Source organism: Astatotilapia calliptera, chromosome 12 (genome assembly GCF_900246225.1).
Source record: "Astatotilapia calliptera chromosome 12, fAstCal1.2, whole genome shotgun sequence".
In the NCBI taxonomy this organism is placed as follows: domain Eukaryota; kingdom Metazoa; phylum Chordata; class Actinopteri; order Cichliformes; family Cichlidae; genus Astatotilapia; species Astatotilapia calliptera.
Genome location: NC_039313.1, coordinates 27974957 through 28047045, shown reverse-complemented (window position 1 = coordinate 28047045; position 72089 = coordinate 27974957). Strand labels below are relative to the sequence as shown.

Below are 72089 nucleotides of genomic sequence, written 5' to 3'. Positions count from 1 at the left end.
ACTGTGCATCTACACTTCAGTTATTCCCAATAAAAAGCTTACTTAAAAAATTAAATTAACATGCGAAATGGAACTAGACGGCCATAACAGGATAACTGATCAACTCAGTCATTATGACCATCAATGTTTTAAACCAGATTTGATATACCTTTATACATTTATTAGTCCAGATTATGAGACCCTAAACAAATCGTTCTCTTAATTAAAACTAATCAAGCAGGAATATTTTTAACGAAATATTGTCAAACCAGTAATCCACAAATTGCACAAAAAGTGACAGTAAAACAGGACATTGCCTCTAGCCTTGTGGGTGAAGGCCTTTGCAATGTAAAAACAAGCACCTCATTCTTTGAGTCCTTGTGAAACAAACTTTTGTTTGGTTCTTCACAGTTACTGCAATTTTAATGTGAGAAAAATTCAGAGAGTACTAATAGTCCTTAACACTTTATGCATCTGTCCTTATATACCACTGTATATGATGTTTGCCCCATTTTGTCTTTCTCTTGGTGGGTTTGACTAGATAGTTTAAAATGAATAAACTAAAATATTTCTAATTCTTGTACTCAATCTCTTTTGCCCTTTTATTGGCTTCTGACAATAACTCAGAGAAGTTGGCTAAACTTTTGCACTAATCCATAGGCGAACTTATCTCTTTTGTTTGTTTTTGTTTTTTAGACAGTGCTTACTGGAGTAAAACAGACCGTTCTGTCATCTGCCAGCTGTCGTGAAACATTTGCTGCTGACAAGGCCGCTAGCCTGGCTCAGACTGAGCCGCTAATCCTCCAGTAAGAGCCGTTAAACCACTACAGCTGCGGCAGGCAGTCTGCCACCTGAAGCCAACTGGACTGTCTCAAGCCACACACATAGGGATAGACTCAAACGCACACACAAACTCAGTGATGTACATCATATACAGTAGAATGTCAGACAAAGGCACCACATTTTTCCTCTTGTTTAATCTCTTCTGACAGTCTGTATTTGTATGCGTCTTAGGTCGCTGGATACGCACAGGGTCAGCTGTGTGATATTTGTCTGTGTATATGTGCGCATGTATAAAGAGACATAGACAGACGGCCAAAAAGACCAAAAAAGACAAGAAAACACAGCAGGACAGAGCTCATGGTTTTGCCTTTTTCTATGTTTTACACGGTAAAACATACATGCAGGAGCCCTCTGCCTTAATTATCCCAGTGTGTGTTTGTGTGTTCTTTGTCTATATGAAGCAAAAAGGGAATAATAAAACAATTGACAATTAAATGGGTAGGTTTGAGAATGTGGCGAAAGGGGCTTACCTGTTTATTTATTCATTTAGGGTCTACACGCACACACAAACTGACACACATTTGGACAGACCTCGAGTGAAACAGCTTGCAATGAATATTCAGTGAATAATATTGTATGTGTGTGTGTGCGTGCGAGAGAGAGAGAGAGAGATTAATATGGAAGTATGGTTACCGCCTTGTATAATCCCACTCAACAGGAAACCTACACTCCTGGGACAGGACATTTTGTGTGCTGTGTGTCTATGTGCGTCTCTGTGTTAGCTCTCACAGTGAAGTGCTTTAGGGACATGGGGGTACTTGTGTTTCTGAGTTAAGTAGGAAATCAGCACAGCGAAATACAAAAGGTTAGGCTAAACAGAACACAGACACATGCAAACACATCTTTAGCTCTCGGCTGCGCTCATTTTTTATTTAAACTGTCGTGTACAATTCTGCATTGTGTGTCATTTTATATGTAATTATGGCTTGCGTGCTTTGCTACAGGCCAGCTTTTACATTGGGAACAATTAAACACCTAGAGCATGAACTAGATGGCTCTCCAAGCATATGCATAAACAAAACAAAAAGAAAATGTAAATATAAGATCATATTCTACTATGTTTTAGGAATCTGCACATGTAGGGGACTACTTCTATAATCTACTGCTCTTTACATATGAATAGTCAAAAAAAATACCTGTGAATCATGTTGTCTTTCCAATTATGGCTAACATATGGCTAAGTTTAAGTTGAAAAGAAAGTGTCGTATCTAATGACAATATACCTGGAGTAGAAGCAGTACATATGTATTATATATATATATTTAAATATATATAGAAAAAAAAAAACACCCAGCACGCCCCTGCGGGCGGTTTATCCTTCAAGCTCGGGTCCTCTACCAGAGGCCTGGGAGCTTGAGGGTCCTGCGCAGTATCTTAGCTGTTCCCAGGACTGCGCTCTTCTGGACAGAGATCTCCGATGTTGTTCCCGGGATCTGCTGGAGCCACTCGCCTAGCTTGGGAGTCACCGCACCTAGTGCTCCGATTACCACGGGGACCACCGTTACCTTCACCCTCCACATCCTCTCGAGCTCTTCTCTGAGCCCTTGGTATTTCTCCAGCTTCTCGTGTTCCTTCTTCCTGATATTGCTGTCATTCGGAACCGCTACATCGATCACTACGGCCGTCTTCTTCTGTTTGTCTACCACCACTATGTCCGGTTGGTTAGCCACCACCATTTTGTCCGTCTGTATCTGGAAGTCCCACAGGATCTTAGCTCGGTCATTCTCCACCACCCTTGGGGGCATCTCCCATTTTGACCTCGGGACTTCCAGGTTATACTCCGCACAGATGTTCCTGTACACTATGCCGGCCACTTGGTTATGGCGTTCCATGTATGCCTTGCCTGCTAGCATCTTGCACCCTGCTGTTATGTGCTGGATTGTCTCTGGGGCATCTTTACACAGCCTGCACCTGGGGTCTTGCCTGGTGTGATAGACCCCAGCCTCTATGGATCTTGTGCTCAGAGCTTGTTCTTGTGCTGCCATGATTAGTGCCTCTGTGCTGTCTTTCAGTCCAGCTTTGTCCAGCCACTGGTAGGATTTCTGGATATCAGCCACCTCCTCTATCTGCCGGTGGTACATACCGTGCAGGGGCCTGTCCTTCCATGATGGTTCCTCGTCTCCCTCCTCTTTCTTGGGTTTCTGCTGCCTGAGGTATTCACTGAGCACTCGGTCAGTTGGGGCCATCTTCCCAATGTATTCTTGGATGTTCCTTGTCTCATCCTGGACTGTGGTGCTGACACTCACCAGTCCCCGGCCCCCTTCCTTCCGCTTAGCGTACAGCCTCAGGGTGCTGGACTTGGGGTGAAACCCTCCATGCATGGTAAGGAGCTTTCTTGTCTTTATGTCAGTGGCTTCTATCTCCTCCTTTGGCCAGCCTATTACCCCAGCAGGGTACCTGATCACGGGCAGGGCGTACGTGTTGATGGCCCGGATCTTGTTCTTACCATTCAGCTGACTCCTCAGGACTTGCCTGACCCTCTGCAGGTACTTGGTGGTTGCAGCTTTTCTAGCGGCCTCTTCATGGTTCCCATTCGCCTGCGGGATCCCCAAGTACTTGTAACTGTCCTCTATGTCTGCAATGTTGCCTTCTGGTAGTTCAATCCCCTCAGTTCTGACTACCTTCCCTCTCTTTGTTACCATCCGACTACACTTCTCCAGTCCGAACGACATTCCAATGTCATTGCTGTATAGCCTGGTAGTGTGGATCAGTGAATCGATGTCTCGTTCACTCTTGGCATACAGCTTGATGTCATCCATGTACAGGAGGTGGCTGACAACTGCTCCGTTCCGTAGTCGGTATCCGTAGCCAGTCTTGTTAATGATCTCACTGAGGGGGTTCAGGCCTATGCAGAACAGCAGTGGGGACAGAGCATCTCCTTGGTAGATCCCACACTTGATGGTGACTTGTGCTATGGGCTTGGAGTTGGCCTCTAGTGTTGTACGCCACATCCCCATTGAGTTCCTGATGAAGGCTCTTAGGGTCCCATTGATCTTGTACAATTCTAGGCATTCCAGTATCCAGCTGTGGGGCATTGAGTCATAGGCCTTCTTGTAATCAATCCAGGCAGTGCACAGGTTGGTCAGTCTGGTCTTGCAGTCTCGGCTGATTGTTCTGTCTACCAGTAGCTGGTGTTTTGCGCCTCTGGTATTCTTGCCAATTCCTTTCTGTGTCCCGCTCATGTATTGACCCATGTGCCTGTTCATCTTAGCCGATATGATGCCTGACAGGAGCTTCCATGTAGTACTGAGGCAGGTTATTGGTCGGTAGTTGGTAGATATCTATATATCTATATAGATATAGATATATAGATATATATATAGATATAGATATATATATAGATATATATAGATATATATATATATATATATATATATATATATATATAGAGATATATATATAGATATATTATACTATGCTATTGCTCAGCAAACACTGATGTTATGATTCTGTCTAGTGTTAATAACAGACATTCAGTCAGACTTTATGCATGCATTAGGAGATGAGATGTTCATCAGTCTTTATTAAGATACTTCAGGTAGCATTTGTGTGTCGAATTAGATGCATCTAGTTTCATAGCTTGTTTGGTGCAGAAAACAAATTGGATGATTAATGTGCTGATGAGATGTGATTGGATAAATTGACAGCAGGATCATTTTATCAGCTAGTTATTCCATCTGTTATTCAGTCAGTGAATCCAATATCAGGTTAATTAATCAGTTAAACAGCAGTTGGTTAATCAACCAACCAATCATACTGTAATTAGTTTATTCCTCAAAGAGGTTTTATCTCTCATCACCCCGTCTACCTCCACTATCACCACTATCACCCTTTTAGATAGTTGGGAAATTAAAATATAGTTTGCAGCACATAGCAATTCAACAAGTCTTGACTTCTCAGGGTAGAGGAAGGAGGAAGTTCTCTGCTGGTGTGCACTTATAATACAAAGTAAAGAACTATTATCAGAATCAGAATCAGAATCAGAATACTTTATTGATCCCTGGGGGAAATTATTTTTTGTTACAGTGCTCCATTTTAAACCAACATTAAGACAAGACAGACAATACACTAACTAAGAATAGTACAATATATACATATATATACATACATACATACATAAGTCACTTATTGCTCTGCTATTAGCTTCTTTGAATGGTTTAGTGCTTAGCTTAGTCATTTAAGCTGTTAGGTTTTGTATTTTGAAATTATGCATTTTTTCTTTTCAAATTTGACTTCAGATATGACGAGAAAAATGTACACAAGTTCAGTATTTTACTTATTTACTTATATGTCAGACTTCTGACTTTTTGTCCTCTTTACTGAAACATGAATGACTAACCCTTTGAGCTCCTTTTGTTTATAAACAGATACACAAAGTACTCTTCAACTGTTGCAGTTCCTACAGAAATACTGCTCATGACATAATTTTCTTGCCCTACAACAGACTGGCAACCTGTACAGGGTGTGACAGCTGGGATAGCCTCCAGCCCACTGGCGACCCTAAATAAGCAAGTAGGGGATGGATGGATGGATGGATGGATGGATTTTGTAATGGAATGATTTGAATTGTCATAGAAGAACATCATTTTGCCCTTGCAAAATTTACCCTGCATTACATTTTACATAGGCATACATAAACTTTCATTCTCCTTATCCAAACAAACATGTAGGCCTGGTCTACTTTGGGTGGCATGGTTGTGTTTTGGTCTTCACAATACGAAGTTTGCCTGGATGGGTTTCTTCCTGGCTTGCTCTCAAACTCCAAAGGTCTGCATGTTAGGGTAACTTAGTGATTCTAAACTGGCTGTGGATGTGAGGAAGATAAAATGCTTAAGATCATCGTATGATTGTATGATTAAAACACTTGAACTGGTGCTATTTATTCAAATTCATATTTCACTAGTTTAAGGAAACTGCAAATACCACATAAAGGATAATTGATGTGACAGTATTCATGAAGCATTACTCATTACCATTTTCAAAAGGTTGCCCACAGTATGCATCCACCTTCTGGGAGCACAGAACAGTAAAGGGTTAAAGCTATGGCTGTGGATATAATTACTTCTTGACTTTGTATTTTTGGCTGAATTTATGGTGTTTATATATGGTTAAACTAGATGTAATGTAGCTATTGTTTCCTGATCTTGATCTTAGCATGGGGTACATAGTATTCAAAAGTCCTGCACTTCCTTCAGAATATTTCAATCAACCTGGGCAGCTGACATTTAAAGAGGTGTAACTGAGATCTAGCAGTTGCAATGAATGTTGATTAGCAGCCACTGCAGAAGGTGAGTCTTCTCAAACTGCAGGGGAAATGATCAGGAATTTGTGGGATAATTCATAAAGCTGTACAACTACTATAAAAAAATTAATAAAAAAAATTCCACTCTCACCCCTGCGGGCGGTCTATCCTTCAAGCTCGGGTCCTCTACCAGATGTCTGTGAGCTTGAGGGTCCTGTGCAGTATCTTAGCTGTTCCTAGGACTGCACTCTTCTGGACAGAGATCTCTCATCTTCCTGGGATCTGCCAGAGCCACTTGCCTAGCTTGCTCACTGCACCTAGTGCTCCGATTAATACTGGGACCACTGTTACCTTCACCCTCCACATCCTCTCCACCTCTTCTCTGAGCCCTTGGTACTTCTCAAGCTTCTCGTGTTCTTTCTTCCTGATCTTGCTGTCATTCAGTATCGCTCTAGTCCTCATACTAAAAAAATTGGAATTAGTGCATAATTTAATTTTAATTTCAAAATTTCCATTCAAATGAGTGTGCTTAAAAGTAAGTTTCTAATACTTTACACAATGTTCAGATGACAGCAGTAACACTAACACTTGTGTTTGACATGATTTATTACATATCTTAACACTATGTAGTGTATATCTATATCCCAAATACTAATAATACACATAATTCACATTTGCAGAGGAAAAAAGAAAGACAGAAAAAGTCCACATTCTCTAACAGGCATGGGAACAGGAGTGTTAAACAGTAAAATCCCATAAAAACCTTAAACCCTCTCCTTGTGCTCCTCCTGGTGCTTCTCTTCCTAACTTTGCCCCTTTAGAACCGACCTAGTCTACTTTGTTATTTCTGAGGCAATTAAACATGTTCCTTTACCCAGTCTGTGAATGGTAAAATGGAGTGGATGGCCTTCAGGATAATCCTAGAGAGGGGGCAGAAGGATACATTTGTAGCAGGTCACTGAGGAAAATGACACAAGAACTGTGTGGTAGTCTCTGAGTGAGGCAGGAAGAGACAGACCGAAAGAAAAGAAAAGAAAGCTTTTCCACAAAATCTCAACTCTTTAGATTCTTAAAAAGTGTAGAATCAGCATAGCCTAAACATTACGACTGAAACATACTGTACCTAAAGCCAGTCTGGAAATATCACAGATTTAAGTGAGAACTGTAGACTATAAAACATGTAAAGTGAATTATTGTGGCCACTAGTATTAATATTATATTATTTAGTTGTTGTTGTTTTTATTGAGTTTGCTACTAATGTGGGTTTGTGAGGGGGAGCATATTTCATTTTACTCGATGGGAGTCACTGAGACTGTTATGAGACTTCATCAGTGAGGTCTGTTTGGAAAACTCAAAGACAATCAAAAGACCAAAAAATGTCGCTTTGTGTTACAATGGTGCTATTGCACAACAACATGCCCTGTTACCCTTCAACTATTCAACTATCTTTCTGGCCTTTAATTAGTTTCTGTCATCATTGGACGTATTAGCATCAGCCAAGATATTAGATATTCATAAAGATATCCATGCTCCCTAGAGACACTGATTAGGATGAGAAAACACTCCCAGGTGAGGGTTCTTTAGCCCTCTTTAATATCTTAGATGGAGATGAAATCGATCCACAATCCCATTCGGAGTGCTGAGGTGAGGATCTTCCCACAGTGAACTCACGATGTGTTATATAAAGCAGATTAATATCGCTGCCATATTTAGACCTCCAATAATTATTCCTCAACTTAATTTACAAGATTGTAAATGCTGCACTGAATGCATCTGAACACTAATAAAATAAAGTTTGCATGTCTGATGAAAGTGTATGTAGTTGATAAGGAAGAAAGACAGACTGTCTTAAGCCAAAACAATAAAACCAGTGTTTGTTTATTATTTAAAATTAAAAGAAATGTTTGTTTTTTATTCATTGCTGAAGTTTCTGTACTGCATTTCCTATTTTCTGCTGCACAATATTTCTTTATTTATAAATATTTATATAAAAACTGGGTTACTGATGTGAAAACCTGAGTAATAACCACAGAAAAGGGTGAAAAGGCAAGTTTAAAGTATATTCACTGCACATAAATTTTCATTAAAAACACAATTTTGCAAGCTAATAAGACTTCTATGCCTCAGTGAGTAGCATGTTTTTTGCCATATCTGCATTTTACATGCTGGTTAAAGCAGAAGCAGACCTGTGAAAAATCATGTTTCTCATTGATGCTTCCCTTCAATTTCATGCAAATATGCACATCCTGCTCAGCTCAGAGACCAAATGTGGATGTAATCCCCGTACTGCAAACTTACATATGCTCACAGGCAAACAAATGGAAAACATAAAAGGACAAAAATGCAAAAAGAAAAAAAAATGGCAGTGGAGATGCACTATTACTCTGACCCATGAAGGGTCTGTCTCCACCTGCCTATTTACTACTAGAGAAAGTATAAAATGACAGTAAAAGTGTGCTAATTTAGCCAAAGCTAACATGGTTTGATGAGGAGTTTGACATCTTTAGAAACATACATTTTTTAAAAGGAGTTTGATGACAAGATTGATTTTTTTTTTTTTTTCATTTGTTGGCAGAGCAAAAACTAGTATCCAGTGATACAGTATTACTAAGCTCTTGCTTAAAGTAGGCCAGGTTTGTCAACTTTAAATGTGTAGACCACAGTTTCCTTCATTGCTTAACAAGAATTTGGACCAGAGAAAAACACACCTCTTTATAATTATGTGCTCCCTATCCATTTTTATATATACCGACAGCTTCATGCATCTTGCCACGTTCTTTGTATGGATGTCTTTACTTTTCTCCACTCCTTCCTGGCTGAAGAACTGTAAAATACTTACCATTAGCTAACGTAGCAATACCACACAGTGAAGTTATATAACTGTTAGTGTTATATGAATCTATATCACTGGTGTAGATTTTTATGGCTGAGCTGATTTTAAATATTTTATATTTAGTTTAATCACCAGTAATGCATCATATTCTCTATATTTATAAATGTATAAACATATTCATGAATATATTTTTATATTAACCTGTTTTATTAAACTGGACATGGACGGAGATGTTTGCTTGGTAACGACTCTCAAACTGGTCCCGGAGCAATGAAGATTCCCATCACCATCAAGGAGCTGGTCCACATGCATGTGTAAACAATCAAAAAGAGCTGCTTTTGCTATCGGAACGTGGACTTGCCTCTCAAAATTACAAGCGCTACAGATTTCAGTGAAATTGGAGTAAAGCAGTAAAGAGTTTATCATGCTTCTAGAAACACTAACCGCAAATTGGCAATAATTTAAAGGATGCAAAGGATGCCTGCTTTACGACAGAATGCCCTTCTGGCTGCCTCTGCCTCAATTTTATCCCACAACTTAGACATTCACATTACTCACACTCTCATTACACATACATATAGGATCTTGGGGGTGGGCACGATACACGGAATCCAAAGTACCATCAGGGTGTACACCCCACCCCTGGCGTCGTTGCCCACCTCTCAATTTTAAATACACGTAGACATTGAGGGCCAGCAGGAGGGACCATGCGCTTACCTGCTGCTCTCTGGCAGGTAGCTCCATGCCCTCCTGGGTTTTAAATGCACCTTAGAACACACATGCATCAACACTACAATGAGCGGGTGGAGGGAGGTTTGGGGTCTTCTCTCACCCCCATTCTCTGCGACCTGCTGGAGCGGGGGGGCTAGGAGGAGGAGTTGGCCGTCCGACTGCGGTCTGGAGTGTGGGGCCTCCCTGCTGCTGCGGAGTCGGGGCGGTCTGCCTCCCCCCACCGCAGGGAAAAGGGTAACACCACCTGGGTCTGGGTGCAGTTCCCCCCCTCCAGGGGCAAGGGTACCTAGACCCGGGGCTTAGAGTACGCTTGGGGAGTGTGATCGTGTGTACAGCTTCTCTTTATGTCTGTCTCCACGTTGGTTGAGTGTGGAGTAAGTGTATATGAGAGCATGAGGGTGGGAATGGATGTTTGTATATGTGTGTGCCTGTATTTCTGTGTCTATATGTCAGGTTGGGTGTCAGGCGCCACCTCTCTGGGGACATCTTAGGCCTCCATACCTTGGAGGGCCTATCTCCCCCTACCACCACTTCCCCTGCCAGTGGCGGACTCCCTCAGACATCGGACTCCCTCAGACATCGGTGCTTTGGTGATTCTTTGTGTCCGGGGATGGGCGTCCAGGTACACACCGGCTCACTCCTTGGCGGCCGCTTATCGGGGCCTGGAGCCCGGGGCTCGCTCGGGCCACTTCGGAGGTGGGGTGCCCCCGGCCTCTCGGCCTGGGGCTCGGTCACTCAGGCACGGCTGGCTGCCGGCGGAGCTCACGGGCGCGTCACTGCAACTCCCCCTGGCTTCTGCTCCGCGGCTGCTGAGTGAGCCCTCATCTGGGACTCTCCTCAGCTCTTTCTGGGACAGTGGCGCGGCTGCCCCTCTGTTGGTCTTCCTTGGTCTCTTGTATTCTGGGGGCCTCTGGATGTCGGAGTTTTGATCTCCTCCATACCTGCTTCATGCCCTGGAGGACGGGGCTGTGGCCCCCCCACACCCTCTAGCAGATCATTACATGAAGGAACCTTTTAAAAAACAGAAAACAAGCGCGTCCATGCTCACAGGTGTACACACGGGTGATCACACCCACAAACTACACCCTTTTTTGGCTCCTACCTCAAAGCACACTGTGTTCTGTTGATCTTATGTGCTGCACAATAATGTTTAATATTTAGTATTTACTGTCATATTCCCATATATCATTGTGATGTTGTTTATTCTATTACTCTTGTTCTCTTCTGCTTGTTTTCTTTTTTCTTTCTCAGCAGGTGACCCAGGTGATTGATATATGCATTTTCTTTTTCTTTTTTTTTTCTGCCCGTTCTGTTGGTTTTTGGTTTTTGCCCTTCTCCCCCGTCCCTCTTCTCAGCTGTTTCTCTTTCCCTCTTTCTTTCTCCCCTTCTTTCCCCCAGTCAAGTCTGTCCCATATTCAGTAAGTGAAAATAAAATAAACAATAAAAGGCGAATCAAATGGACCATTATGGCAAGGCTGGGATGGTCAATTTGGTAAAGTAAATCCGTTGGGCATCTTTCTTTGCCTTTAGACAACAATTCTGATGGCAAAAGAGCCAAACGGGACAGGCAAGAAAAAAAAAAAAAAAAAGAAATACAAGGAGAGAAATTGCTTTAATTTTTACTCACAGCTAATTTTAGATTTCATTGGACAAGCATTGCCTGTCTTGCTTGTCCAGTTACATCTCAATTGTTTGACTTTATTTCCAGAATTATAACTCACAAGTCGCATGAATTTTTTTACACAGTGTTTTATCATTATTGCACACCCATGCAGCCCCTGTTTGGTCTTACACCAGCAGCACACAAGCTGGAGGTAAAAGCATGCCTTTTCTGCTGCACCACATCATGCTCTTCCTGCTGAGGTGAGGCAGTTGTCTGCAATATATTACTTAGAAAATTTCATATATATTTTTTTAAAAGTATAATCATCCTTGGGTTTGGACCCAGGATTTTAAGTTCTCAATTTATATCATTCAGTTTAGGATTTTCTTTATTTTTTATAATAATAATTAGGGTTTGATCTATTCTCTCTTTGGATTGTTTATATCTCATTCCATGTGCCTTGGTTTATTCCCAGACCTCCCTTAGTGTTGTGAGACTGTGTATGTTTGTGGTTAGTCTGTGTATCTGTTGGTTTATTTCCCCCTGGAACTAGACTCTGTTCACCTCAAACATATATGCTGTGGCATTGCTGGTCCAGTTGTTGCATTTAACTCTTTCTCACAGAGTGAGTCAGAAACTTCAAGGAATTACCAGGAAGCAAAGAATTACTTTGAGAACCAGGAATTACTCTGAGAATGTTACAGAAGTCTTAGTCACAAGAGGTTGGCTGGAGTAACACTAAAGTGGAGACCAGCAATCTGTGAGAGAACAGTTGCCACAACTGATCCTAAAGTAGCACATACAGATGAGGGATATGAGCTGCAGGTGTAAAGAAGCAAGCTTGGGAAAAAAGATGCTCCACCCACCTCTCCACCTTAGATTGAAAAAGAAAGGGTGAAAGAGAGCGCTAGGGCAAGATCAAGAGATGGAAAAAAAAACAGAAAACAGAGAACGAACCCTAGCCTGTGCTTAACCCTAACAGACCACATCAGAGTCTTGTGTTCAAGTCCTAAATTCTGAAATTCATGACATAAAGGCCGTGAATTTTTCCAAATGCTCATGTCAGTTTCCATTTCATGTTGTTTATTATGGGCCAGATTAAAAAATTAGGGTTCATCCAGGACATTTTATGAAGTTAAAACATCAGAGTATTTAAATAAGGGGAGCAAGCGTTGACTTGAGATGTTCACTGATTGAGTAGCCTGTTTTATATTTGCTGTCCATCTGGCTTCCCTTACACCTTAGTTTTTTTGTATTTGTGGGTCCCGCTTCTTGCTAATAACATGTGAATACTGCAAATAACTCAAAAAATCATTATTTTATGATGCATGCTGTGGCACACAACTGATGTAGCAAAAGTGCAGAAAGTTTTAGTTCTAAAAAGTAAAAGACAAGGACAGACAGATGAGACAATGGAATAATCGAATACAACATAACCTGCATCTGGATGAACTGCGTAATGTATACAAGAATACACACCTATTTCTATATCTGGGTGTGTATTTGCTGTGTGTACACAAGGTGAGCAAATGCAGTGTGTGTTTAGTCTTTGGGTCAATATCAAGAGTCAAGCCTTATCCCTGTGTAATCCAGCTACCCCGATAAAGCTTTTTTTTCTGTGTGTATGTTTCTGAAGGTGTGTATACACACACACACACACACACACACACACACACGTGTTGAGGATGCACGTTTTATCCCTGTGTAATCCACTGAACTTGATGATCATGAAAGTGATACTTCAAATAGGTTTGTTTGTATGATGAAATCCTTTCTCAGTTTTTCTTTTTCAATTATATCTCCTTGGGAGTGTGATCTCATAATCAAGGACACAGACTAATGAGCATTTGCACTAATGGACCGTGGGAAAAATCAACATGACTCATTTTATCCAGACTAATATCAGGTAGACATTCATATGGTCCTTAGAGAGTACAGTTTGGGTCTTCTTTTTTTCCTGCTTCTTTCTCTCTCTCTCCTTCTCTAACCCTTTCTAGGTGGTTATTGGGCTGGCTCTGTCTCTGCAGGTGCATCTGTTTGAGCCATCCCTTCCACACTATTTCCATATTGTGTAATCAAGTTTCTGGTATTTAAAGGCTGGATGGTGTACTCAGTCTCCACCAGACTGTCTTCATGAATATGGTTGTACTACTAATGGTTGTAGCTTTTGGTCTGTAACGTCATGTATCCATCTTCTTTTCCACTTGGAACCCAACCTGAAACCTGTCCATCTGGTTCTCCACTAAACTGAGGAGTCTTACAAGAACCTCAAGCCAAATCTACCCACTTCATTCTGTTTCTCCCATTCCCAGCCAAAGAAAGGACTTACCTGTGCTCCACCTGCCTGCCCACTCTCCACCTGCATTCTCAAGGATTCCCACCTGCCATTTGTGTACGTCTCTAGAGGCCTATTGAGGAAACAAACAAGTGAGCCAGTGAAAACACACTTAATTCTAAGCAATATTCTATTGTACTCACTTTGGCAGTTGCTAACATCCTCTCTCCTCTCTGGCAGGGTTTCCAGTCTCTGCCCTGCAAAATATACAACCTCAACCAGCCATTCACCAGTTGTTGTTTTTTTGCAAACACTTATCTTTCATTCAATAATCCTTTTAAAACTGCCAACTGTTGTTTGAGTCTGTTCTCTGAGTCTGCTTTAAGCCAATACATGACATTCAGAGACTTCTGCTGGTTCCTGAGCACTGAAGGTCATCTTGATTGTCTTGATATGAGTCATGTTTGTCCTTTTCTATGGTACACCAATCCTAAAAGGTTTTAACATATAGTCCATGTCTGAAACAAATGTGTTTATAGATTCATTACATTCCAATCAGTTTTACTAATATAACAACAAGTCATAATACCAGTTACATCATATTGTAAGATAAAGACCCTGCAAGGTAAAGCAATAATAGAGAGAAATTGAGACAAACCCCCAACAATCAGAGGACTCTCTATAGAAAAATCTCACTTTTAATGGGAAGAAACCTCCAGAAGAACCAGCTTCAGGGAGGGGCAGTCACGTGCTGTAACTAGTTGGTGTTTATGCATAGGAAACAGGACAAAAGTCCCACTGTGGAAGAGAGTCACAGTTTATTAATGAGTAATGATTAAATTCAAAATGGTGTGAAGAAGAAATATTGAATTTATCATAGGAAGCCCCAGCAACTCAGGCCTGTTGCAGCATAATCAAGGGGTGGGCGTGGGGGTGGCTGAATGTGTGTGGTGGGGGTGGAAGGTCATCTGATCAAACCTTAATTATAACCTTTATCAAAAAGAATCCAAATCTTACAAGTAGACAGGGTCTGTCTCCTGAATCCAAAGAGGTTCCACAGAAGAGTAAATAAAAAGTAGGTCCTTGAAAAACAATTAGACAATTCTACCATCTATTTTTGTGAAAAGGTAACTGAACCTAATATATAATATAATATAATATAATATAATATAATATAATATAATATAATATAATATAATATAATATAATATAATAATATGTTAGTACATGGGAATGCAAACGTTAATCCTATCTAAATTCAAAATCTCACCTCCAATCTGTTCTGTATGGCACAAGCAAGTAAAAGACAAGTTTGTTTGTTTTTTAAAAATAACTATTTTCTTATATCTGTATTGTAGAGGTTGACTTTGCCTCCACACATAAAACAAAAAATGAATACAATCAATGGTTCCCCCAACTGCCATGAGATTTGGCAGTTGGGGGAACCCTAAGATCTGTTGTTGTGGCTAAATGTGGAGAAAAAAATAAATAATCTCTAATGTGAGCTCCAGTAAAGGCTGTGATCAGTTGACCTGGTCTCTGTGGATTAACACAAGTGAATTCAGCAACCTATATGCTAACTTGGCTGATTTCCATCCCCCACACATATACTACCTTTATACTAGACAGTGTAAAGCTGGTACAAAGGTTTAGTTAATAATTTGAAGAATAATCAGCTTGTATGCAAATTAATGTTTGCACTGAGCACCAGTCCAACACAGTGCACAGTTTACTAAAGAAACATTTACCACAGCTAGCCAACCTGAGACGAGACGAGTCCACAGTCAGAGGTCATAAGAGGACCATTCATCACCTTCATTTGTGCTGTTTCTAAACTTTAGGGATTCTGAATCCTGACTGAAACTCTTCAAATAAAGACAACAATTGTCTTTTGTCTTGTTTGTAGCTCTAGTTTGTCTGTTTTTTAAATCGTCTACATGACTATGATAAACATTATGTATTCTTTTGTCTTCATCTTCTTTCAGTTGCTCCCTTTAGGCGTTGCCACAGGGGTTCATCTGCCGCTTACCCTATCCCTGGTATCATCTTTAGGCACAACACCCCTCTGCATATCCTCCTTCACTACACTTATGAACCTCCTCTGAGATCATCTGCTTTTCCTCCTGCCTGGTTCCTCGATCTTCAGCAGATTAGTGTCTCCTGTGTTATATATTTTATTTATTGATGTTTCCAATTTGGACTAATAATTAAGGCATTTCTGGTTACTCCATCTGAAATCAAAATAAAAACTAGTATTTTTCCACAAAAATCTAGTTGGATAGATCATAACTTAACTATGAGAAAGCTGCGTATATCTACCCTAGGTCCTGAAAATGTGGAGTGACCAGGGAGTTTGTTACAAGAGGCAAATAATATGATAATAATCTGATTGTAATTTACACTAATCTGCACACAAATAGAAACCTTATCAAGAAGTGGAGTGGGTGTGCTTAAATTTTACTGACATATTAAAGTTTGCCTAACGACAAACCATAAAATGTTATTTTCAGGGTTTTTGTTGACACCTACTATCAAACCGTAATGTATACAATTATATCAAGGCTTATATGGTACTTTTGTAACAGTCTAATTTGTATTACATAACAAAATAAAAAGGGTACATTTAAAAAAAAACATAATGGCCTACTTTCTTCATCAATTTTGTATATATATACTTTTGTTGCTATGATGCCAGGTCTCTCTTGGAAATGAGATTTTTAATCTCAATGAGATTTTTTACCTGGATAAATAAAGGATTAATAATAAAAAATATATTATTTTTCTGCAGTGATCCATTTCTTCACTCTGGCTGAATTTCTTCCAATGTAAAGTAACTTGCAGCTCAGAAAGCTCCTTCAGCACTGCCTTTCTATCATTTGCATTTTGTCATCTCCAATGCCATTCATTTTTTAATTCATTCATGTTTCCTGCTGTCTCCCTTGAATAGATCTGTCTGTCAGTCAAATGTGAAATCTCAGAAGTCAGTGATTCAGTTTTTGGCAAAACTCAAAACCGCCATATTTCCATTTTTTCTGAGATTCCAGGTGTATTAACTCAAAACAGCTAGTGAGACACTGTGAAAGAATGGGTCACTTTCAGAAGCACAGTGATTTCCAGTGTGGTACCATGATAGGGTGCTACCTATGCAATAAATCAGTCATGAAAATTTCTTACGAAATAGTCCACGGTCAACTGTTAATGGTTTAATAACAAAGTGAAGGCAATCAGGAATAACAGCAGCTCAGCTACAAAGTGATAGGCTACATAGAATTATAGAGCGTGGTCAATGGATGCTGAGGCCCATAATGTCCAGAGGTCACCAACTTTCTGCAGGATCAATTGCTATGGACCTCCAAACTTCATGTGGCCTTCAGATTAGTGCAAGAACAGTCCTTAATGAGCTTCACAAAATAGGTTTCCATGGTTTAGCAACTGCACCCAGGCCTTATTTCAGTGCAAACTGTCAGATGCAGTAGTGGAAAACACACTGCCACTGGACTCTAGAGCAGAGTCTGGTGTTCTCTGGAGTGACAAATCCCACTTGTTGATCTGGCAACGCAATGGGCAAATCTGGATTTGATGGTTTCCAGGAGAATGGTACTTGTATGACTGCATTGTGCTAAGTGTAAAGTTTGGTGGAGGGGAGGTTATGGTGTGGGGTTGCTTTTTCATTTACCAAATATGGGCACGTAAACTAATCTCACTTTGCTCCTTTGAAGCTGAATGTTCAATTAGCTTTGAGCATCCGTGAACCTACCCAAAACAAGAGAATCATAATTCCTCAAGCATGCATCCATCTTGCATTATTGTACGATGAGTGTAAACACACACAAATAAAAACAGACTGACAGTGTTTTCCAATGTTTAGTAAAACTATTTAAAATGCATCTGACTCATTATCCATTTTTCACCAAACTAATTCCAATACACAAAAGAGAACAGAGCTGTATCTTCTCCAACAATCAGTCTCTCAGATTTTGTTGTGGCATAGGGGAGAGCCAAGATTTTTCAGGCAGTTAAACTGATGCACTTAGAAAGTCAATGATGTCTCCAGGAGTGGAAACTTGGTACAAATACACACTCACAAACTGCACTCAAATAAAAAAAAATCATGCTGTGAGAGGAAGAGAGTGAGTACTGGTTACTTTCACAAAGCAGGAAGACACCTACAGATGAACAATCCCACACAAAAAGACGGAAAGATTGACGGGTAGAATTGGAAAAAAATCAAAATGTTCACGGCGTTCAGCCTGCCTGACTTATATTTATGACTTCATATATGATTCATCTTTTTCTCTTTCATTTCTTCCCCTTTTTTCCTTTACTGTCTTCCCATGTTTGGTTTATATTTGTGTTTCTTTACACCATCATTTTGCATCAAGATGGATTAGCTCCACTTTCCTCCAACAGTCCAAAGATTTGCATTTTAGTTTAACTGATTATTGGCTATATGTGTCTCTCTGTGTCAACCCTGTGATAGTCAACCCAAATAGCCCAAAGGAATCTCAAATCCCATTTAAATTAATTTGAGCTCAAGTGCTACACCTTAGAGAGAAACAAGTTCTCTTTGGATACATGAGCAGAAAGTGCAGTCACTGAATTATTTTCATGCTATTCAGTGACCATTACCTAATAAAATTAACAATAAGTGAATGAAAGACATTTCAATATTTCTCTAATTTGATTTAATTTTGGAATACGGTTACACTGACGTCTTTCTTAATTACTTTTCTTTTTGCCCCTTTCACTTTATTCTGAGGTTTTCATTTTAGTAAGCAAACTGAAATGTGGCGCTTAAATGAATGCACTATGTATTAGCAAATTGTACTTAACACAACACCAAGTGAGGGTGTGGGTGGTACCAAGAGTCTTTGCAGTTGCAGCAGACAAGTGCAAAGACTCCAGAATAATAACACTGCTCCACAGGCAACTCAAATTACTAAAAGTGATGCAGGGGAGCAAAACAGAAACTCTTGAAAACAGCAGTGAAACATCGGGAAGCCTGATTCCTCAGACAGCGTTCGCTTGAGAGAGCTTATGGGGATACCTTGATGTTTTCTACTTAAATTGAATACTTTTATCTGTCAGGCACTTGTCAGGCGACAGTAAGAAAAAGTTACTCCTCAGGTAACCTAAAGTAACTGCTGCAGTCTCTTTAAAAGGACACTGCTCGGCAAAAGTTAAGAATGCATTTTCACAATTTCTCAGTCAGTGTTTTGAAAAGACAACAAAAGGCAAAAACTATCAAATGTAATAACTCAGATAAATAACTAGAGGACTTGAATGAACACTTAAGAGGCTGATAGTAAGGTAAAAGCAATTTGACTGATGATGATTTTCAAAAGCATGACTTGAGAAAGGTCTTAATGGACCATATGAGTAACATTAAATAAAAGGGAAAGACATTTTACTACACTGTGCATACAAAATAAGTGTGAACCAGATTTTTAACAATTTTTTAAAAATTATTTTTATTGACAGTAAATTGATAATATAAAGACATGGACAGAAAAGAAATAATGAGAGATATAAAGAACATCAGAGGTTTGCTTATTGCAAACAGGTGGGTTTTCTTTTTGCATTATTTATGATTTTTAGTGATTGTTTTTACGCTGTGTTTAATAAATTTAGATGAATACTGCTGCCATTTATCTTTCAGGAGGATCAAGGATGTATGAAGAGTTGAGAGGAGTGAATTGAGGGTCAGTTCATTAATAGTATGATGCACTGTATGATGATGTATGATGAGACTGTGCACCGTATGGGAAATACAGTGTTAAATAGGAAGTTCAGAATAAGTGATTGTTATTATCACCATGGCAGTCTGATCAGAATGTAAAGACTACAGTCACCAGTGTTGCTCCAGCGCTCATTTTATTTTTAGATAAAGGCACTTTTAACTACATGGACTACTAAGCTCAACTAAACCGCTCCACATGAAGAGAGTGGAAGGGAATGCAGTCCTTTAATCATTTGTGCCAGGTGATTTCCATTAATTGACAAAGTAACACAGGAGCCAGTCGGTGATAAGAAAATGAGGACAAGAATTGACATACAGGAGCTGGAGGAGGAAGAGAAGGAAGCATGGATAAGCGAGAAAGGGTAAATAAAATAGGAATCTTTACAGCACATTGTCATTATATTAGAAACCGTGCCTGTATAAAACATGCTCATCAGTTAATTAAAACTTGGGAACTAATTATATCATATGCACACAGCAGCATTTTTTTCACTTGCTATAGTTGCCTCAAAATATCTTTGTGCCTCTGTGGCTACTGCCAGGCTCTGTAAATCCTTACAAGAGCTGTAGTGCAAAAGAAAATTTGTCAGGTGACTCATGGAAAGGAACACAATGCAAATTTAGGAGCTGATGAAGAAAACGATAGCAGGTGTAGAGGTAGAGGTCAATGCTGAGTGCCAGTGAAGGCAAAAAAAGCTGAAGGCAAGTGCAAACCAGAGTTCTTGGACAAGAGGATTCAGTTAGCCGACAAAAAGCTTTACTTTGTTCAATGTTTTAACAGTAAACAACTTGAAAAATTATGTCACATTTTTATAATAACATACTCAGCTCCTTAGAACATTTAGAGGTCAGTATTCTCTCTCTGGATTTGCAGATGTGATTCGACATGGGAGGAAAAAAATCAATAACTCTAAAGGTTGGCCTGCCTGCATTTGTATATGGCCTGCATTTGTATAGCACTTTTCTAGTCCATAGGACCCCAAAGCGCTTTACACTACATTCAGTCATTCACCCATTCACACACACATTCACACACTGGCGATAGCAAGCTACAGTGTAGCCACAGCTGCCCTGGGGCGCACTGACAGAGGCGAGGCTGCCGGACACAGGCGCCACCGGGCCCTCTGACCACCACCAGTAGGCAAACATGGGTTAGTATCTTGCCAAGGTTATCAGGTTTAAGGATACATGTACATGTTTCATCTGTTTTTCAGTAAAATAACAATACACCATATACCTTTGTATAGATTTTTAAAAATAGTTTTGTTATACAGAATCCTAAACATAGAATTCATTGTCACAAAAACAATATCAGCCTGTCTTGGTTACCTTGACCTGATCAGCTTAATTATTACAAAAAAAGCCCTTTCTGCACCGCAGTTGTTTCAAATGAACATTTGGAATGAAAGTGACAAATTATGAACATTACTTAGACCTGTTGCCACCAAATGTCCTCTATGCTTAGTTCTTTTGTCATGTACAAAGGTGAAATTTATGAATTCATTGTATGTCGCACGGATGTTCCCCACATTGCACCGATCCATCATGATGGGCAGACAGAACATGTATCAATACATCAACATTTGGCATTTTGCGTCTGTCATGCTTTGCATGTGCATAATTCTACCGTATTGTCCTTTAACCTTTTTATTGATTATTCAGAATAAATGAAGGTGACAGTTACAGTGAAATATAAGCTTTCGGGTTAAAATAGGTTGAACTAAATTGTACATTTCCCCTCTACTGTTGTTTGATTTGGGACTTTGTTTCATCCACAATCCCCTACCCACTCTGTCATATACACTCATGCCTGTGGCCTTTCTAGCACAAAATAAATTGCGTCTAGTCGGCTTTTGAACAGTTGGAGAACAAGGAAATTGCCATTCACAGGTCCCAGGTTCCATGGAGACTGTAACATTTAATTAAATATCCTTTAAACATTTTAAAAGAAATTACTATTTTAGGGGACATAAGAAAAAAAATTTCTATGTGACAATCTGAAATCAGAAAATATATGAGAGCAATTTGCAAAACTGCTCATCTCAATCTGAGCCACTCTACACAGCCGCGACTCCTTTACATTTTAGCTGCTTCCTGTGTCAAACTCAATTGATTGACCATATAAAACAAATTGAAATTCAATTGCTTGCAGGGGGACATGAAAGAATTACTTTTGGAGATAACAGAGTGAAGGGAAGAGGGACTCCTCTCGAACAAATTATTGACTGTGAATATGAAATAAAAGTCATGCTCAGTGTGTTCCTGCGAGAAAACAAATCTAAAGATCAAACAGGAAAGGAAGCAGGAAGAAAGCAGACTAATTGCCAAAGTCAGTTTTACTGTGTAACTAATGGATGGCTATTATGAATTCTCCTTTTCATTATATGGTTATAACCATACTTTGGGGTTTTTTGTTGTGTATGAATTAGATATGCTATGGCATACACAATCAATGTTGTGGTTTTAGGTGTTGAACATGATTTATTCACATCCTTTTTTGTAAATCATCAATGTTCATGTTCTGATTTCCAGTCAATTATACTTTCTGCCTCCTGCTGGTTTTGTGCTCCACTTATAAGATATCTAAATGCATTTATAATGTATATACCCAAACATCAAACACATTAGAGGCTGTATAAAGACCTGCTTATAATGAGATTTCCCCAGCTCCTAACCCTGCCAACATGTTGACCAAATATGCAGTAGCTTTTACAAAATTACTCTCTACTAATGGCCCCCATCTTCAATGTTATGTCACTGAAACATCAAAACAAATAAATATCAAAGCCATCCAATTTCTGCAGTTAGAAAGGAAAAAAGCAGATCTCCGCAGTTTAAAAGCTTCATCTTCTATAGCATCTTATTGCAATCTATTAAATAGCTGTTGCAATATTTCACTCTGGACCAGACTGGTGGATTTACCACCACCTGACCCACATTGTCATTCCCAGAACTATATTCCTCGTGCGTCTAAAGATAAATCAAAAGTTTGCAAGTTCAAGGCTAGCTGTGTTTCACTTATTTTGTTTCATTCATTTGTTTAGCTGAGCAGTGATTTAGTCATATTTTGACATTATTAACTGAAAACAGGAAGCCTCATCCACCCCCTGCTTAGAACTACCTCAGATTTACAGCAACTTTTCAACCTGGGCGACAATATGGTTTGGTTTAAGGCACAGAAAAATATAGGTATTATTATCATATTATTATTATTATTCTACGAAGACTTTGTGACTCTGTAACTATGTCACCTCACTTGCTCCCCATCAAGCTTGAAAAAACAACCTATGGAGTCGTTTTGATGACAGGACATGAAGAAATATTCATTTCCTGCAGAATCCCTGCTTACCAGATTTCTTCTGAATTACAGTAGACACTTAGAATAAATAAAACTCTCCCTTTCTCCTCAACTCCCTGTGGTGATCCTGTGTCCTTTGATCAGCCTAAAACGGAGGCTCCTTCCCATTCCTTATATATGAATATGACAGAAACTGGGTGAGGTGCTTCATTTTCACTTCAAGAACAAACATGTCTCTGCTACATTTCTGTCACCACAAAGTCTGCTCAGAAGTACGCGTGTGCAAGCATGTGGAATATTCATTGATGTTGTGATCAGCCTTTCAGGAGAAAGTCCCTTTGGAGCAGTTTAGATTTAACAAGTCTCCAGTGGGGGGGAGAAGCAAGGGATGAACAAAGTCACCTGAGGATAATTGGGAACGCAGACAATGGAATAGACTAGACAAATTAAGTGAGATGGGATGACAAAGTAAACGTGGAGCTCCCAAGTAACTCCACTTTTGTAATGTATGCTCTTCTTTCGTATAGCGTGATTGATCTAACATTTTGTGTGATATCTGTCATGTGACCTCAGAAATGTAATAAACCAAGGTAAATGTTTGCAAACAAAAATATCTTTGTGTTTTCATAATGTATGTTGTCTGTAAATCTGTAACCACATAAACATCAACTACACACATACTGCAGCTAAGCCCCACAGAATATTGGATCTTCTTCTAACACCATAAATAATGTATCAGTATTAAATTTAAACATTGTCATTTAAATAAATCAGTATTGTGACCGGAAAACAACCTTAGTTGATTTCTTACGGCTGAAAGTTAATTTCAGTGTCATACAGTTAGTCCCCATTAGTATTTACACAATGACACAATTTTACCTCTGTACATCACCACATTTAAAACCTAACCCTAACCCTAACCCACCACATTCAGTTTAACCCTAAACTGAACAAATAATGTGTGACTGAAGAGCAGACTTTAAGCTTTAATTCAAGAGGTTTAACAAAAGTATTGCATTCATTGTTTAGGAATTACAGCCATTTTGTACATATTCACCCATTTTCTGAGGCTCAAAAATAATTGGACAATTAACTGACAGGCAGTTTGTGTACAGAGGAGTCCTATTCCCTCATTATTTCATGACAAATTTAGCGGGTAAAATATCTGCAGTTCATCCCAGGTGTTCCAGTCGTATTTGCTAGCTGTTCACTGAAACACTGTTCAACTGGAAAGTAGAGATGCTGATGTGATGAAGTCATTAGGCTGAAAAACCAAAATAAAGCTATCAGCTATCAGCTTTAGGAGTGACCAAATCAACAATGCAGTTGATTTCTTAAAATTCTCTCATTCTTAAAAAGAATAAATGCACTGGCCAGCTCAGCAATATCAAAAGGCTTGAAAGTCCGCTGAAATAACGACAGTGGATGACAAGGAGGAAGGCAATCACGCCAAGGTTTATAAGGTACAAATCATGATGTTAAACTAAAGAACCAGAAGACCTGATTAGGTTTTGTCAGAAAAGTTAAGAGCCTGAACACTTCTGAAGATAATGATAACAATAAAATTGGGGGGATGACAGTTAACCTGCTGCAGAAAATTGGGTAGAGAAAAGTATGGAGAAGGAAGGGAATAGCTTGTGATCTGAAGTATACCACATCATCTGTCAAACATGGTCGAGGTAATGTTGTGGCATGGGTATGCATGGCTCCAAAGTGAACTGAGTCATTAATATTTACTGATCGTGTGACTCTTGTTGTAAGTAGCAGGATGAATTGTGAATTGTACAGATAATAAAAAATACAGAGAATTGCACACTGCTCAGATCCAGCTAAATGATGGAAAGCTGGTTGGATAGCACTTCACAGTGCAAATGGATAATAACCGAAAGCATACTGCAAAAACAGACCAGGACTTCCTCCGGGTCAATATTAGTATCATTTCCTCTTTATTGTCCAAATACTTATGGACCTGACTGTAAAAAGTAAATATGTTACTTGACCCAGTGGTTAGCTCTCTTTAGCATAATGACAAGAAACTATTCTCTAAGTCACAGGTGTCGAACTCCAGGCCTCGAGGGCCGGTGTCCTGCAGGTTTTAGATGTATCCTTGATCCAACACAGCTGATTTAAATGGCTAACTTACCTCCTCAACGTGTCTTGCAGTTCTCCAGAGGCCTGGTAATGAACTAATCATTTAATTCAGGTGTGTTGACCCAGGATGTTATCTAAAAGCTGCAGGACACCGGCCCTCGAGGCCTGGAGTTCGACACCCCTGCTCTAAGTTAACAATATCAGCTTATGATCACCACTAAAGTTCATGTTCGTCAAACCCAATGATATCGGCAAACCTATGAGAGGTTGCATGAAACGTTTAAGCTTGATACAAAAATAAAATAAAGAGCTTAGAATCTGTTGTGTAAACTTCAGAACCATAACATACTGCGGGCAACCTTCATAGGAGTGTCAAGCATGTAGTGTGACTTTAAACACATGTTTTACTGCCACAACTATACCTGGCCCATCTATGAGGGCAGTGTTGGGAAGGTTACTTTTAAAATGTATTCCACTACAGATTACAGAATACATGCCCCAAAATGTATATAGTAACGTATTCTGTTACGTTACTCAGCGAGAGTAACATATTCTGAATACTTTGGATTACTTAATATATCATTTAGCTTTTTACAACTGCATGAATGTACCATTGCTGTGTGGTTTATTACTATTACTGAAGGTTATTCACCATACCAATAGCAACTAGATTTTAAAATCTTAATATAAAATGAGTTACAGTAGGGTGGACATTAGGTAAGACTGCACGTTTTGCAGCGATCTTGTATAGAAAACTATTCCGCGTGTATATAAAACAGGTTTGTGGCTCCGAGCCGTAAAGGGACGTCCGTCGTGTTCCGTGTCGGGCTCGTAGCTGAAAACTAGCTTTACTTTGTTGTCTGGGTCAGCTTTGCTAAGGAGAGACGGAGAGAGACGTTGAAAGGCTGCTCCAACGGAACTTATTGTTTCGGAGGAAAACACGAACACAGTGTACAGTCGAGTCTTAATAGCTTACTTACAACTGGGCTCGTCAGGCACTCTTTTTGGCTGCAGTGGTTATTATAATATTTACATGCTTACAGCTCCCGTTTCTGGTCAGTGACAACTCGTACTTTTCCACTCTTTTTCTCCCTCCCTCGTGCTCACCGACACATAACGGGTATGTATGGCAGTACACCTGGGCCTGTGGTGCTGAACAATACCATCCATATTTCACCAGCGACAGAGTCATTATGAGACGCGAGATTGAGACACAGGCATTTGAGCCTCTTAATGCGTATTTTGTTTGGTTTCCACCGGTGTGGAATTACCAAAAATAGAGAGGGCATAGCCTAACATATAAAACAGGAAAAGACCGCTGTGTAATCCCTTTATTTCAACAAAGTAACTATTCTGAATACCACCTTTTTAAACGGTAACTGTAACGGAATACAGTTACCGGTACTCATATTTTGTATTTCAAATACGTAATGGAGGTACATGTATTCCGTTACTCCCCAACACTGTATGAGGGTGACCTTAATTTTGATCTCAAACATGCAACGTTTTGTGAATATGTCCTTACATGATCAAGATGTTATAATTTTGTCAAAAATTGCTCACAAACCAGCAGTAAATGCCAGCCAACGTACTCAGAACTACCTTTGTGTTAGTTCCCACTACAGGAGACGTCGCCACAACCACATTATTTGAAGCACAAACAAGCTGATACACAGACACAAGGTTCGTGGATGGTAATTAACAGTCAACCTATGTAAAGTGCAACATCAGGTGGTAAACAGTCATTTCCTGGTTTGTGATGTGCTCTCTTATGAGACTGTTGGGATAAATCAAACAACTCAGAGCCCCTTGGGGAACTGTTTGGTACTCAGCACTGATGTTTGTTAGCCTTTCTACACTGAGGAACTGGACTCTAACCAAGCCTCCCTGTTTCTATTTTTCTCACTGCTACATTTTGAAGTTTGGGTGACTGGCAGGGCTGAGCATTCACACTTATAAAGGTTATAGGGAGCTTTTAAACTGCCAAGTTTATTTCTAAAGGAGCTGTCTGTCAAAATGACTGGCTTTACACAGATCAAAACACACAAGCTGAGACACAGTTACTCAAACACACACGTGCACACACATTTTTTGTTATTCAATGAGTGTGTCAGTTTGTTTTATGGTGTTTTTTTCCACAGTTCGTATGCCGAGTTGTTCATCTCACATCGAAAGCTATAGCACCAGTGCTAACTTAATAATATCATATTGGCTGTTGGCCCTGCGACAGACTGGCGACCTGTCCAGGGTGTACCCCGCTTCTCGCCCTATGACAGCTGGGATAGGCTCCAGCGCCCCCCGCAACCCTGAAAAGGATAAGCGGAAGCGAATGGATGGATGGATGGATGGATGAAGAGGGCACGCAGCATCCTACGGGACTGCACACACCCAGGACACCGGGTGTTTAAGCTGCTGCCGTCTGGCAGGAGGTTCAGGCTGCTGAGGTCCCGAACAAATAGACTCAAGGACAGCTTTTACAACAGGGCAATAGCCCTGATCAATGTAAATAGCTGACCTGACTGGATACCTCCCTGGACTTTTTAGGGGGAGGTAACAATGTTTAAAACAATAACAATAATATTTATATTTATAACAAGGTGCAATAATAATTAATGTGCAATAATAACAGTGTGCAATACACATACACTTATTCTTCTTTTTTATACTAAGTTAATATACTGTGTTGTGTTGTTTGTTACGTTGTGATGTGTCATATCGTGTCGTGTTGTGTTATATGTAGTGCCGACGTAGGACAGTTTTTCCAATTTCATTGTACTACTGTACTATGTATGACTGTGCAATGACAATAAAGAGTTATCTTATCTTATCTTATCTTATATTGGCTGTGGATGAAGATAAAACTCAAATAAGCTGTATACCTCAGCTCAGAATATTTAGGTCTATAAACTTTCGGCAACTACTTATTAGTTGCTGGTAGTTTTGTGTCAGAGCTCAGAGGTAAATATTTTAGTTAAGCTGTTAAACATAAATGTTGATTCACACTCCTGTTTACTTCATACATGTGTGCTGTGCCTAGAAAGCCTTGGATGAAGAGCTTCCCAGTTTATCTTAGGAAAGCAATGTGGATGCGTACTGTAAATTTACAATAAGCATAAAAGGCTTACATTTTGGAACACAAAACTTTTTGTTTGCTCTCAGACTGGCCTCACTTTATTGGTTAGCTGACAGTTTCCAGCCAGAAAATGCATACAACAAAATCCCTGTGTTAAACAGCTTTAAAGTTGTTTCTTACACAGATATTCCCTCGGAACACTCAACAAAGACAAGGTGTGCAAATAGCGTTCACAATCACACAGCTCGAAACCAGACCTACAGTGACCAACGTTATCCCGTTATCAAAAAGAACATACAACCTAGAATATCGTCCAAAACATCTGTCATGTTTGATTCTTGCATTCTCAAACTAAATACACACAGTAAAAATGCTTTATCATAAGAAATATTTGATGCCTAAAGAACATATATTTACTAAAAACAATGCAGATCTCCAATGTTCCACCTGATTTCACTCAAGTGCAAACCATCCAGTTATTTATGATTCTTGTCTCCTATAGGAGTAAAAGGACTTGTGCATCTTTATGAGACAAAATAATTAAATTAATTAATTTAATTTAATTGTCTACATACAAAAAAGCAGTATTCCAATCAAAACTTTGTTCCTGGAGCTTTTGTTTGATATAGGCATGATTGTGAACTCAAACATTAAACGCACATGTATCCAGTTAAATGGTTTACAGTTATACCAAATATTTAAAATAATCATAAAGAAAAGAAGCTTAACGCACCAACTTATACAGGAAACCACACACACAATAAGCCAAATGAGAAAATGGTCCCTATTTTTTTTTTTTTCCAGTTTCATTCTTATCCATAGATCAAATGGCTCTCTGACATCTGTTCCTTTGCACAATTTACACTCTGGTCAGGTATTTGCTTCTCATGGAAAATGGAAATCAAACCCACAGGAATTGTGTTTTATTACAGATTTACTAGTGACCAAAACCACTACAGTTAATAGCATCAACTAGGCTACAGAATTTGTTATTATAATTAGGAAATTTTAAATAAATAACTCATTTTTTCTATGTACAAAGTACAACACATGCTTTTCTTAGCGTTGTAACAATCATGGAACATAGATACAAATGTATACAACAGGCTTCTGTGGTGAAATGAGAAATGTGCATCTTGACTGAATCCTTGCTTTGATAGATTGATAGATAACGACCTATTCTGGTTTTGGATGGGGGGACAACATTGAATAGAGGATTTCGAAAACAAAGGTTCAGAATCAAGTATGAAATGTGATATAGCTTTTTAGGCAGAAAAAAAAAAGCTATATTAGTTATTAGTAAGCTATATTAAATTATATTATATTAGTTTAGTTTTCTAGGCTTCCTTATTCAAGAATTAAGTAAACTAGAACTGTTACACAAACATAATACAACTTCCATGACTTTGGTTAACACGTTTGGGTGGCTATCGTTAAAGGCATAACTGTAAAGTCAACACAGTTTCACAGTTCCAAAATTTATACCGATATACAAATATCCACATTAAGATAGCAATCCACACCACATAAACATGATATGGTGATATGAGCAAAAGCTGAGGCGTAACTCCAAGATGCGTGGGTGTATTTATCTACACACCTCCATGGATTTTATTCAGGGACCCACTCAAGGTTATAGGCAGGTGACACGGGGAGATATGGTTCTTCAGTAGCTGATAACAATCAAAGTGTGAAGCCGAAGCAAAGCACTTTATACTGCGTTTCATTTCTTCAAGGGCTTCAAAGCATGAGCTTATTCACAAGCACTGCTAAACACACGATATTATATCCAAAGCCTCTTTCAGTGTTCCATTTCCAACACTTAATTGTGCAGTACGGTAGACTATGAGCAGCTGCTTGATGACTTGTGGAACACTATGTCTCTCTGTCTGCCTGATATAATGAATTTATTATTATAATACATCTTGTTTGGTATTGTTATATATTATTTTGACACACATCATCACCTTTTTGCCCTGTATGCAGCGCAGGGTGCCTGTTTGAGGAACCCATGCAATGAACTTTGCATATCACCCTGTACCTGTAAATTTACATAAAGTTAGTCTAAAATCAAAGCTAAAATCTTTTCAGGCTACGTGTCTTTGCAGACCCTCTCTTCAGCTCTGTGAAGCCACATCTCTAATAGTTTTGCAGTTCAGGAATGTTTTTGTAGAGGTCCAGTGAGTCAGGATTGGAGAATGCTCCTCTTTGTGTCACCTCCCGACCAGCAATCACTTGTTTTACAGCTACCTCCACCTTCTTACCGCTGATGGTATACTGTAGAGGAATGAAATAAAGGCTGTCATTCAACAAAAAGGATTTTTCTATTTGCAGCCTGACAGAATAATATAAAGTTTTTTCATAACTAACTGATAGATTTCTTTTTTTTCTTACAGGAATGTCTCTGGTCTCCAGCAGCAGGGCGGGTACGTGTCGAGCAGACAGAGCTTTTCTAATGGCTCCTTTAATCTTTGCCACCAACTCTGGACTGAAGGGCTTACCAGGTGCCATCTTTAAGAACAAAATAACTCTCTCTTCTCCGTCAGCGTTGTACTGTGGAACACAAAGACTGTCTGACACTTCCTCAAACGCCTCCACTGCAGAGAGGAGAGGAAAGGAGAGGGCAGAGGGCAAAAAGGCAAACCAAAAAAGATGAGACACAGAGAGAAAAAGATGTGAGAGGTGAAAAGAAAATGAGAGTAAAGATTAAAAGAATAGAAAAGACAAAAAGTGTCAAACTAAGCAGCGTGAGTACGTACGGAGAATGGCAAGTGAGTAAACTTTAAAAAGTGGACAATGGGATGGCAAAGTCTTATTTTTCCAGGAACATAAAAAGAACCATGACTCAGAACCATTTTCTTTTATCATCTTACACCCACACCCTACTCCATCTGCAGATAAAGACTCACCAATGTTGTAGATCTCTGAGCTGCCGAATCGGACTCCGTTGGGGTTCAGCGTGCCGTCACTACAGAAAAAACAGATTTTCTAAATTCAGAGCTGGCGTTCCTGTAATTGCGAGCCATTTTGCCACAAATTTCCACAGGAAAAAAATGACTCTACTGCCTAGAGTTGTGACAAAATATCACACAAAAGGGTATGAAGTACATTTAAGCCTGTCCTGATGAATCAATAAAACGTATTGATTGCAGTTAATGGCTGACCTTCTGCCCAGCATGACAATGCCCCCTGTCTTTGGATTGATTTTACAGTAGTCTCCGTGGGCCCACACCCCTACAGAATGAGAAAAGGAAAAATTTGTCTGAAACTTTGATTTTTTTTTTTTGTGCATACTTGAAGAACACATACTGAAAACAAACATTAAAAAATGAAGGAGCAATAAATGCAAATAAAAACAGTTACATAATGTAAGCACAGATAAATTTAAACTGGGCGATATTGCTTAAAGGGTAGCTGTACAGCAGGGGTATTACAGGTGTCTCTTTATGTACATGTAAACTGTAAATATGTTTCTATTTTTACACAACATTTGTGTGGTTACCGGGATATGTAGAAAAGTATGCTTTATGATATTTGCTCTGATTCTCGTCATTCCAGAAGTGTGTTGGCTGGCAGGGGATTGGCTTCAAGCAGACAAGCTCCCCACTCTCTCCCCACACAGGCTTACCTGTTAAAACACATATTTCACAGGAACAGAAAGTTGCGGTGTGTGTTTCCCTGCAACCCATATAAACCTGGGCACACGTCCATATGCACAAACACATAAGCGTATAAGAGACACAGTATAAATCCTTCTCTGATAAAAACAAAAAGAATGTGTGTCGCTCTCAGAGAACCTGATACCTTTAGTGTGTGGTTTCACACAACCCTAACAGCCTCCCTCAGGACGGTGTTATAGGCTTAAAGACTGACTAAAATAATCCCAAACTCTTTCTACAAAACTGCCTTTAAATTATCCTTCAATCCACTATCCTTTGAGGTGGTGGAGACATGCCAGTACAGCCTGCAGCAGGGAGCTGGGGAAAGAGGGACTGAAATCAATGACAGAAACCTAGAGGGCTTTGAAGACTTCCACCATGATAAAAAATAAATAAATAAATAAATAAATAAAGAACAACACCCTTTTTATTTGAAATTAATAATTTAAAAAAATGTGTTTCGCTAAAGTTGGTCAGTATATTGTTCCAGGGAAAGTTCACACATTCCTTCAGTTACTTTTTGGCCTGGCAAATATATACATATAAGCTCCACCATATATATATATATATATATATATATATATATATATATATATATAAAGTTATCTTTTTTGTCAGGTAAAGTTCAAATAGAGGTGGTTAAAATCATAACACAATGAACACGTCCATATATATATATATATATATATATATATATATATATATATATATTATATATATATATTATATATATATATATATATATATATATATATATATATATATATATATATATATATATATATATATATATATATATATATATATATATATATATATATATTTATTTATTTATTTATTTATTTATTTTTTTATTTTTTAAAATGCAGCCTGAACCTGAAGCTTATTTAAAAGCTGACCTCAATCCCCTTGACTCTGTTGCTCTATTGTCCCCATACAGTAAATCTCTTAATTGCTATTGAGGTTGAATGAAACAGAAAGTGGTAGGAGGGATTATTAAATTCTGAAGAGATTCACCCAGAGTCTTACCGTCAGGGCTCCAGGCTTCCACAGCCATGCCGAGATTTCTTGATTGAATCTCACCTCGATACACTGGAACTGTTGGGTTCTGGCCCATGAAACACGACACTATGTCAGTGCCACCTGGGAAAAGAGTTGAGAGAAACCGGGAAGTTTTCCATTATATTTCTGCAACAGACATATAATTTTTCTAAGAAGTTAAAATTGACCAGCTTGTGTCTTAAGTTTTTGTCATTAACGCTGTTGGAGGAACCTTGACCTACAAAAAAGACAGAGCAATGGGAAGTCTGTTAACTCTGTAGCGTCTTAATAAATTCATTGCTGTGGTTTTCATTGTACCCTGAATAAAGTCAGTGAACCCTATAACAGTTATAGCAAGGTTTTCCCATTATAACAGAGTACCATCTGTGTTTCAAAGAGGTGTTCTTTTCTTCTTTTTTTTTTCTTATTCCTCAGTGAACATGGAGCTGATGAGCGATTCTAATTGTGATTTCTCCTACAAGCACTGTTGCTCGTCTACATGTATTTTAGCAAACTTTATGCTGGCTTTTTTATTTCTGTTTTAAAAGTGGAATCTCCTCAGCTCTTGCCACAAAGAACCTTGGCCAAACATTACTATTGCCCCTGACCTCTGGATCTTAAACTTTATAAATAATAGTAAGAGCTGTGGTAACAGGAACAGGAAGTTGCTTTGGTGATTCTTCAAGTCTTAACTTTGACCATGTTTGGCATATACTTTTAACGCCTATGATAAAGACAATCTTTAGTTTCCATATTCCACTTATTTATCACCATTTCTGAGGGGTACCAATAATTTTCTCTACAAATTTTAATTTCAAAAACTTTCCAGGAAGGCGTAGACCATTCTTTAATCCTTTAGAGTCATTGGATGTGCCAGTTTAAGATGACCTAGCAGCAAGACGCAGTTTCCTTTTAAATTATATTGAAAGTGCAGACAAAAATAGATTGAAGCCAACAACATCGGGTATGCTTCTGTTTTAGACACATTTTATTGTAAATAGTCAGAAGTCTCTTAGATATTTTATGATGATAAAGATAATGAATCACATTTAGTGTGGTAGGACTAGGGTTAGGGTTAGCACATATGATGACTTAGACCTCAAATGGTGAAACTGGTTGGAGGGAGGCAATGTGTACGTTTTTACCTTATTTCATTTAGTTTGGAATACTTGGAATGTACAGAGCCACACCCATATCACGTAACTATGTAAAATATCAGCAAACACTGACCAAGAGACATTATCACACTTAATACCAGTGTCTTGTATTTTTTTGCTCCACACACAGGCAGCATTAGCTCGCTGCTCCACCTTCATTGACCTATATAGGAGTTCCTTCCCTTTGCAGCACTTTCCTAAAACTGTCATGAAGACGCACACATCTATTCATCTCTTTCTACCTTCCAATCATATACCATTTCTGACACGTTCTATTCATCTCCCTTCTTATTGTTTGTTCTCTACCTCCCTATTTCGTTCCACTCTGCGTGACAGATACCATCCATCCATCTCGTTTGCTTTCTCTCAGTTGCTCTATGCCCTTCTACTGCTCCTTCCTCCTTTCTTGCATTTCTTTGTTCTTTACACTCGTTTTCTCCGTCTCTCTTTCTGGCAGGTTCTTTATTGAGCTCTAATTGGCTCCCAGGAGGAAGTAGAAACTTTGTCTTCTGATTAAACACACACACTTATAGTGGGACGATACGCAATTAGATTAATATTACATTTACCTTAATAGGTGAGTACAAACACACAAAAATACATACATATACACACAAACAGAAGCACATTTAAGCCAAAAGTCAATGTGGTTTTCTTGGGATGCCTTCCATCATCTGACATGTAGTGTGCATGTGTGAGTAAGGTGTATATACACAAGAGTGCAACGTGTCACACTGATCTGATGCTCCTAACAGCAGTGACTATTTTGAAGTGAAGAAAAAGGTTTTTTGAACTCCCCAGTTAGTTTTCATAGATTTTTGCACATGTGAGTGCGTGCACGCACATCTTCTTTCATTTGTGGAGGTGTTACTGCTTTGAAAAACTACCTGCACAGTTTGAGGTCAAACAAAGCCACCAACTGAGACAAACCAAGCAACCTACACAGCTAACCTACACATGAATTCATTTATCCAAAAATGAACTGAATTGAAACCAAAAACTAAAGGAAAATTGAAAAGATGACTTGGTAAATACTTCAAAATTAACACAGAGAAGAGAAGAGAAGAGAAGAGAAGAGAAGAGAAGAGAAGAGAAGAGAAGAGAAGAGAAGAGAAGAGAAGAGAAGAGAAGAGAAGAGAAGAGAAGAGAAGAGAAGAGAAGAGGCAAAATGGGTGTGGAGAGCTGACATATGGAGAGTCAGATGGAGGTATATTAGGATTGAGTAAATCCAGCAGTGAAAGTGTTAAAATCACCCACTGAAGAGCAACAGGGGTCTGAGGTCCCTGCTGAACAGAAAACACACAAACACTCTCCTGATATACACGACAATCTCCGTTAAAAGTTTTCACAACCCCAAGTAGACTTTAACTGAAGCACATGTTTATACACACACAGTGACACGGGGTAAAATCAGCAAGGGACCCACATATATGAGCATTCAGAACACACACACACAGCATTGACCTCATGGGTCAAGGTTAGGTCGGTTGGCAGCCAAAAGGGTTGCAGCCCTCTGTTGCCCTTGGCAGCAAGATGGAAAGTGACTGGGGCAGGACCTGCTGTTTCGAGTCACACATTCACAAAGAGCCAGCGCTATAATTCCAAAAGGACGAGTCCAGATGAATAACAAATTGGGTCTTCTTCACAATTTACCACTTTAGCTATCATTTTGTTCAAATATTATAACACTATACTGTCAGAGGAACAGCACAGGAACAGGTTGAGCTCTTTGGAGACAAAGTCAGAGAGGCAAAGCTGAGATGGTTTGCACATTCTAAATAAAACATGTTTGATGGCCAAGCAGTAAGGTATACAGGCATCTGAAATCTTCTACTTTTTCCCCTCATACTTCTGCTGCTGGAGTATGGCAGTCCCAAAACCTTATGGTAAAATATAATGTAATTTGGCACAATGGCTGAACTGATGCACCTCAACGGCACTGTTGGGATTAAACTCATTTTTCTAATGCCAAAAGCTACAATAGTTACAATACCTACTGTTTCCATAAGCCATTTGACTCATTAAAAAATCTTTACAAAGTAACTACAAAGGATCTTTAAAGTGGAAGAAGAAAACAGTTTTATCTGTTTAGCTAACATGGTTTCTCAGTGCCTCTGTTATGTGATACCATTTAATACTGAACTTGTTTTATTGACTTACTAACGCAATTAAAAAGGGGATGAATACAGCTTTGTATTGAGCTAATAAGCAAAAACTTGTTTTTCCTTGATTCGTTCTATGTGTTTGTCTCATAAAAGTTGTTGATGTGTGTCACAAAATCGTATGAGTTGTTGAGTAACAACCCATAATGCAAACAAACGAAAATGTGTAATTGCCATAACCAACTATTTTTGAAGTTTTCAGTAGATTCTTAAGCCTACAGCAAATTTTGCACAGACCACCTTCCTCACTAAACAGATTTCTTTCTTCACTTATCTTACAGACTCTGCAGAGACACAGATATTTACGACAAAAATAACCTAAGAAAATCTGCTTGCAGATTTCTTCTGTTTATTTTCCATCTCTCACCAGATTTCTGCCTGTGATTGACATTTCAGCTGACGCTTGTGTCCAGCATTTCGACTTACATGTCATTGTGAGCATGTGCAACTTTGCATATGTTTGCTTGTGTATTTGAGGCTATATGCTGTACCCATTTGGGCTGTCATTCACAATGGCTGCGTGTATGTGTATGCAAGCGTGACATTCCAAGCTGCTTCTCAGTGTGCGTATGTGTGTGTGTGTGTGTGTGTGTGTGTTTGTGTGTGTGTTTAATACGTCAGTCACCCAAGCTCTGCTAAATGTTAAACGTTTCAGGACTCACAGAAAGAGACAGATAGCATTCTACTGGCCTGACAACATCACAATGGGCTGAGAAGCACTGTGTGCGTTAGACCCGTGCGTGTGTGTGTGCATATGCGACAGTTGTGGGTGGTGAGGAATATGTAGCCTTCTATACAATTTATTGTTTTATTATTATGCATCAGTCCTTTTGTGCTTGTGTCAGAGATGCTTTTCTGTTTTAGCTTTAAAATTTCAAAATACAAATACAGTATATATTTTAAATGTTTTAAAATACATTTTTTTTTTAGTTTAAGTATCCGGTTTCTGTCATAAAGACATCGGGAACCAAACAATTTGTTGCTCAGACATCACATTATGCACCAGAATCATCTTGGATATAAATATCTTGATTTGTCAATATATATATAAAATAACATTAGGTTAAATATAAGTAATCTTACATTTACATAATCCTTCTTTTCTTTCATTTTTGTCAGGGATGTTCCTTACAACTAACTTATTAGTTGTTTAAACACGAGAGAAAAAAAAATCAAAGTGGTCAACCAGTCTAAATTAAAGAAAACACTCAGAACACATCTAAAAATAAACACAATCTAATGGACAAGGCTAGACATTGCATTTGTATTTGGGATCAACAGGCTTGCTAGTTTTGCTAGTGTGTGTTCTAATGTGCTCTTCTTCAGTTTTGTGAAAAGCACTTTAGGGGGAATTTCAAAAGGTCAGAAAAGCTCATGTTTCAACAACAGTGAAGTATTGTACAGTTATGATAAATGTTAAACTGGCCAGTTCACGTTCATGTTAGCTGTTAGCTATTAGCAATTACCCGTTTACCAAAAATCTTGCCTTAGGGTGTCACAAGCTAGTGCCAGTGTTGGTCCCAAGCCCAGGTAATTGGGAGGGTTGTGCCTGGAAGAGCATCTGGCATAAGATTTTTGCCAAATCAAATATGTGGATCCAGCTGCTGTGGAAACCACTGGAGAAAAAACAGAGCAGCTGAAGTTACCTTTATCCAATAGCCACCTTAGCCATCTGTTATCATTAAGATAGTGGTTAGCAGCTATGGCTAATATTAAAATGATAACATTAATGTGAGAGCCAGGCAACAAACACCATCAGTCCTGTCTGCAGAGTTGTAATGGATGGTGTTAATTTTACAGAATAAAACAATTACTTAAGTCTAAAAAATGCCAAGTTTCTCTGAAAGTACCAGACTGAAACTGAGGAAAGTCTAGACACAAGATAACAGCCTACCTGACTAACTGTATTTGATTGGTAATTAAAATGTGGAGCTTAGTCACCAGATGCACAGAACCACAATTTTTTTAAGTAACTTGGAAATAGTAATCTCCGATAGTATTTTATCAAGTATTGAGTAGTTTCTTGGGTATCAGTTTATCAGTAAATTCAAGTATGGTCACTCACTGATAAAAGCTAGCATATCACAAGTTGTCCTCAATGTAGCTACAATGCAGCTATTATTCTTAATCAAAAACAGGAGAAAGATGAAATGGAGTATAAAGGATACTCGACGGCTGAATCAAATTAAAAATAAACAGAACTTGGTTTCATTTGTTAGTGAACAAAACAGACAACAGGTCTTTAGCAATAACTGGAGAAAAAACAACAACAGCTGGCACGATTAATCTTTACTTATTGTGCAGGCATTTCATGCATTATGTTCCTAGTTAAGTAGCTATTAATTTGAAGCGCCACAGATTGTCTGTCAAATTTTTATAAAGAATATATTATAGACAATAGTTTTTTTGTCAAACCACAACCTGATTAGCAGAAAATGCACTAATATGCACCTGTTGAATATTTCATTCATTAAAAAAGTATACTATAAATTGTTCTTATTGAGTAAAAGCTTGACATTTTTAAATTAATTAAAACTGTAATATTAATGTCTAAGACAAATATTTATCTACAGTTCTTTTTAATGATTAAATGATTTTGTGTCATAATTCTAAATAAACATTATGTTATTCTTAAATTCTTAAGTATTAGAAAAATAATATGTGTCCTAGCAGGTTATGTGTTATTGAGTCACCTGAAATGGAGCCCAGCAGCACGGTGCTCTTTATGCAGCGGTAGACATAGTCGTAGATCTGAGGTTTGAGAGGAGATCCAGTAGACAGGATAGTGTGGAGGGACTGGAGATTGTGTGTTTCCGCTAGAGAAGGAAAACACAAAAGGTAAAAATAAATAGCGAAAGAAGATGAACAATAAACTCCGTAGTTTAGTTATTAGTAATACATAACTGTGTTTGAAGTCACTTTTTGAATACAACCTAAAATGTTCCTAAAATGTTGAGTGTTAAAAATTCAGTGAGTTCCGGAAGTACAATAAATTTGGATTCATTAACTGGTCAAAAATAATGTGGGCAAATTGGAAAATCTGAAAAGATTATTTGGGATTCTCATTTGCTTCAAGAGAGCAAATGAGCAAAAACATTGGTTTTTGATCAGACTCAATATGCAGTTTACCTGCTTGTATTGAGACAACAATAGTCACACTTTTATAGTGAGGCTGCACATATTTTAGAATTACTGGTCTGGGATCAGTTATCACAGTGGTTACCCCCCCCCAAAAAAACAACCCAAACCTAACCAAGTTGGAGTCACCAATCATTTGAACCAATTTAGTAAACCAAACACATAAAATGGGTATTCACATTTGAACAGCTGTGGCTTGTTGCACCCCAACTTGTTGTGTTATTGTAGTTTGCCACCCTGATGTGACAGAGCATGCAACGTACCGCACACATCGCTTTAGCCATCCTCAAGATCCATGTCCATGTTCTCTGTCACACACATATGCCCAAACCACAAGCCAATAACACTCTGGGAACTAATAAGGTTCCAGCAACTGCCCCTTGCTCTGCGCACACACACACAGTTGGACTTTTGCTACCCCCCACCATGCCTCCAGGTGTCCAGTCCAAATGTCATCCTAGGGAAAAGGGCCTCTCCGCTGGGGCAGCCAGTGAAGAAGCTCCCACTATCCTCCTCGGGCCAGTGGAGGCATGCATGTACGCACGCACGCACGCACACACACACACACACACACACACACCAACATCTCCCTTTGCCACGCTCTCTTTCTCTAATAAGCATCCAAATGCACACACACAATGCCAACTGGATCAAGTGGCTGGCTGACTAATAGGGGTGGGGCAGCGAGCGGGAACAAGAGAGCGAGACAAGCACAGAGACACAGCAATGTTTTATTTTTTTTATGCCTTTCTGTTTAGTATTAGAATTAGGAATGGGTTCAGCTCATTTAAAGTTAAAGAGAGACGCACAAACAAGGGCAACAAATGCAGATTTGTGGCGATTATCAGAATGCACTGTGCTACATGGTGACACTTGGTATATGCAAGTTTTTTCTGTTTGCACTTCTGACAGAAAAATTGTTAAGCCTGGTGGCTGCAATTTAGCCATACACTACAAATGTTATTACTGCAATGTGTATGGATGACACACACAGAGCTCTTAACACACACAGCTGGTTTGGTACTTTACTTTCTTGGAATCCTATTTCAGTGTCCCACTATTTCCTGTACATTGTACTCCTGAGTGTAGATGGACAACAAAGTAAATTTAGACTAAACTCACATTAAAACCATTATATTTTGATTTGATGAAAATCATGTAATGTTTCTTATATGCCATATAGGCTTAATAAATCCTGGACTTCACTGTGATTTCTTCATGTTTGTTTTAATTTTTCCAGCTGGCAGCGGATGTTTAAACCCATCAATTTTCTTCCACAAATTAGGATAACAGTTGGGCTACAGCCTATCCCAGCTGCCATAGGAAAAGAGGTTGGGTACACCCTGGACACAATGCCAATCTAAAGAGAGTTAACACAGAGAGACAAACAGCTATTTCTGCTCACATTCACACCTATGGCCAATAAGAATGTCTTCAGGCTGTGGAAGGAAGCTGGAGAGAGAACCCACGCAGACATGGGTGGAATACAGACAGCCTGTGGATTCGAACCCAGGACCTGTGAGGAAACAGTGCTAACCACTGTGTTACTTTAGAAGTAGCTAAAAATCGCCCCCAAAAACACAAGTGACTATAGTTTCGGTAGAGCAGTTCATCCACTTACTGAAAGGTTGGTGGTTCCCTGGTCTGTATACCCAAGTATCTTTGCCCAAGATACGTAATCCCAAGTTAGGGGTGGGCGGTATAAACAGTATATGGTAGAAACGATATGAATTTGGCCAGCAGTAGAGATTTTGACCATACCACTCTACCGCGATAGCGCATGTTGCTAGGCTACGAAGCCGGACCGCTTGATGGATTGTCGGAGCATTACGGCTACCGTAGTCGGGAGCCTCAATGAGTAATACGTACTGTGCTTCAACATAATATTACTGCATTGTGTGTGTATAACCTCTTTTTAGGTTTTATGGATATTATACATTTTTATGCTAAGGATATGTCGGCCAATTTCCACTGGAAATGCCTTTTGGTTAAACTGTCAGCAAGGAATTTGCATTTGCACTGTTAAATTTTTATATAGCTTTAATGCACATAAAAAACGGCTGCTTGTTTAAGTGAAAATACATAGATGGGGTTTTTTTTGCACTAATAAAGTTGTGGAGGAGACAAAGTATTTTGTCTTGTGCCAATTATATCGTCAGTTATATCGTTATCGCAAATTTTCAAATAGGTATTGTGCTAAATATTTTTGGCCATATTGCACCGCCCTATTGGCATATCTATTGTAGTAGTAAGGAGGTGGACTACAATATCAAGCTCAACTGCAATCTGATCAGATCTTAATGCCAGCCCACATCGATCGATGGCTAATTGGAAAATCTAATATATTTATATCAATATAGTTAATCTGCGTCAGACTGCCTGGAGTGAATGCATATCTGCAGGTATCTTTAAAAACCACCTCCACCACAGCTCCTTCTTTTATGCTGTGTTTCACTTAATCAATGTAATATCTGCTTTCATTGATGCTTGTTCTATTTTGTGCTAACATCTATGGATGTGGAAAGGCTGGGAGGTGTACAGTCCCAGAATAGAGGTATCAGATATAAATTACTGCAGATGGAAATAACTGTCTCTCAAACTATAGTTTTGCTGTCTAAAATATGGCTGTGTGAAACTGAAATATAGCTTAACTAATTTAACTAGAATTCCTGTTGCTTTCCAGTGAAATGAACACCTACAATAATGCGAAACAGGTATAAAATCTAGAATTCTTACAAATAAGGAAAACCTGATGGAAGTTACTCTATAGCAAAGACTAACAACTGTGCTGTGATAGTGTTTTGTTCTAACACAATACAGTATCTAATTTGTTGCTGCACAAGTTCCAAAGAGTAACCACTACATGAAAGCTAGCAGCAAGTCAAAAAAAAAAAAAAAAAAAAAGCACCAGCACAGCTCTGGTTATCTGTCCAGATCTTTTTCTTTCTCTAGAAAGTTGTGTCACTAAAAGCAATTAGGTGGACCTATCCATGACTCATATGAAAAATCATAACAGCCTTTTTATCCTTTTAATTCAGTGTCATACTCCAGAACATAGGGCAAACTGTTATTTCATCCAGTTAATGGAATAAAGGACATTCAGAGTCAAACAACATTACTATTATAATCATTACTGTGTCCATCTGCTCTTATTGCTACAAATTCCATTCTCATAAAGTAGGTGTGTATGTCTATATGTCTGTGACCATGCTCACATATTTATTTTACTCTCTTCTATCCATGAACACAACTTACAGGGTGTCAGGTTCCTCTCCTGCAGCACAGACAGCCACTTGGCCCCGGTACCAAAGATAGTGATGCTGATGAAGAAAAAAAAAAAGATAAACATTATTCAGTTTGCCAGAAGTAGCGAGTGTTCTCATATACTTTGAGAAGAAAAAGGAAAAAAAAGAAGAAAGAATTTGCGTCAGTGTTGCCAACACTGACAGTCATTGCAAAAGGCCTCCTACATACATGTACTATATTCTGCATTGTGACAGCAGGAACTCCAAACAACAGAACCAAGCTAGCAGACTTTATGAGTGGGGGTGGCATAAATATTGTTGCCAAGTTTCACTGCAATCTGGCTGGCTATTTTGGAAAGATGCTGCTGGACAAAGTGATGGATGAATAAGTGATAGATTCACAAAGCTGCCAATGATCCTTGTGACATCACAATCTTTACCATCACTGGGATATTCCTGAGTGTGTCAAACACAATTAAACATATCCTGTTTTAGTTCTTGGATGCTTTTGATTAATATCTTTAAACAAGAGACGCGGTGAACAACTGCAAATATTAAGAGAAGCATTTTTAAATTCTCAAGGAGTTTTGTATATAAAACCCTCACAAATCTGTGACACCTGTTACACCAACAGGCCAGTAGTCACTGTCAATGATGAGGATATATACATCCTGGACAGGGAGGAACGCTGATTTGAGCAAGGAGTCAAGGAGGACATTTACGTGAAAAGGGAAAGACCATCTCTGAATCGAGGAGGGGGCGTAAGGGTACATCTTTCACCACCTTACAATGCTGTTATTGCAGTAATTCACCAACTCTCTATGAATGGTACTCATGGCAATTGATCAATGGTCATTGACCAGTGGCCATGACAATTTTCAGATTATTGATCATGAAACGGACCTCATGGCCCATTGTTAGTCAGTGGTGCTAGTTTCAGTCATTATGTAAATGTAATGTTTAAAAGGTTGGGAAAACCTGCAATGAAAATGAAGAAGTCACTTGGATGAGTGACGAAATGTTTCTCACACTGAAAATGCTGCATCCAGATGAAGAGAATCAATTTTTGGGGGTCTCTGAATTCTAAAAATGTGACACTTTAGATATTAAATAGTATGAAGATTATTTAGATACAAAAACATTGTACATCGTTTTAAACCAACATTTCTTGGTTTAAAAAAAAAAAAGGTTAAGCTTATCTTCTTCGTAACATTTGCCAGATTGTTTGCAAGTACTCTACTCTTTATGGGTTTCAAAACATTTTTCAGTTGTCCCATGAAATCCATTGCCAAGAAACACATGCATGAGTGCAATAAAGCCCTTATATATCTGTATTAACATCACCGTACATTACTTTTAAGGCAACGGTCAAGTAACTTCTGAATACAATATTTGTGATACTTGAAAGACCTGCCAGTCTGCTTAAGACTTTGGTGCTGAGACTGAACTGTAACATGGCTTCACTTGTTGCCCTGAATCTATGCAGACAAGGCATAATTTCATTGTATCTGCTCTGAATGCAAAAACATAAAAAGGGCAACAGTTATTCAGCAGACCTTTGCCCTTAATCCCATGTGCTCCAGTGGAGCTGCTCAGTAGTCTGGTTGGACAAGGAAGCTCCCAGCAGGGGAGTGTGTGCCACTGTGTAAATGTAAAGGAAGGTGATGTTAAAACAGCTTGTGTGCTCATCCTTCTAGACAGATAACATTTTAAAAAGGAAAGAAAGGGGGAAAAAAAACTGGCATGGACAACTTTCAACTGGGTAAATACAAAAGAGAGCTGAAAAAAAAAAGACAAATTGCTTCTTTTTTAGATGTTTTGCAAGAAAATTGTTCAGATGAGAATGTAACAACACAACGGTTGCTCACAACAATTCTGGGAAAAATAATTTTAGAAAGTTTTGTCTGCGTGAATTGATGTCACCCTGACAGCTGACAACAGTTGGGAAACGTGGATGGTAAGAAGCGACAAAACGTCACTTTTGTGTTCCCCTGCAGTTTTAATTTTAAAACAAAGGGCCTTTTCAAGCCTGTCTGTAAATGGGTTTATTTGTGTCTCAGTCTATGTCTTGCTGTCTTTTTAAGTTATTTTTGTTGACATTAAATCAATCAAATTTCATCCATCGCTATGGTAACCATTTATGTCAATCATAAAAAGGGCTGTCTCTATAAGAACAAACAAAACAACAGCTTGATGAACAATAATCAGGAATTGTTTTGCAGTGCAAGATCTCCTTTGCTCTCGGTGGCTCGTTTTGATTAGTGGTGATAGGGGTAAATGAAGAGAGTGAGGATTTGATAACGGTCTCAAGATGCAACATGAAGTATGATTACGCAACTGTTGTCAGTGCTCTTACTGCCAACTCACACTGAATCAAGTGTTTTATCTTGTTTTACCTTGTGAGTCTAATGTTATATCACACTATGTGTAACATTAAATGTTAAACCTATCTGACGTGATCAGACCTAACCAGACTTGGATGGCCATTTTCTGCAAATCCGGGAAAGAAGAACTGGGACCAGTAACAATGGTTTATGACATTCATACAAAAACTGTGTTTCACTCTTGTCGTCCTGAAAGCATGCCAGTGTTCAGTGTTTTGTGGACCACCCATTTGGCACAGCTATAATACCTCAAGGGCACCAACTGTACATGATGGAAAACCAAAATGAATGCTAAATTTTCAAAAGGTCCTTCTCCACCAGCATTTGATTTAAGATGGAAACTTACAAGACTTTGGGAAGACAACAGAGGAACGTAAAGTATAGAAAGTACAAAAGTAGAACTATAGTGTCTAAAGTGCCTACGCCTTAGACGTGTGCTTTCAAGCTGTACTTCTCATTCACTTACAGTGTGGTTCATAATAAGGTAATAATATATTTCATGATATTAGAAATCTAAGAAGATTCAAACAGAAGAAAATATTAGAAAACAACATACTTTATAATACTTATGTATTATTTTGTCAGTATTTAATTAAGTTCTTTTAAAAATCGATTTTTTAAATTCATAGAATCTGTACTTCATCAAATGAATTTACAAAATAATTTCCAGTGAAATACACTGCAAATGTATCAAATCCTTTAAATATTAAATATAGTGTGCTTGTTTTAGTGTAAAGGAAAAAAGAAGAAGATCACACACCAAGCAATTTAGACATATCGATAGACTAATGGACGTTTTTTCTGCATTTTGCATGCAGACCCTTTTTTGTTCTCTAAACCTACATACAGACAGTCATTATCCATCCTACCTATCATCTCTGATCCGCATATGAAATTTTTGGTTTCTGGCTACCATGGAAACAGTCTCTCTATTCTGATTGGAGGCAGGTGGCCAGGTGTAGCTGCTAATTGGGTGCTTAGGATGGAGGGTGGAGGAGAAGCTGTGAGTCTCTGTTTGTCAGAGTGTGTGACAGCATGTGCAAATATACCCGTGTCTGTTTCAGGGAAGACATGTTACTGGACGCTACTAAGTCAATAAAAGACACTCAGCAGCAATCAGACACAAGAGCACCTCTGAGCAATTATCATGGTAATGTGTCCCTACGCGTGTCGTGATGTAGCAATTGAAGCTCCACTTGTCAGTGGAGTTTACAAATTATTCTCACACTTGTTCTCCATCACAGTAAGTTGTTTGAATATGTTAGAGATATGAAGCATTGTCCTCTTCGCATGTGCGTTAGACTAGAAAGAACAATGAGTAACTCCTGTTTGACAGTACATTTGTTTATTCAAATGTGAAACTTTAGTGTAATTGCTATAGTTTACACTCTAAAGCTGCTAAATCAACATAACCTGGTAACCTGGATTTCAAAATTAAAGTCGTGACATTCTTTATAAGGTAAATATTGCATTTTGGATGTAAAAGAATTGTTAATTATGTTAATTAATTATGTTAAAGATTTGAAGATACCAGAAAATCCCATTACAGATAAGCTTTGAGTGCTCAAATACAGTAGAAAGCTCTGTGTACGAACTATTTACCATGTACGATAGATAGATGGATCCAGCTTGAAGAAGTGGATATTTTAATTGTTAAGCCCACATGTCTAAAACTGTAGCTGAGCTGGCAAGATGCAATCTGTTAAACTGTCTGTACTGTACTGAATCTCTTCCAAAGAATAAAATTAATAAATAACTGAGAATTTCATCTGGCAGTAATTAAAGATAAGACTTCCACACGGCAGTCGCTGGCACAAGCGTGGAGGAGGAGTTTTCCTGGACATAGTAGTTCAAAACATAATGAACAAAAGATTGAAGGGAAAACCCTTGAATAAATCTTGTGGCCACTTCATACATAGAACCCATTGAATAGAATTTTTTTTTGGCTCTCCTCAGAAATAATGCTAATTCAGTTTTCACTCTGGCTGGTAAATCAACTAAAGTATGACACCTTACTGTAATACATTTAGTGACTGACTTTCTTCCTTGAAAGACTTGGAATGCCTTCCATTCAATTAAATGTTTGTATTTCTTGCTTGTCTGAATGTTTTACTTTAGAGATGACATCCAAATGAACATTTTCCATCACTGGGTCCTTTTAGGTATTCAGATCCCTTCATGGCTTTTGGCAGTTTTTACCACTGCCTAAGTAAATACAGCTTTCTGCTTTTCATCAAAGCCCCATTGTGACCCATTACTAGTGGTAATTTTCCCTTCCAAGCTCTAAAAATTCTTGAATTTTATTTCATTTCATGACCATTGATATTCTGATCGGTTAGTAACCCAGCTGCATAACTGCACACCTAGAAAGTTTGATTGCAATCAGAGTATTACCTTTGGATTAAGATAGCAAATGTGATACTAGGCTATGAAGATCTATACTTGGCAAAAGATCTTAGAGCTATTTGTGTGTGTGTGTGTGTGTGTGTGTGTGTGTGTGTGTGTGTGTGTGTGTGTGTCACTGCCACAACTAAAAGATAACATGAATAGCTTTTTAATAAGAATTTAAATGTCTCTGATATTTGCCTGAATCCCAACACTGAAATTAACTCAGAAGCAGAAAGAGAAGACTTCTAAAAATACTATTATCTCTAATGAAGCTTACAGGATGTTTCTGAGGGACAGCTGCAGGGAAGAAAAGAGGAGACATGAAAACATAATACTCTTTTAATAATATTGTGCGGTGGAATTCAGAACTAGTCTTCCAGCCTTGTCAACCCTTTCCAGTTTATCTGGATGTTGCCTAGCAACACAAACAGAAATTTAGAGGCCCAGAAACAATTTCATGACATTTAAAATAGGAGACTGAGATCAAAATTGAAGCGAATTAATGACAGATATTTTTATGTGATTTATATGTGGCATTTTGTGGACTGGATTGCAACAATGTGGTCTCGAAGTATTGGTGGTAGATTTTTTTCTGCCTCATAACCATAACAATTTACTTGTACACAAAGAACTAGTAAAATGCCCAACATTTGTTACGGATCATCTCAAAATCAATATGTGCAACCAATTAAAATAAACATCTCTACAGAGATGCTCCACAAACCTCAGCCTCCCCTCACCTTTTTTTTTTCTTTCCACATCATAAACACAGCAAATGTGCTCCAACTGCTAATCTTTTCCTATAATTTAAAATTATTTTATTCAGCATAAATTCAGCTGTTAAATCATTATCATGAAACACTAACCAATAAAACTCAAGGCAAAATGGGGATGCTTCAGTGTATGTTCCACACTTCCTGGGGCTCTAGCAGATTTAGTCCCAAATTAAAATGTCCACCTTGAATTGAGAAGATCAATCTGTGAAAAAATTCATGTCAGTCTTTCCCAGAGGATTTTTGTTTTAAACATAGCACTAGAAACTTGCTAATAGCGCTGACATCAGCTCTTAGCTGATCTTCACACAGTTTAAAAGGTTCTATCCATCTTTCTGTCATGGTGGTAGTCTTTCATTAAATTACGTGGGTATTTTTGCTAACCGCACTCTTACCTTGCTCATTGAATCGTTCCATGACATACAGGGCCATAAGCATCTGGACAATTCTACTTTTTTGTCATTTTGCTTCTTTTTTCCCCCAGAACTGTGCGGACACTTTTAGATGTTTTCTGGCAAATTATAATCTGCTCTTCTTGTTCTTGACTGTAACCAGTGGTTTGCACTCTATTTATAGCCATTAAGACATCTCTTGATTGTAGACTCTGACAATGATACGCTTCAGAGTACCAGTATTCTTGATTTCGGTTTTCTTAATAAAGGAAATAATTATGCGATTATCTGCTTTAGTTGTGTTTCTGTAGTCTTTCGGGCCTTTTGCCGTTAAAATTTTTCTATCTCTTTGATTTATTTATTTTAGGTTTTAACCTACAGTAATAAGAGCCTTCTTTAATTGCATCAATCTCTTTAAACCTAATTTCCAGTATGCTACAAATTCTGCACTTTTGAGTCAACTCCAGATCTTTTATCGGTTTAATTTGTGATGGAATAATGAGGGCACAGGCCTCATCTGGCAATGAAGCTGCTTGTGTGTCAATTGTCCAGTTACAACTATGAACAAATATGGCTGCAATTTCTAAACAGCTAATGCAATACATTTGTTAAAGCTCCTGAATTAAAACTGAAAATCTGACATCTTGAATGTTTAACTTAAAGATTATAGATCCTAATATATCCAATCATTGAAATGACTACTAACAATGAAATTTGGTGTCAGGACCTACATACTGATCCTGTTAATAGTTTCTGCAGGAGTACTTTTTCTTGGCACTTGAGCTACTCCCCATGTGTCAAAATGTTCTCCCCATTATTCCAATTCTTGCTGAAGGCAATATGCCATCTCTGAAGATGGGTCTGCTACCTTAAAGGGTTTTGCTTTTGCTGACCACAGTACATTTCTTTTTCAACTACAGCCTGGCTGAGCATATAAAATAACGCACAGTTATAGTCAGGAACCCCACATAACAAAATATATGACTGTTGCTCGAAATTGTGCAATTGCTCAAAAATGCTAAATACAGGCTAGTAAATATAAGCGACATTGTTTTTTAATTAAATGCAATTCACAATCCATGTAGATGGACTGCTACTAAGTATAAGAAAAGCAAATATTTCTGGTGTAATAATAAACCATTAAGTGTTACTGGGCATTTCTTTGGGGCAAGTTACATAATACAGTTTACTCTATCATCTTTATCATCTCTATCTTTCACTTTTTGAACACTTTCTAACTATAATCTCAATTCTTTAAAATTGTGGCAGTAGGTTATTACAGAGAGACCATTATCATATATTATTTTTAATGAATAAATTACTGTATTCAGAATCTATCAAAAATACTCAATATCAGTTTTGTTTCCAGTGGATGATCAAATATACTGCTGGTCAAAATAGCATATCATACTACTGCTGGAAACTTGTATATTGTATTTTGCAGGCAATTATCCCCTGCTATTTTCCACTTTCTCACAGACCATTATGCCATGTCCTAAAACTAGCATTTTAATTGGAAATGCTATGAGTATATCTACTGGAGCAGAGCACTTGCATAGCTTTTGAGAAGATCTACATAGCAAACAATGAGGAAAAATATGTGCTGACCATCTTCTCTATCATATTTGAATCAATTAATTGCTTCTCTGCATGCATACACTTGAATCCTTGGTCTTTATCCCTTCTGCAGTCAAATGATAACAGGGGTTTAAGGTTGTGCTGGTGGATGATGATGTCAGGGAGTAACACGGGTCAAAGCGATTGGCAACTGCTTGCCAATTTATGCATTAAATTAATACAAATATTATAAGATCCATAATAAATTTCCTCTGCCTTGCTGTAGTTTCATGTTGCATATCTACAAATAACTGACACGTGCAACACAGATGTATCTCTGTGTGCACAGACACTCGCACACACCTTCTCAACTTCATGCCCAGACTTCTGCATGCCTTCAAATTAAGTTTTAGAGTGGAGCAACAACACCGATCAATAAACATCACCATCATCATTATAATCATCAAATGAGAGAGAAACAGAAGGATATTTCTGACTGCTCGTTTAATTTTTAAATTGGAGTGTAATGTGTGTAGATTTGCAGATACATTTGTTTATCACTTCTTAGCCCCGCACCATTTTTTTTTTTCATAAAAAAAAACAAAACAAACTCTGCTTCAGCATCAGAGTACAATGCAGAGTGGAGGACAGACAGATGAGATATTTTACACAGAAAAAAATAAGTTGACAATGTAGTCAATTAGATCTAAGGGAAAAGTAAAGAGCGTGCATAAAAAGGCTAAAGGTGTTACCCTAATGAGTGTATGTTAACCTCTCTGACGCCGATCCTATTGGTTATCGCTGATGTCACAGGGCAACGACAGAAGAACTGAACAAACTCTCGAATCCCAGTAGCAAACTCACCTTTAAATCTTGTTTTAAATTATCAATTTATCTCGTGGAAGCAAATTTAGAGTGGGAAAAAAAAAACAAACATTGAATCTCTGAATTTGATAAATCTTGACGAGCTTCTAAACCATGTTTCCAATGTGGGCATGACATTCAAAAATGAAATGAAATTCCTGTCTTAATATGATCCACATTGTGCATCCTTTGAGGTGAACGTCCTCTGAATTGAATACCCAGATCCAGGTTTCGGTATCTGCGTTTGTCTTGCATGGGTTTTTAGGTTCATCCAAATGAACATCACCATCAATCTCCACATCAAAAAGCTTAAAGGACTGCTGACCCTGCTGACTTGGAACAGTCTGTTCAGCTGAGCGCAACACTTCACTGTGCACTTTCAAAATGACAGCAAGGCAGCTCATTTGTGACGATCAATAATGGAGTTCGGGGTGTCTTTTGTAAGTTTGAGCTGGTTTCTTTTTGAGATATGTGAAACTATAATTATGTTTGGTCCAAATACCGATACATCACATGGTAAAACTGTCACATAGCTGCTGCCTGGTGGCTTGTGACATGACAAGTTTTGGGAAATATTAAAAACCTGTTTGTTTTTTGTTTTTCAAACATATTTTTTTATTCATATAAATTTGTTTAAAATATTCCAAAAATATAACAGTTATCTCAATTACCACTATATGTTCCCTTCATTTCTTCCATTTCCTCCTTTACAAACAATCCTTCGTTTTGAGATGATTTTCCTTTATCTCTTCTAATTTCATAAGTAATAAGTTATATTAATTGTTAAATATTAATGCTGATGTTAAATATTGTGTGAACATTTACAAGGGTCCCAAAAAACAAAACTGTATGATTTTCTCTGTATTCTTAAGATCTATTTTCTCAGCACTATACAGTTAAAGGAAAACTCACTTGTTCTTATCCCTTATTAAGAATGCTGTGTTTCCCAGACTTCAGGTCCAGTAAAGCTACAATAGATGTCAGTACGATCTATTAAGAATTTGGAGTGTCCATTTTTTAGACAATTAAGGCACAATGGTTTATCATTTCAGCCCTGGTGCCAAAACCTAAAGCTTCACTTACTAAAGTACAGTCTCAGCAGGTCAAAACATTGAAAACGCTAAGAAATATAAACAAAAATGTTAAAAACAACTTATATAATAAGTACAAAGAGCATATCCTCTTTCAGCACAGTTAGCCACTGTCATTTCCTTTTTTATCCTCCCCATGCGTGCATGCATGCATGCATGCGTGCGTGCGTGCGTGCGCGGCTAACTCACCCCAACTGGTCTGTCAGGTTCCACAGTACATTGGGAGTCGGCATTAGTGGTGAACCATCATACAAAACAACAGAGGCTCCCACTGCCAGTGCAGATACCAGCCAGTTCCACATCATCCAGCCAGTCTAAGACCACACATGCAAACACAGTGGTCAGTTTATCTGGTATAAAACACCTTTCGTCTTAACACGGATAAAGCAGAGTGTAGCAAAATGGACATCTGCAGCAGACTGTGATTCACCTGATTATTTTTCTCATTTTACTGCATGCTGAGATACTGCTTTGGCACCTGTCTTCACATGCGAATAAAGTGAATTTTGGTTCTGCTGCACAAAAACTGTCAGTGAAGAGACTTTTACAAAACCGCTGAAACTGCTGAAACTCAGTAAATTAATCAGTTTAAAGAAAATGTCTCAAGAAGTTTAATTTATTTTACGCCGGTATTGCCAAACATTTGATGAGTTGTTGCTTTTCATGATGTTTATCTTCTGACTTGCTCTAAATAATTATCATTTGTCCTTCTGACTGCTTTTTAGGAATAAAATACGCTATTTAGATACCGTACATCGACTAAAGATTGTTATGTATATATTTCAACAGATTACTTGAATCCAATAGCTGGAACTTCACTGAAATTTAAGTTGGTGCACGCTTGGACACCACATCAAAAAAAAAAACTGTCAGATTTTCACATAATCCAATGAATACTTTAAAAAAAAAAACATGAGTAAAAGAACGTAATCTCAGACTTTTCAACCCGACTTGCACATGAAAAGTTAAACTTTTAAACATTACACACCAGCTGGTATTTGAAAATATTCAAACCATGAGTGTGTCACTTTGAACAGGTTGTGAGCTTACCGTAGTGTAGTAAATGATGACATCACAGCTGGTCATATTGCCATGGAGAATGTGTTCTTTCAGGTGCTGGATGAGAGAGCCCTAAAAAGACAACAAGTATTAGAGACTAACGAGTAATCTAATGATCTAATGGTCGATTTATCTCATTATTATCTGTGAGTAAAGTTTAGTTCATTTGAGCTGACACAAATTTGACACGTGTCACTCATATTTAAAAAATTCTATGCAACAGTTCTGACAAGGCCTCGACACATGACACTTTATTTTTAGACTAAAAGGGAAGTTTGTGGTTAAGTGTTACAGTCTCCAGCACATCACAGCTGGGTACATTATTATTGCTGGTGAAGGGTACGCAAGTATCTGACCGTGTATTTCGGTTTTGAGCCCATCCTTACATAAATACAGGTGCTCCAAGTATTCGTGTGTTTGTGTGTGCATATAGTCTTTAGCTGGACTCAGCTGCCATACCCATCCTTTGGTGCGTGCCATCTTGTTACTGACAGCATGTTAACAGAGCCGTAACAAAGCAGAAAGCACAACAGTACCCAGGCTAATTGGCTGAGCCAGAGAGGACTGCCAGCGTCACAGTACGAAATGTTTTCACCAACGCATTACTGTCCAATTATCGGCTGCAAGGGGAGAAAGGGGGGGGGGGGGCAAAGGAAAGAGAAGGGGACAGAGCGAGAGACAATAAGGGAAAGAAAGAAAAGGAAGCTATACTGTAGGAGAGAGAAGGGAAAGCAGAGGGAAACTAACCTGATGAGGATCTTAAAAGAAGAACTAAGAAAAAGGAATGCAAGTTTAGAGCATAAAACCAATGTGAAAGGAAGGTGAGAGACTAAAAGCCAAGTTGGAAGCAGCAAAAGGACGAAAGGAAAAAAACTGGGTGCAGAGAGGCAAAGTATGAGCCCATTAAAAATGTAATTGAATTTTTTTCTTTTTTAAGAACCGCACAGCTGTGTCTCAGGTGGTAGAGCGGGTCATCTACTAATCGGAAGGTCAGTGGTTTGATCCCCGGCTGTCAAGTTGGCCTTGGGCAAAATACCAAACCCTAAATTGCTCTTGATGCACCCATCAGGATGTGAGTGTGTGCATGACAGGTAAAAGCCTTTAAAGAATAAAGTGCTGTTGGAATGTGGCTTGTAGTGTACCTGAGCCCTCGGTAAGAAACCTTTCACATTCTCTCAGAGTATGCTTTCCATTTCTTCTGGTTCATATGCTGAGCCTAACTCACTGTTGTATTCTTATGTCGCAATTATTTTATTACAAGATAACGGAAAAAGTCCTAAAAAAAATTCTGTTTTTGGGGGGAGACTTCCCTCAGACAGACAGAGTGCAAGACCAACTGTTTAGTGAAAATGCATGAATGCATTTGTTTGAGTGGGTTAAACCTTTTGAAATGGTGAGTGCTCCAGCTTTCCAAGTCCAGTGGTCTTTTTGAAATCAAATATTCTTCTCACACTAGCCCTACCTCTGATGTGGTATGTTGCAGGGAAATGTCATTCATGCACTCTCTGGAGAGCAAGTAACCTTTTTTAGGATCTGCTGATGGAGGTCTGCTGCCACCTTGTGTTGGGAAGCGGAATGAAACGACAGACCACTTCAGCAGATGTCTTACTGGAGCTGCTTTGTTAGGATGCTAAAAGTGATCTCAGTAAGATGTTCAACAGCATTAAAAAATAATAAATTGGATTAATGCCCTTTCAAAAAAGAACAATACATATAAGACTATGAAGTAATCTGCACTCACACAATGAATATCATAACATTAATAAGCCTTCATATTTTGCCAAGTCATAAAAACAGTTTTTTCTCATATTAAGCAGGATGTGTGTAATCGCGGACATTTTATTTCTATAGCACACATCACAAATCATCCAGCAACTAAATGATTTTTTTTTATTCTGTTTTAAAGTTTAACAGCATAAATGAGAAATGCTTTCAATGTTGACAAGATGGAAATCCAGCAATCCATAATCTCATGACAACTGGGCATCAATCTGCAATCTGCTGACTGATGCGCTGATGTTTGACTAATGATGATGTGATGTTTTACTGAACAAATGCTTCCTTAAGATTTTCCCTATTTGTCTTCTTGAAAACATTAATCTAGTCTTTTAGAGAGGATCAGACTCTTTATACATGGGTCAGCCCAGGAGAGCTTTGCAAACAGATGTGACCAGAGTGGGTTTTTTCTAAGTAAGTGAGACAGCTGCCTCTGCCTCTACCCCTTGTGGAGCATTAACAAAGCATGAGCTACAAAAACAGCAATTATGTTTTATGTTATACAAGGACAAACAAGCATACACAGCAACCCATGGGCTTTAATCAGTGATAGCATTGTGATTTTTTTTATTATATAGTTATCAGCAGTGTGCTTGTGTTTATGTATGTGAAAAATACTGTGTATTTGTGTATTTAAACTAAAGACTTTTAATTCAGAGCAAGTGCAAGCCATTGTGTTTCTTACCCCAGCAGAGTGGACCATACATTTAGGAGCTCCTGTGGTTCCAGAGGAATACATGATAAAAAGAGGATGATTGAAGGGAAGCTGCTCAAATTCCAACTGAGGGAACTGGTCACCCTCGCCACGCCCAGATGCCAAAAAGTCATCCATAAATACACTGTGAAAAAATAGACGTCGAGCATGTCTCTTTTTGTTTCTCAGTTTAAAAACAGTGTAATTATATTTACAGACACACACCTGTTGGGGATTTTAGAAAGGTCAGTTTCATGTTTGGTGCGAGCGTAAGGAATCACAATGACTTTCTGCAAGTCTGGCAAACCTAGAAGAAAGAGCGAAAAAGGCTAATGTTTTATATTCTCTTTAATCCTCAAACATAGTTAAAGCCAGCAAGTTGTGCAGAAATTCTGATTTGTAACTACTGTCAGTAAACATACATACATACATACATACATACATACAGTGGGGCAAAAAAGTATTTAGTCAGCCACCGATTGTGCAAGTTCCCCCACTTAAAATGATGACAGAGGTCAGTAATTTGCACCAGAGGTACACTTCAACTGTGAGAGACAGAATGTGAAAAAAAAATCCATGAATCCACATGGTAGGATTTGTAAAGAATTTATTCGTAAATTAGGGTGGAAAATAAGTATTTGGTCACCTCAAACAAGGAAAATCTCTGGCTCTCACAGACCTGTAACGTCTTCTGTAAGAAGCTTTTCTGTCCCCCACTCGTTACCTGTATGAATGGCACCTGTTTGAACTCATCATCTGTATAAAAGATACCTGTCCACAGCCTCAAACAGTCAGACTCCAAACTCCGCCATGGCCAAGACCAAAGAGCTTTCGAAGGACACCAGGAAAAGTATTGTAGACCTGCACCAGACTGGGAAGAGTGAATCTACAATAAGCAAGCAGCTTGGTGTGAAAAAAATCAACTGTGGGAGCAATCATCAGAAAATGGAAGACATACAAGACCACTGATAATCTCCCTCGATCTGGGGCTCCACGCAAGATCTCATCCCGTGGGGTCAAAATGATCATGAGAACGGTGAGCAAAGATCCCAGAACCACACGGGGGGACCTGGTGAATGACCTGCAGAGAGCTGGGACCAAAGTAACAAAGGTCACCATCAGTAACACACTACAACGGCAGGGAATCAAATCCCGCAGTGCCAGACGTGTTCCGCTGCTGAAGCCAGTGCATGTCCAGGCCCGTCTGAAGTTTGCCAGAGAGCACATGGATGATACAGCAGAGGATTGGGAGAATGTCATGTGGTCAGATGAAACCAAAGTAGAACTTTTTGGTATAAACTCAACTCGTCGTGTTTGGAGGAAGACGAATACTGAGTTGCATCCCAAGAACACCATACCTACTGTGAAGCATGGGGGTGGAAACATCATGCTATGGGGCTGTTTTTCTGCCAAGGGGACAGGACGACTGATCCGTGTTAAGGACAGAATGAATGGGGCCATGTATCGTGAGATTTTGAGCCAAAACCTCCTTCCATCAGTGAGAACTTTGAAGATGAAACGAGGCTGGGTCTTCCAACATGACAATGATCCAAAACACACCGCCCGGGCAACAAAGGAGTGGCTCCGTAAGAAGCATTTGAAAGTCCTGGAGTGGCCTAGCCAGTCTCCAGACCTCAACCCCATAGAAAATCTGTGGCGGGAGTTGAAAGTCCGTGTTGCTCGGCGACAGCCCCAAAACATCACTGCTCTCGAGAAGATCTGCATGGAGGAATGGGCCAAAATACCAGCTACTGTGTGTGCAAACCTGGTAAAGACCTATAGTAAACGTTTGACCTCTGTTATTGCCAACAAAGGTTATGTTACAAAGTATTGAGTTGTATTTTTGTTATTGACCAAATACTTATTTTCCACCCTGATTTACCAATAAATTCTTTACAAATCCTACCATGTGGATTCATGGATTTTTTTTTCACATTCTGTCTCTCACAGTTGAAGTGTACCTCTGGTGCAAATTACTGACCTCTGTCATCATTTTAGGTGGGGGAACTTGCACAATCGGTGGCTGACTAAATACTTTTTTGCCCCACTGTACATACATGTGTATATATATACATAATTTGCTGGTAAATGTCTTTCTCCAATATGAAAACCAACCTTTCACAACACTAATTAGCTTTTCCATGTGGTCGTGTGTTTTCCCATTGTACACTACAGCAGCAACAGAGAAGATCAGTTTAGGCTGAATTTGAGAAAACCTGTCAAGGACACCCTGAAAAAAAGAGAAGGACAGAGTTCAAATTTAGGAATTTAACAAATATACATAAAACCCTTATTTCTGAGAAAAACACACACCTTCCAGAGAAAAAACAAACATATAAACAAACAAACAACCCCCCTAGAATAATAATGGAATACAATAATAAAATAGAATAATAACATACATAATAAAATAAAAACATTTTATAACAAAAAGGAAACAAGAGTAGAGCAGAATCCAAATCCACAGGTTTGTTTCATGGTTGCAATGGTAATTCTCGGCTCTGCCAGTAGGGGGAGTAGAAGCTCAAAAAATACCGAGACCAAAGGCAAAAAAAGACTTTTGGGAAAGAAATCTCAAAGGCAAGGTTTACTTCCCGATCCTCCAATAAGAGCAGATGAAAGACCAAGAGGAAATATAATACAACAACCCTAATACTGCTACAGGTATACTACTACCTAACTTACATCCACAAATATATAAACTACATCTAAGATGTCAGATTAAATACAGCTGGTTTATTACAGCTTTAATACAGCAGAGGGGAATAAAAGTCTGACTCAAATATATATAAATTAAGAAATAAAGGAAAGTCCTTACATTGACTCCAAAGTCAACAGATGTTGAGCTCCAAATAGCTCCGATGCTGGCTGCTGCTAACATTGCCTCCACTGCGTGGATACCATTGGGTAGGTAGCCTAACACGGGAAGAGAGAGGATGATAATACAGTTCAGTGCAGAATTTTAAATGAAGGTTTCCTTATTAAAAAATTTGCATCAATATGATGACTTTTAAAAATATAAAGATATAGAAAAGTAGTAAAAGTACACAGTGAACACTTCAGAGACAGAATGCACATAGATTAATCTGATTTCAAAGCAGCAAAAATTAGCTTTGTTTGTCAAGCTCTGTAGTCATATGCTATCCAAAATTAGTACAATAAAACAGCTGGTCTTTTGTAGTCTTATCTGTAGTCATACTGAAAAACTTCACAGTCAGTTCACATAAATGACACACTTAAATGACAGAATATTGGAAAACATCAAAGAAATGAAGAAGAAACACGTGTAGAGAGAGAGACAGTGAAATAAAACAATCTGGATACAAAGAAGAGCGAGGAAATACTCTGGCATATTTCATTCTGAACAAGTTGAACTGAGACCATAACTACTGTCTTGCAGTGACATATTCCCAGATCAATAAGTGAAATGGTGACTAAGTCAAGCCCACAGAGAATAATTAAAGAAGAAATAATTAATTTTGTGTTTTTGGGACAATCCCACTGTAAACTGTTCAAATTAACTTCCCTCCAGCCTCCAGTCATCATAAAAGTTCAGAAAATTACCAAATCTACTGCATTTGATTTTTGGTGATCAATGTTTCATTTGAGCAGGAAAAAAGCTAGATCATTATGACATGCATGACAAAGTAGCAATAAACACATGACTGGAGCTACCATGCTACCTTTAAACATAGAGCTGTTCATAATGTGTCTTATCTAAACTAATAAAACATAAAACAACTGGTAGTTCCTGCTAGACAAGCTGACTGGTCAAAGACAAATAGCAACTATATTGATAATCTCCATGTATAAATTGATTTTTATGGTTGTTATGCATACTCTTGCTGCAACAAGGATGCTGATACTGCCTGATAACATCTTGGGCTGACAGATCACCACCCTGCTACGTTGGCTCCTAGACTAATATCTCCTTACCTTAGCCGGGAGCAAATTACGTCACGGATCATATTCTTACTACAAAATCCTGTTTGACGACCTCTGTGGCTGTTATTATGAAAGACTACTTTGTTACACTGTGAGAGTATTGCTTACGCATCAGTGTAACACACTGCCCTACCTGTTTATTCATGCATGCTAAGCTGTCAAGTATACGTGCATGTTGGCAATGAATTAGAGACAAATTTCTCCTCATGTTGACAATAAGCACTTTAGTGTGATGCAGTTGTTTAACCACACTGGATACTAGGATTCGATGATGCTTTCTTTTCTAAAACAAAAGAATTATTTAAGTAAATACCTGGGTAAAACTGAAAACTATATACTGAATACAGCCTGCAAGGTTTTAAATAAGCTGGGAATTGCTGAGTGAAGTGATTCCCGTTTTTAAGTTTTGTAGATAAGTGCTTTTTAAATTCATTTTATTGCATCAAGGCTTTTGACTTTGTCAGGAGTCTCAAATTAAACTTTATTTAAACAAAACAAAAAAAGAAAAGAGCAATTTCAATAAATTATAAAATCCTCTGGTGAAAATTAGGATATTTGTGTTGTCGGTTTTGAACCAGTTATAATATAACACTATAAAAAAAAATCAAAGTGCTAAAACTGAAATCATGAACACACTCTGAGCTCACCAACACTGTCAGAGAGAAGTTAGGGGCTTCTCTATTTACCTGTTTGTCTCCTTCCCTGAACAAACAGCCCCCTTTATCCCCACTGCCTCACTGAAAATCTCCAGATGGAAATGTACAGATATGTAATGTACGGACCAACTCAGTTTAGTTGGTGACTTGCAGAGTACAAATCTCCAGGCTGTAGCATACAAAAATAAGAAGATTTACAACAAATCAAGCTCTGGATCATATCTTCTGCATCAACAGCAATATGGATGACCCTCTTTCTGAGCAGGACGACGATTTAGATAAATATAGATACATCTGATAAGGAGGTAACAGGTGCTGAAGCTGCTCCTGCTTCTGCTGAAACATACAAATCCAAGTGGTTATATCTTTTGGATCCAGTACCTCCTGGCTTACATGGCAGGGCAACATGTAAGCCAGGAGGTACATGTACCCCTGGGTAATGCCAGGGGTACAAATGACCTCTGGCATTACCCAGTTTGCTGTGACAAGAATAAGTGACACCAAGACATGTTTTGATCGGTTTATGCTATTGTCACCAAAGAAAGTCACCACTGCTATCACAGACCTTGAAGGAAAAAAAGTCAATGGCGACATTTAGAATGACAGTGATGATGAATAAAAGGGCTGTGCGATATGACCAAAATCTCATATCCCGATATGAGACATTTATCGTCCTGACAACGATATAAATCACAAAAATGTAACATTTTCTGTAAATTCTGTGAATCTCGGGCAGCTCGACTTGCATGAAGTGTTTCCAGATGGGCGTCGTGTAGCTGGAGTCGAGTGTTTTAACTGATGCATGATGAAACTACACATTTTTAGACATAGGTTGTAACGGCCGCCGTTTTCTTTGTGAGTATTTATTACACTGTGTACTGTGGCGAAAGGCCTGTTCTAACGTTTGAGTCTATTTTTTTAGCACTTGACGGCTCTTTTTTGCTTCTCATCCGTAAATTCTCTGCATACTCATTCACCGGATTCAGTTTATTTTGAAAAGTCTCAACAGGATCTTGAGCTTTATAGTGAAAGGTTTACGTGGAAAACAAACAAGCGGACGGCGGAGCCACGCGATGGTTTTACCATCATTGTTGCTAACGACAACACGTAAAAACAGGTGCTTGTCCGTCTGTAGTGTGGTTATATTAAATATAAGAAAGAAAGAACTTTAAGAAATGAATATAGCCACTACAGTTACGATCAAAACGATGAAAAGATATTGCTGTAAACAGTTTATTTGCAACAACACGAAACTAACGATAGCGTGCTAGGAAACGATAGACATCATCCGATATATATCGTTATATCGAACAGCCCTACCTGAAGCCCTATACTGGTGTTCCTTTTGATGGAATGTACAGATCCAGCAACGACACCACTGATAATCACTGGGAAACATCAACAGGCAGAACTATCTGGTCTTTAAGTTTGAGTTCATGAGCTGTTTCCGGATCCAAACTCCGCTTCAGGTCCCAAAGTCAAACAAACACTGCAGCATCACTGAGATTTAAAAACTGTTTTTCACCTTTAATAAAAATGATCAGTGAGGCTGCTCCACCAGGTGTAACGATCAAGTTTAACATCCAGGCATCATCGAAAACAGAATTTATGAAATTTAACGGAGTTAGACGTTAGCAGGGAGTTGGATCGCTAGTTTTCACCCAAACATAACATACAATGATCTGACTGAGGGATTTCTTAAAAATTTTAAACGTACAGCTCTGATATTGTTTCCAGCATAAATGAAGATAAAAAACTAAACAACGGTGACGTTCTGTAGGGCTACCAAAGTTGAGGTAGCTGGTCTATAATGATGTGCTACATGGTGGATAGCTACACAGCTATGGTAAGCATTCATATAAACACAGTGAAGCATGAGGATGAACACTAACTTTTTTCCATTCAGTAAAAGTTAACGTGAGGGTTCCCGATGGTTAGGGACAAATGTAATTGCATGGCAGGAAAAAGATGCTGTAAACGGACTAAAATTTAGTCGGGAGAACAACTGAGATAATCCATCCACAAGACGAGGTTAGTCATTCATTTACTGCTGCATGGGCTGGGCTGTAGTTACATGGTAAGGTTTTAAAAACTGAGCTTTAAAATGAATAGTGGTAATAAAAACCGAGAGAGGCCAACAATGATTACTGCCTTTTTTTAGGGGCTTGTTCAGATTAAATAGAACAAGATACAGAGCATTAAAACATGTTAAAAACACAACAGCCTTAATAAACAAAGTAGTTTGGACCCAGAAGCAGTGTTCATACATCATCACTTAAAGACCAAATTTTCCAGGCAACAATATCACTTCAGACCTTTAGAATAATATCAAGCGTCCTCAGATTTTACAACAACAGCAACATCTGACAAGCTTGCTCACATTAGGGATATACGGAAGAGATGGATCCAGCTCCTTTCACTGATGTTCAACCCAAGGCCAGAGGTGACAGTAGATGAATATTTTGCCCCTTTCCATGGAAAATGCTCCTTCTGGCAATAAATGCTCAGCAAGTCAGGAGAATATGACATAATGTGATGCAATCAAAAACCAGCTATGCATGGAATTGAAGAGGACTGGAAGTTTTGGAAAAGGCAAACCTGCGAGTGGCATTCCTTGAGAAAATGAAAGGAAAACGTCTAGTCCTTGATATGACTACTGGACTGCAGGGGTCACAATATCACATGTAACAATTTGTTTGCCATCTATGATGTTGGACAAGAACTTCTCAGGAGGAAACGTACCATGGTGAGCAAAATAAAAACACAACCAAGCAAATAGATTTTAATCTGAGCTGCCCCCTGAAATTTTGCAGGTAAAGGACACCACTCCACTTTCTTCAACATGTGTTTTTATAGACACCAACACTGGTGTTTAATATTGTCCAAAACAAAACATTTTTATAAAAAAATAGAAACACTTTTTTTTAAAAACCCTTTTCTTAAAGTAAATACGCACGAGTCAAAATTGATCTGTAAAACCAGAGACGTTACTACAATTAACAATAATAAAATAAAAATAAATAAAACAAATTTTATTTTAGAGATGTGATCTAATACTTCTCAGTAGTAGTAAGGTAACATAAGAACCTTTTGTTTTTTTAATATTAATATTAGTATTAAAACCAACCAAATTAAAACCAAACTATTCTTGGACAAGGAAGTCTAACAGGGTAGCCAATAGCAATTTTTTTTAAACCTTCTGTTTGTTTTAGCTTAATACATAAATGCAACTACACTGCAATTGCTAGAACTGAAACACACTTATTCTCCGTATACTTAGTTTAGTTTTAGTATGTGTTTAAATAACACAAAAATCAAAAGAAGTAGCGGCTGAATGGTGGTCATGCAAGACAGGGGCTTCTTAACAGAGTGTAGGATTATGCTGAAGTTAAAGCGACCAAGGAGAGCAATGAAAAGCACATGAAAGGGAGAATACGTGTGTGTGTGTGTGTGTGTGTGTGTGTGTGTGTGTGTGTGTGTGTGTGTGTGTGTGTGTGTGTGTGTGTGTGTTGTTTGGCCCAGGGTCCACTATAAAGCATGCCAGGCTTCATCAGCTAAGTGCTTATATATCTCCTGGATTACAGACACTGACAGGACATTTCAGTCACAACTTGGGGGACAAGGACATTTCTGTCTTAAACACTTTGAACACACACACACACACACTCTTGTTTAGACATGCGAGGAAAGTAATTGGGATAAAGGAGAAAAAAGGAATGATGTAGCTGGTCTCTCTCCTTTTCCCTGTTTCTCTAGCCCCCCTCTGCCTTTCTCCATCCTTCTCGTCTTTCTAATGAGATTCCCATAGAGAACAGGTCATTTAGCTAATGGATCTCCCTACCGCAATATTCGTCTTCCTTCTGAACACACATAGCCAGAACCTTTCATATACACCCTGACCGTTCCTCAACAGGACCAGCTCAGAAACCAAACAATAAGCTCATAAACAGTCTTAGAGATTTACCACATTGTTGCCTTGTAACAAAAGCAGAAACCCCTCCTTGATTTATTTTATGACTTTGGATTCTAGCACCCTACTGATGATGGTCAGAATATTTTGTTACACATACTAAGATCTGAAAAATCCTAGCATAACTGAACTCCCTGATAATACCACAGTATAGACATGTTAATAGACACTCATTTCCATGACATCTACCAGTCTGCCACATCCCAAACATCCCAAAGGTGCTCTATTGGACTGAGATCTGATCTGATGGTGAATAGAGTGAATTTACTGTTATATTCAGACAGTCTTAGATTTTTGAGCTTTGTAATATGGTACATTATCCTTCTGGAAGCAACCATCATATAATGGGTACGCTGTGGCCATAAAGGGATGGACACAGTCAGCAACAATACTCAGATATGTTCTGACATTTAAACAATCTTCTATTGTCCAATTTTTCTGAGCCCATGCGCACTGTAGCCTCAGTTTCTTATTCTTAGCTTCCTTCTTAGACAGGAGTGGGACCTACTGTGGTCTTCTCTTGCTGTAGCCAAGCTGCTTCAAGGTTCCACGTTTTTACAGATGCTCTTCTGCATATCTTTGTTGAAATGAGTGATTATTTGACTTGCTTTGCCATCAGCTTGAAGCAATCTGACCAGTCTCCTCTGACCTCTTAATTTAGCCATAAAATACTTAATTTAAAAAAATGACTTGAGAGATGTAAACAACTGCATTACAACTTTTAAGATTACTGTTCACTGGAAGGTTGAACTCTTAACTCTATATGAACAAACTTAATGGTGGTGGCTGAAAAAAACCAAGCACCTCCCTATACAAATATGAACTTTGAAAAAATAAATGGTGCCATTCAGAAAGAGGCTGCAACCTGAGCCAAAACAGCCAGCCAACCTTCCCAGTGAGTACATGGAACACACTGACAGAGAAGTAAGGGATGAAGTGAAGAGGTTGTAAAGGACAGGAGTTAAATGGAAACAAACTAATACATCACAGTGAACTAATTTATGAGCTATCAACCAGTGTGTGGCTACCAGGCTTTAAACACGAGACTCACCTACGACCCTGTCTCCAGTCTGGACTCCCATCTTCCTCATGGCTGCAGCAAACAACGCCACATCACGCCTCAGTTCTCCAAAAGTCACCTTCACAATTTCCTCATTTGCCTCCTCTGATAGACAAAAACACAAAGTAAATTTAAGACACCTACACAGAAACAAAATTAAATTTTTGTAACATCCAAAAGGTTAATATGCAAATCAGTAAACAGGAATTTAATCACTTGATTTTTGATATTGTTGCAATAAAGTTGCAAGAGGAGTGGTGCACATATTGCAGGTTTATCAGCTTCAAAAGCCTTTTTCTACCACTGGTTGAGTTTAAGCACTAAAACTATTTGGTTAGGTTTAGCCTCTTACAACTGCTTGGTTAGGGTAGAACAAGAAGATCACATGCCCCTTTGCACCTGTTATCCTTCTCATTCAAAAAAAAGTTGGTAGTGACTGCCCAGTGTATCTGATGTCACAACCTGGCATCTCGCACATTCCAGAAAATTGAGTTATATGGGTAAGATAAGATTTTTAAGAAAGAAAGAAAGAGCAACATCATCCAGTACCACAGACAGGAAGAGTCCTCTTATCTCTCTAAGTAATAGTTTACTGACATTTAGAGGCTGCACAGCATTGTGACCAATGGGGCTTCTTATAATTGTGTTACAGCTCCTGAGGGAGCTTGCACACAGGAGCAAGGGCCCACTTCGCCTCATATATATATGCACACATAGCAATAAAAGCAGACCTATCCATTAGTACCTGACAGAGAACCGTTAATCTAATAACAAAGTGACGTATGAAGCTTCATGCACAACAACGCATCAATCCTGTGCCCAACTACCCTCCCAACTCTCCACAAAAAAAGCTCAAACACACACGAAAATCAAATAAATCACTAAGTAATTACAATCTGTGTGATACGGTGCCTTGTGGTGTCATTTTAAAAATTCCCATTAACATGTGTGGAGTTGGCGCCAGGATTAGGGAAGTTATCCCCCATTAAAGCATCATAAATCAGAACTGTCCTTTTTAATTTCTTATACCTTCATCAGCATAATATACTCTTAAGTATATACATACTTGCAGCGTAGAGAGCCACTTTGTCATGGTCTGCATGTTTGAGCAGGTTCTCAGCGTAGTTGAGCCGAGCTCCTTTAAACCACTCGGGAACATCTGAGATGCGTTTGGATACATCCACCACCTGATAAAAACACACGGAGGGGAGCGACACATCAGAGAAGCTCTGATGCTTTCTATCTTTCTCGTGAAATTGTCCAGACAATAATGTTTCACAACTGCTATGCTCTCCTTTTCTGTTTTTTTACTGTATTTGCAACAAAATTTAAGAATTGCGGACAAAATTTAAAAAGTAAGATAAACAATTTCCTAGAAAACTCCAAGGCAACACTGGGATATAACAGTGCAGCCCACAGTGCAAGACTGTAACAAAACGTTTGATTGACTGGCTAATTGCTTGCCTGTCCTCTATTTATTGTCTGCTTAGACAAAAGAGTGAAGAGGAAACATTAACCATGTGTACAGAAGGGGCGTGTGAACTACACACTACGGTGTGAGACACTATTTATTACCTCACACACCCACGTCAGAGGGTATATCCTGGAACTAAGCAGCATTAAGACGATGAAACAGGAAATTATATAATTATCATAATTTAAAATCACTGAACCTTACTTCAATTCTAGTTGGGTTTTCAGTTTAGCATGACCATTATATTGATGTACAGTAAAATATCAAATATTATATGTTTTAGTGACCTAAACTGTTTAGAAATGTAGTCTTTGGCTTTAAAACTGGGATAAGAAATACACACATGTTTCTATTCCCATTTTTAGGTTATGACATACATGAAGGTTGGACTCACCTCTTCATATGGCTTTGAGCTCACGACTCCACAAAAGCGCCAAACCTCTCCCCAGAACTCTGGGTAGGAGTCCACTGACCACTGGTACAGGTCACTGTAGTTGGCTAGAAGACAAAAGATTCGTCATTATTTGAGAACAAAAGTTTCCAATTTTTATTGTATTATTGTAGAGATAAGAGGAAACGTTAGTGTAAGCACCCCTTAGGCTTAGACCAACTGAAACATGTTGATATGAAACATTTTGGTATCTCTTCTTTCCTAAATCCTTACTCAAAATAAAATTGCAATTTATCTGGGAAAACCTTCAGCAGAGAGAAGTGGTCCTTATTCCTGAAAACTAGATCTTTTTATTTACAGGAAAGGTTTTGCTGTCCATGAGATCTACTTAATCACTGTAGGAATACTGTAAGGATCAGAACACCTGGTGAAATTAGGAACACCAGATTAAGGAAAATAGAAATCTGGATATCAGCACGTTGAAAATAGGATGATACTATTTTTATTGTTTCAATTACACATTCCTTCCGGCTATCTACACTGATGTATCAATCCTATCCTCGTCTCCTCTCTACTTATTCATTAGCCGGCTGACCATGTTTTTCAGCATTCCTTTAATCCTGTTTCTTTAAAATGTCACGGTACTAGAAAGACCATTGAAACAGGCCGCTCTCTTCCATCCTGGCAGCTCTGCAGGCGCAGTCTTTCAGTTCCGAGCTGGAAGTAATTCAAACACCACAGGCTTGTAAACGGCTAATAATTACTGAACAGGGAGTGTCAGAGTGGTTGTAGGTCATCCTTAATAAAACTCTTCTAAGACAATAAATTCGTAGATTTGTTTATGCTGATTCACCGCCTATACATGTTCTTTACATGTGTTCAAATGGCAATAAGCTAGCTTGAAATGCTCCACGCAAGCCATCACTACACTGTGCCGATTGTGAGGTAACGTACTGCCTTTAAAACATGAACTGACACATAGCAAAAGGGAGAGATGCTGCTCGTTTCTGTTTTTCTATCTGGCTGAGTTATGCAGCTTCGTAGGCTCAATAATCCGACTTGTATTCTCTCCAGCACACCTACTCTGGAGCCTGTCTGGCTCCCTCCCTCTGACCCCACTCACCCAGATTAAGCCCGTAGTCCTGGTTGACCTGTATCCTAAACTTATCCATCTGTGTGTTCCTCTTAGAATCCGGGTACCACAGAACCTTGCTCTCCATATCCATAATTTTCTCACTCTTTCCTTCCGTGTCTTTGGACATCTTTGTCAAGTCCCTTTGTCGCCTGTTAACAACGAGTTAAAACTAGTCCCGAGCGTCGTATAAAAGCTAAGTGCTCCTGAGGTGACTGCTCTGGGTAAATTAGATCACAGGCTAACCTCTCAGATTGAATGGCACCACACTCCAGTGCGTGACAGTAGCTACGCTCACTGTCAGCGGAGAGCGTGGGGCTTCCTAGGAAAACTGAGAGGCCACGCCCCGGCGTCGTCACGTAGCAGGGCAAGTTCGGTTCAAGATCGACTTTGGTTGACAAGTGTTTGATAGTGTTACGAAGAATGCAAGCAACAGTTCCTAATTCGTTTCTTTCAGACGTCACAATAGGCATATATGCACACTTTTAATCCTATCTTAAATAAATAACGATGATTCTGAAGAAGGAGGCCTTACACCTGACCAAAATATTATATTTTTCATCAATACATGTTAAATAAAATGTTGATATGATGCAAATATGCAACAGTAACAAGCAAATTCTGAGCAATATATTGGTGATCACCTGTAACACATCATCATTGACTGACTGTATTTATCAGATTGCCACGGTCCTTCTGCTGTTGTTCATGCTTAATCATTTACATTATTGTGTTGATATTTTTTAATGATGTTTGCAGACAAAATGTTGATACTTAATGAGATGATCAAGGAGGCCGAAGAAAACCATGAGAGGTGGAGGTATGCACTGGAGAGGAGAGGAATTTAAGTCACCTTTAGACAGCCAGTCAAAGATCCAAGGATTAAAATTGGTAGAAAACTTATCTTAAAGCCATTAATTCCACCATTCAAAGCAGTAGACAGCGCTGAAGAGGGATACTGAAGAGACAATGGGCAGGGTGGAAGATGAGTGTCAAGGGGGATTTGTGATAGAAGGATAGCACCAAGGGTGAAATGGAAAGTTAACAAGACAGTACTGAGACCTGCTATGGTGTATTGTTTGGAGAAAGTGTCGCTAACAAAACGACAGGAGGTAGAGCTGGAGGTGGCAGAGATGAAGATGTTAAAATTTTGTTGGCTGTGTGCAAGACTGAGAGAATTGAGTATGTTAGAGGGACAGCTCGGGTTGAGCAGTTTGGAGTTGGAGAGGTAAAGCTGACCACCACCACTGGCCCTTTATGCCTCTTTTCATTAAAAGTTATCATTCTTTAACCCGCGCACAAAAGCTGCAGTTGCAGAAATCTTGAACATCTCCCGCACGCAAAGCGAAGGCTTTCGATTGGTCCTCAGGGCACTGGCTCCACATCAGCCGACAGATCGCTCTATGTGGGAGGCGCATAGCTGTCAACGGACTGGCTTCTAGGCGTCAAGGGAAGGCTGTCTTTTAGGTTCACGATGTGGTTTCAAAAGCATTTGAACCAGTCAAAGAGCAAGAATGTTGGGGTCCGGTTTGAGGGGTGTGCCCAATTAGAATCGAGAAATAACGACACTCCTTATTGCGTGGTGGTGTCATCCAACCTTGTTTTCATTAAGTGATGGAAAAGCTACTATATAGTTGTATCATGTCCTGACTGTTCTAGTCTAGATTACATAATATACCAATAGTTTTTTTTCTGTTACTATATTAATACTAATTTGTATATTGATATTAATCCCCAAGCCCAAAATGAATTGTAATCCACTGATGTCAATCTATAGCCTTAAAATATCCATGTACACATGATAGTAAGCATGAAGTCAAAATCTCTAGTTTCCTAGCTTTGGAGTCCAGATTATAATACCAAAGGCCTCATGGCCATTCTACCTGGAGCCAACAAAGACAATAAAATACTTGAGGAGCTCTGAATAGCCCCAGTGTCTTTTGATTTGTTGCATTTATATCTCAGTCTCTTAGCAACATGCCTTGAGTATACCTTGATAAAAGGCAAAAACAAATAGGGAAGGACAACGAATGTGTCCTTGTGTGTGTGTGAATACATATGTGTTTATAAGTCTGGTTAAAGGACGTGTTGCTGAATTTACACATTTTGAGAAGCATGGATATTCATTTTTTCCATGGCAGTTTACAATTAGCAAATGGAAATTTTCACATACTTTGTCCATGCAGGCCTGGTTAGGTTTGGATAGATGTGCGCTTTAAAACTGCATCTTGTATTTACTTGGGTTGTCTTTGTCTAATATTGAAATTTGTTTATTGATCTGAAACATGTAAGTGTGACAAATATGCAAAACAAAAAACCAAAAGAAAAATTCTTTTAAAAATCAGGAAGGAGGGAAACTTTTCACAGAACTGTATAAGACTTAGATTCAGCTTGCATTGTGGTTGTATAGAAATGTATTCGTAAACCTACAAAGTGCTTTATTCACATGGGGAAAGTACATGAATCAAAGCAACAGCATAACTTATACAAACATTCTGTGATCAGGGGTTGCTATTCAGTTGAACATATTACTGGTTTGGGAGCTTGACTGTAGTAGAATTAAATGCATAAATGTCACTGCATTTGGAGACGGTTGTATTTAGATGTAACTTTTTCAATATTTTCCTAATAGATTGAAAAACTGATGTCTAAAAACCCATATGAAACATATATGTTCCATAAAATCTGTAATATCCCTCATTCATTTTTTTAAATAAATGATATCAAATCATGACCAATGACGAACATTTTCATTCAGACTTAAGAAAAGTCTCCCAACTTCTATGTAGTTTTTCTTTTCTTCTTTTCTATTTTTTTGTTTGTTTTTGTTTAAATTGCTTGTTTTAAAGGTCAAAATCCACGATCAAGTGGATTTTGGCTTTGAAAAGGATTTTGTCCAGTTGTAAAATATTGTGCCAAGATATGAGATTGCCTTAAAGACTTGAAAGAGTTGACCTTTAGGTAGCTTGCTTCATTGTTAGTCAGACAAACCTTCTGTCACTGAATTTGACCCGAAATGGACTCCTGTCATCACGCCACAGTCAGTGTTTCCTTTATCTACGTAATCACATTTTGGCTCTGTATGTCTAACGTGGTCCAGCCATATTTTGTAACAAGCTATGACCACATCTGTAATTTTATTTTTAATTATTTCACAATGACTGGTCTTTGGATTGTGCAACATAAAATTTACAAGTAACACATTCCATATAGTTATAGTTAACTACAGCATAACCAACCCTAATTTTGAAAATATTTTTTGTCAAGTTAACCAGCTTAGACTGACATAGGATGACATAGTGTATGTAGAGCTTTTACAATGAATTTTCTTAGAGTGAAGTACAAAAAAATTGTTTGCTTTTTTCATGTGTAATCTTCAGGTTTAGCCATGTGATTTGGCTGGTTTGAGTTGCATTATGCATGTCAAGTGAATATATTATGATAAAACACCTTGAGCATTTAGCTTTTGGATTTCAAACTGTTAGGTCTTAAATTTGAGTTTATAAGCCTCCTTTTAATGAATATCACGTTCCAAAGTCCACTTGGATTACAAGACCTTGGACAAACTGAGCAGCATTTAGTATGCTGCCAAAGGGCAGTTTGAGGTTTGTTACATTGATTTAAAGTTCAATTTGAAATCATTTTATAAGGATTAGAACAAATGTTTGAGACTTGTAGTCAGAGATAAGAGCTATAGGAGTGCATCATATCAGTGAGAGTCATATGAAAGAGAGAAATGTCCAAATTTTCATTCTTTAGCTATTACAAAGGTAAAGAAATATCTGCACAATGCAAATTGCACGTTCAAGAAAGTGCCCCTCTAACTGGAAGCATCAAATTCTCCCACCTTATTCTAAAATGGAATATAAATGCAAAGAAGTGCCACCTATTGGCCAGAAATAACACGATGACAAAACAACAATTGTCCAAATTACATACAGAAACCAATGGGCAGTAAAAAATAAAAAATAAAAAAAGCCTTTTAATAAGCCTGTTTCACGTAAGGTTGATTTCCCATAAACTGTGAACGAATACAAAATACTTTATTATCTTAAAAGACATTGCTCCAGTAGATGGCAGACTAATATCATGAAGTTGTATCCAGTGATAATCCTATTATTGTTTGTGTGAATAATATTTATATATTCCTTCATATTCATTTATTTATACATTTTCCCCCGAAAATAAATGAACTTAACAAAGGCCTGTTGTGCATACAAGAAGAAACATTCTAAATGGTTTGCTTACAACGAGCGTAAATAAGATTACTAATAGTTTTGTTTGTAATAATTTTTTGTTTAACTTTTACAGTTCCCCCCCTCATTTTGGAGAAAGCTACGTCTTTTTATACGGCCGCTTCATTTAGCCTACT

General features: G+C 38.5%; 1 protein-coding gene across 1 annotated transcript; it reads right to left on the bottom strand.

Annotated features, from left to right (window-relative positions):
- Positions 1 to 28617: 28617 nt before the first annotated feature.
- Positions 28618 to 68034, bottom strand: aacs (acetoacetyl-CoA synthetase). The gene is made up of 18 exons (XM_026187180.1): positions 67709 to 68034; positions 66589 to 66692; positions 65787 to 65907; positions 64712 to 64825; positions 57908 to 58005; positions 57205 to 57319; positions 55315 to 55396; positions 55081 to 55234; positions 52611 to 52691; positions 51750 to 51874; positions 42122 to 42186; positions 38422 to 38544; positions 32398 to 32511; positions 31212 to 31337; positions 30874 to 30943; positions 30619 to 30677; positions 30104 to 30306; positions 28618 to 29986 (listed from the first exon to the last, which is right to left on the bottom strand). Exons 1-18 carry the CDS (start codon positions 67845 to 67847, stop codon positions 29849 to 29851), a joined length of 2031 nt encoding a protein of 676 aa, XP_026042965.1. The 5' UTR covers positions 67848 to 68034; the 3' UTR covers positions 28618 to 29848.
- Between the last annotated feature and the right edge of the window lie 4055 nt (positions 68035 to 72089).

Bases quoted from the DNA above. Each gene is read 5' to 3' on its own strand.
- aacs (XM_026187180.1), bottom strand. From the start codon at position 67,847: ATGTCCAAAGACACGGAAGGAAAGAGTGAGAAAATTATGGATATGGAG. The intron at 55,235-55,314 runs GTGTGTGTCTGT...ATTTTTTCACAG, and splicing joins CTTTCTAAAATCCCCAACAG to TGTATTTATGGATGACTTTT. The intron at 51,875-52,610 runs GTAAGCTCACAA...GTGTGGTCTTAG, and splicing joins TCATCATTTACTACACTACG to ACTGGCTGGATGATGTGGAA.